Source organism: Zootoca vivipara, chromosome 14 (assembly GCF_963506605.1).
Source record: "Zootoca vivipara chromosome 14, rZooViv1.1, whole genome shotgun sequence".
NCBI lineage: Eukaryota > Metazoa > Chordata > Lepidosauria > Squamata > Lacertidae > Zootoca > Zootoca vivipara.
This window is the reverse complement of record NC_083289.1, coordinates 40,289,513-40,346,851: the sequence shown is the minus strand read 5'-3', so window position 1 is coordinate 40,346,851 and position 57,339 is coordinate 40,289,513. Positions and strand designations below refer to the sequence as shown.

Genomic DNA, 57,339 nt, shown 5'->3' with positions numbered 1-57,339 from the left:
AATCTCAGGGTTGTGGGTTGAAGCCCCACATTAGACAAAAAAAAAATATTCCTGCATTGCAGGGGGTTGAACTAGATGACCTCGTGGTCCCTTCCAACTCTATGATTCTATGATATTCTTGGCACTTTATAATTGAATTTTGCTGTTGGTGCAGAGACGGTTGTTTTGTTTTGCTGGTGTAAGGAAATGGCTTTGCTCCAACATGTCCAACTTGGGTGTATATGAGGATGCAATGCTCATTTAAGGTGGGGTGGGGAGCCTCAGGCCTAGGGGGCAAATGCACTCCCCACCCCAGGCCTCTCTCTCTGGCCTTGGGTCTCACTCTGCTCCCCCAGCCACAGGCCTCAAGGAGCCTTGCTTTACGCCCTTCTTGAGTGATTTGGAATTTGTCCTTCAATTCTGATTCTGCCTCTCAGTTGTGTTAGCTTGGTGAGCTGTGGTCCCTGCATTGCAGGGGGTTGGACTAGATGACCCTTGGGGTCCCTTCCAACCCGACCTTTCCGTGATTCTGTTGATGGAGGTTAGAGAGGTGTGTGCATAGAAACTGGCCTGTTGCTCAAAGGTGGAATTTGTTTTCATTGCCCCACCCACTTTTGCCTCTGGCCCCACCCATCACTTGCATGCGGCCACTGGAAGGCCGCCCAGAAGGATATGCGGCCCCTGGGCTGAAAAAGCTTGGACTAATGTAAAGAAGGGTTTCAGGAGACCAGTGCCCAGGCGGAGGGAGCCTGAATGTGAATACTTGGATTTAATTATCCGAAGGAGATGCTTGTTATGTTGGAGCAGAGTGATCATTTTAAGATGTGCTTGACCACACACCAAAACCTCTCTCTCTGTGTGTGTGTGTGTGTGTGTGTACCTTGCACACATTCATTTTTCCGCTGTTGTTTTTGCATGCCTTACTCTCCAGCCGTTCAGTGTGAGTCATCTCTCCATCTCTGCAGAAATTAATCATTAGGAGTTGTTATGGGTTGGTTGAGAAAGCTGCAGGATGGAGGGCTTGTTTGTCAAATAGTCTCGTAGTCTAATAAGAGACTAAATTGAAGAGCCACGCAAAGAAGCACATCATTTTGGACACTGCTGTGTGACTTCTTTCTTCTCTTTTTACCCCTCCACCCTGCACACCGTATTTTGGAAGCACTAGAATCTAAGCCTAGGCTCTTGTTTCTCAACCATTGAGGGATACAAATGCATTTAACTGTACACTGAACACAGTGGGACATCTGAGTGAAACATGCATAGAATTCCTTTATAAGATAGTCTTGCAAAGCAGTCACTTCCTTAGTCTCCTGTGGTGAGCAGTGATTGCCTCCAGGTGACCACGTATGGAAACATTTGCAAAGGTTAGTTGCCCAGTCCACTTTGTGCCACAGATGATTAACATACCAGTAGGCACTAGTAACTTTTGCATTTGTTGTTTAGTCGTGTCCGACTCTTCGTGACTTCATGGACCAGAGCACGCCAGGCACTCCTGTCTTCCACTGCATACTGATTTCCAAAAGTGATTTCATATTTGCAGTATTATAAGTACATCTTGCAGGCATGGCTGGTGTTGGTTATAATTTTCTCATTCATAGAATCACTCAGTCTGGACTCCAGAAGTGTTCCTATACCTCTAGACTTGTGTAGAAGGAGCAATCTGACTGTAGTGACGTTTCCCAAAATCATAATCTTCGGTAGGCAACTCCAAAAGGTGGGAGACATGGACCTGATACCCTCTCCCCATTCACGTAGTGAAATAGTTGAGAACTTGCTTTAAGCCCCCCGTCCCCCCCCAGAAGAAACCATTCCTCTTCCAGGTTTTGCATCTTGTTGCCAAATAATGCAAACTAAACCTTAACTTTACAACTGACAATTGTGGTACGATAATGGCTATTAGTTATCTATCAGACCAAGTGTGTTTTGATGCTTATTGGAAGATGCAAAAGCACTTTGAGTATTATTTAATTGTTTAAAATTTGGAGGAGCGAGAAGTGGTGTTAAGAAGTTTTTTTTTAATGTCATGATTTTTTAATTGTTTATGAAGTTGCTAATAATAATAATAATAATAATAATAATAATAATAATGTGCTCACTTTTTTCCAATAAAAAGCTGATCGTATTTGAATCTTGCCACTAACAATAAACAGCTGTTTGAAGCCTCCTGGGCTTGCTTCTTTGCGTGCCAAAAGATGACTTGCACACAATGGTGAACGTGCTCCAACAGGAAGTTTTCCCAGAGAGGGCTGTTGAACAGGAGTGGCATGAAAGTCTAATCACTTCAAGAACGCTGAAGAAGAAGAAGAAGAAGAAGAAGAAGAAGAAGAAGAAGAAGAAGAAGAAGAAGAAGAAGAAGAAGAAGAAGAAGAAGAAGAAGAAGAAGAAGAAGAAGAAGAAGCACACAGCAGATTGTGCCTCACTGTTTTTTTCTTATTCTCTGCTCAAAACAGTTTCTCTGGTGGATGTTTCCCACCAACCAATCTGTGGTATCTGTGTATCTGAAGATACATCCAGCCGGGTCTCCCCAGCCACTGGGCAGCTTCCAGCAAAGATTAAAATACAATAAAATACAATAATATGTCACAGATTAAAAACTTCCCTAAACAGGGCTGCCTTCAGATGTTTTCTAAATGTCAGGTAGTTGTTTATCTCCTTGACCTCTGATGGGAGGACATTCCACAGGACGGGCGCCCCTACTGAGAAGGCCCTCTGCCTGGTTCCCTGTAGCTTTGCTTCTCGCAGTGAGGGCACCGCCAGAAGACCCTTGGCGCTGGAACTCTGTGTCCGGGCTGAACAATGGGGGTGGAGACACTCCTTCAGGTATACTGGGCCGAGGAATAAGCCCCTCTTGAGATGTAATGCTCTGAACTCCCTCCATTGAAGACTTTAAGTATAAATATGTGCACATAAACCAAATAAGTGTATCTGAAGAAGTGTGCATGCACACGAAAGCTCATACCAAAATAAAAATTTAGTTGGTCTTTAAGGTGCTACTGAAGGAATTCTTTTTTGCTCCCACCAACCAACTTTGGGTATCAGAGGTAGGTGTGTTGCCAGGCACCTAAGGGAATCTGGACAGAGGGCCATGACACCTTTGCAAAAATACCGGTATATCACGTGCTCCCTAGACTAGTTGCCAAGTAAGAAAGGAGGCAGGTAGTTGGCTGAGAGTAGACTGAGCTTGGTACAGTGCCCAATTTTCCCTAACAGACCAGCCTCCACTGGAATAGGGATCTGCTAGCAACTCTCAGCATCCTTAGCTACAGTTCCCAAGATTCTTTGGGGGAATGCATGTGGCCATAGATAAAGTAGAGCTATTGAGTTAATGGGCCTTGGGTCTGAAGTCAACATAAAAATGCTTTTAATTCCCATAGTTCCAAATATTAAAAGGGTGTGTGGATTCCTTATGCATGTAATAATGGTAATCAAAGCACCTTCATTTTGTTCTCATATATTTATACAAAAACAATCTCCCCCCTTGATGCATCTATTTTATCAGAAGCTTAGAGTGACAGGCGTATTGTTTGTTATGACTAATTGTCTCGACAAGAATAAATTGGACTGGATATTTTTGTTGGAGCCAAAGACATTCCTTCAACAGTTACCAGATGGAAGCACAACACAACATATAAACGGGCTGGTACAAGGATGTCACCAGCTCCAAGCAACACAGCATTTTTGGCAACAAGGGCTTGCCTTTTTTTATTTTTATCAGTGACAATTGGATGACGGGGCAGGAAGGAGGGAAGCAACTTGGGATTTTATATAATTTATTTAACGATGCACTGTAATATAACCACCGCTCTGTCAAGGCAGTTTACAATTTAAAACGTTAGAACGAGCAAATGCTGTAAAATATTGTCAGGCCAACATCAGAAGTTGGCCTGGACTCTCTCCCTTCTGCCTTCCCTCACATCAGGCTGGCCTGAGTAGCCCAAACCAATTCTATGATCCTAAGCCCCAACAAGTATGGCCAATGGCAAGGGATGATAGGAGTTGTAGTCCAGTTCCCCATATCGGAAATAAGCAATATGAACTGAGGGCATTGCTATCAGGGGTGCCAACTTGAATAAAATATTGGTTGAGGGGGCAGGTAAGCCCCACCCTGCATAATCAATCACATGACATGGTACCCACCATCTGAGTGGCAATGCCCATCAACTTTGAGGGGTCTGCCTCACCCCCTCAACTATTTTATTGAGGTGGCGGCGAAGGGACCTCAACCCTTAGGAGTTGGCTTCTAGGATTGACATGCGAGTTTCTATTGGGCTGATAGAAGTTTCTATTCTAGCATATAGGTGTGCTTTGGACGTGTCCATTCTTTATTGTTTTAAAAACTAACTTTAGTTATTGTTTTCGCACTGTTCCCAAAACTATTTTTGGCTGTGGTATGTTTGCCAGTCCCTTTGAGATGTTTGTAAAAGAGGATTCATAAATAAAATACTGTACTACCATTACCGGTACTACTTACTGTCTGCCCCTTGGCTGTTTTGAATAGGCAATCCTCTTTCCACATGGCATTATGTGCCTTCAATGGAATCCTTCTGCTCAGTTGTAGAGGATCTTACTGGCGTGCAACCTAGAAATTCAACTTCCTGAATAAATGAAGCATTAGATCAGCTGTTATAAAGGAAATGAATCATTCCTCTGTTTATCTTGAGATAGTTGTCTAGCCACTGCCTAATGAATCTTGGTTTTGTTTTGTTTTTTGTTTTTTTAAAGTTGATTTCATTCCAATTCTGGAAACACACACACACACTATAATCCATCCAATAATTTGTGTTTAACAACATCTGGAACACCTACTGCGCCCATTACTAGGGTTAACGGGGTTTATAGGATTCAGAGACATTTTGCTAGGCTGGTGCTGAACACATCAAATATCCTGGGGCGTTCCTTGGAGATGACTCTCGCTGCCTGACAGATGGTCTTGTAATTCATGGCTCTTGTCAAGGAGCCAATCTCACACATTAATCACTCAAAGACATTCTTGCATCCATCTGCAAGGAGTAAGGCAGAAAGCCCATGCCAATCTGCAACTTTAAAACACTGACAACAACAACAACAACAGTGCCACAAATAAAACCAATATATTATTTTAATTTGTAGCACAGGGTCGGGGTGCGGAGTGGGGAGTCTAGGTTAGAACGCAGGGGTGATATACACCAGTTTAAAAGAATTGGAAACATTACTTATTTTATTGGCATTTCATTTCTAGAAATGAAGGAAGGAAAAAGAAAGAAAGAAAGAAAGAAAGAAAGAGAAAAAATAACCAAAGTTACAAAAGAATAACTTCCGATTTTCCATCTGCCGGCTACATAAAAACGAAAATATGGTTATTTAAAACCTTCAGTCCGTTATCAGAGTTGAGGGACATATTCCAGCCAGGCAAAAATATGGAAGGAGAGTGAAAAGCGGGGTCGGTGAAAAGCGGGGTGGGTGAAAAGCGGGGTGAAAAGCGGGGTCAGTAAGATGTGTGGCTGGAGAGCGGTTGTGTAGCTGTGTGTCTTGAGGAGAGAAAGGCCTTGAGCGTTGCATTTGTCCCCTGGGCCTTTGAAACCATGACTCGGTTTTACCTCAGAAGCTGCTTCAGTGTCTTACTGTCCTAAGATGATTTGGTTTATTTGTGGAACTTCTGACATGTTTCTGAATCAGTCCAAGGGGAAAGGTTTGGGCACTCACATGAGGCTTACTGTATAAGCAGCCCTGTTTAGGGAAGTTACGGTAGCAGCCTGCTTTTATCTGTGCACAAGATGGGTTACTTTTTGGGATACAGTATTTGCCATGAGGCAGTGATCTGCCTGTGGTTGATGCTCCACATATTTATATTATCAAGCGAGTGCTGGATTTTCAGTGTGAGTCATGAATTGTTTGAACTCGTCTCCACTGAGAGAACAGTTAAGAGCACAGTAAGTGGGGAATGGCAATACGAAAAAGAGACGAATCGCTGCGATTTATGAAAGGGAATGCAGGAAAGTGGCCACCTGTGGTTTGGAAACCGTATTTAAGATACTTTTTACTGTGCTGCTGAAAGAAAAGAGGATTAAACAAAAACACACAAAGGCACCTCCAATTAGGATGTGGCGGATGGCCTGATAACAAGCAAGATCCATCTCGGAAGTTGGACCAACGCTGAGGCAGCTTCTGAGGTAAAACTGGGTCATGGTTTAAAACACATCATTAAGAGGACATAGGAAGGGGACAGAATGCGGCCACTTGTTATTTGCTTTATTAACGTGCAGAATTCAAGAAGCAGAAAAGAAAATCAGTATGGTACTAGAACAAGAGCAAGGAACCTCAAGTCAAGGGCTGGATGCGGCCTTCTAGGCCTTTCTCTCTGGCTCTTGGATCTCTCTCCAGACCAAACCCCTCACTGGCTCCATTGGGCATGCCAAGTGTTTTTGCCTGGCTGGAATATGTCCATGTACTCTGATCATGCTTCTTGCATGTCTCAATGGAGGATAGAGAGTATGCATGCATTAGAAATCATGTGGAGACGGATGGTGTCCATGTAGTCATCCCACTCCCAGAATGGAAACTAACCCAGGAATGCGATCAGTATTGTCTGTGGTTGCTGTTTTCAGCCCACAAACAATACATGTTTGATTATGTTTCCTCCCCCTCCACCCCCATTTTGCTTCCTTTCTATTGGTCAGAATGGGGTAGAATAACATAATGGTAATGTCATAGAATCATAGAATCATAGAATTGGAAGAGACCACAAGGGCCATCCAGTCCAACCCCCTGCCAAGCAGGAAACACCACCAAAGCATTCTTGACATATGCCTGTCAAGCCTCTGCTTAAAGACCTCCAAAGAAGGAGACTCCACCACACCTTGGTAGCAAATTCCACTGCCGAACAGCTCTTACTGTCAGGAAGTTCTTCCTAATGTTTAGGTGGAATCTTCTTTCTTGAAGTTTGAATCCATTGCTCCGTGTCCGCTTCTCTGGAGCAGCAGAAAACAATATTTCTCCCTCCTCCATATGACATCCTTTCATATATTTGAACATGGCTATCATATCACCCCTTAACCCTCTCTTCTCCAGGCTAAACATACCCAGCTCCCTAAGCCGTTCCTCATAAGGCATCGTTTCCAGGCCTTTGACCATTTTGGTTGCCCTCTTCTGGACACGTTCCAGAATCAATATGATTGATTTCATAAAATTATGCCACAAGATAGCTGTAGTAGTAGTAGTAGTAGTAGTTTCTTTTTTGTTGTTGTTGTTGGAAATAGCACTGCATGCAGCAAACATGGGTTGGAAAGAATTACACCTGTAATTCTGCATTAGACCAATGGTCCATCAATGCCGTGTCACAGGCAGGGCATTCTTCATCAGAGGAGGACCTGGAGACCCCAACCTTACACCAAGCCCTGGATCAGGCTTCATATAGGGGGTGAGGAGTCGCGATCCTGCAGCGATGCCAAGGAGGGGTGACCTGTACCCAGAGTGACATTGAGGCCAAACAGGTCCCAAGCCCAATGGTAAATCCAGATGGAAATCCAGAGAAGTACCTGACCACTAGCAAGGACTATTTGGGATTAAAGGGGTCCTGGGAAATGAGACCCTCCTCTCAAGGAGACCTTTGGAGGAAAAGGAGTTGATAGGGGTCAGCTGAGGCTGGAATATGGTTCCAGCAGCTCCAGCTCAAAAAACCCAGTGCTGGGCAGAAAGAGCTGCTGGAACAATGTGGCATAAAGGTTAGAGTGTTAGACTGTGTCCTGGGAGACCAGGGTTAAAATCCCCGCTCAGCCATGAAGCTCACTGGGTGACTGTGGGCCAGTCGCCATCTCTTGGCCTAATCTATCTCACAGGGTTGTTGTGAGGATGAACCATGTACACCACCTTGAGCTCCCTGGAAGAAATACTGGTATATAAGGTACTCGGAGTCGAGAGTGAATTTCATGCTCTTTATTCAGCTTATAGTAGCAAAGGAGAAGAAGAGAAGTATGGCTCTTTTCCCAAAATGTCTGCTTATATAAATTATTTACACAATGGGCCTTGCGTGATTGGCTACTTCAGGGCTGCACCTGTAGGCCAATCAGGTTGTGGATTCACTTCTGCCAGCAGCCTGATTGGCTGCTCCTGCAGGCCAATCAGGTTGTGGATTCACTTCTGCCAGCAGCCTGATTGGCTGCTCCTGCAGGCCAATCAGGTTACTGATTCACTTCCACCTGGAGCTGGATTGCGTGGCTCCTGCGAACCAATCAGACTGCTGTATTTTGGATCCTATTGTTCTAGGATTCAGCTGAGTACATAACAAAATGTAATAATGATGATAATAATATATGAGTGCTTGGGTGGTGTTAAGGCCTGGCCCAACCATGAGGCAAAATGAGGCAGCCACCTGAGGTAGAAAGATCTTGCCAGCAACAGGGCAGGGTGGGGCACCACTCCCCATTTTGCCTCATGGCAAAATGAGACGCATGGGCCCTGCTGGTGTTGGTTTGGCTGCTTAAGTATAAGCACTTTAGTCTGAATGTCAGGAACTGAGGGGATGACAACTGTCAAGGAAGGTGAACCTTCCAGGTGTTGCTGAACTACAAGGCACACCATCCGAAACCACTGGCCATGCTGCCTGGGGTTCATCGGAGGTGTACTGTAGTCCTCTAGAATATGATGTTAGACTCTTTGGATCCCCACTCCATCCTATGCTCAGGCTGTGTAGATAAAACCATCTATCCTAAAGACACCACAGACTATGCTGACCTTCATTCCAAGGAAACCAAACCATGGGCAAAGAGCTTGGAGCCTCTCACTGCTTAGAGATTGCGGTGGCGTGTAATAATATATTAAGGAAATGTATGCATAACACTACGGGACCCAGGTGGCGCTGTGGGTTAAACCACAGAGTCTAGGGCTTGCTGATCAGAAGGTCGGCGGTTTGAATCCCTGCAATGGGGTGAGCTCCCGTTGCTCGGTCCCAGCTCCTGCCCACCTAGCAGTTCGAAAGTACATCAAAGTGCAAGTAGATAAATAGGGACCGCTCTGGCGGGAAGGTAAACGGCATTTCCGTGCGCTGCTCTGGTTTGCCAGAAGCAGCTTTTGTCATGCTGGCCACATGACCCAGAAGCTGTCTGTGGACAAACGCCGGCTCCCTTGGCCTATAGAGCGAGATGAGCGCCACAACCCCAGAGTTGGACATGACTGGACCTGATGGTCAGGGGCCCCTTTACCTTTATGCATAACACTGGTGAAAATCATATACTAAAGTGCCTTCTGTTAGGGGAAATGGCTTGCAAAGATGTGTATTACTAGTCAAAACTGCATGAAAAGTGTGCTTATTGGGAGAAGTCTGCCATAAAACACTGGTGAATTTTCACGAGGATCTAAAGCAAACAAACCCCAAATTGCTGCAGAAATGTGGAGGCTGAACTGAAGGCTAGAAAAAAGAGACACTGAGAGAAACTGAACCTGGCAGGTTCACTCATCCCTTCTGAGGAAGGGTGGCAACAGACCCAGCCGTTGCTTGGAGCACGGCTGCCACAACCACCTATGCCCTCCAGAGCCCACTGAAAGAGGAGGGAGGGGCCCACTAGATGGCACGTTGCCCACAGCTCCCTTAAACCTGGAACCAGACCTGGTGGTTCACTACCTCCATTCAATATAAAGTGGGATTTGGGAAAATTCAGCTCTGTGCAGCTCAGTATTTTTTCCTCTAGATGTCACCCTTCTGCAATCCGGCCTCCAGAGGTGCTGCACTGGCTCCTTTAAAAGCACTCTTCTAGTCCACAAGAAAGAGGGGGAACTAGTGGAAAATCCTACCCTTCTCTAAGCAATAGTGTCAACTAACAGCTTATTTAAAACAAAACAAAACCAGGTGCGCGCATACACACATACAAATAGTTTTGAAAATTCAAAGTTTGTGAATACCCATGAGAAAAAAGTTTCCCTTTCTGCTTGGCAAACAAAGGCAAAGATGAAAGGTGCTGAGGAGAGGTCGAACACAAGGGTGGGGCAGAAGGCCTGAGACCAGCCCACCAGCCCTGCGTCCCTTGTGACTAAGGCCACAGTCACACCAAACATTTACAGTGCTGTGATACCACTTTAAAAGGTCTCTCCCCCCAAAGGATTGTGGGAGTTGACGTTTGTTAAGGGTGCTGAGAGTTCCCAGAATTCTTTGGGGGGAAGTCACGGCTGTTTGTCCCTGTAAGCAACGTAGCTGCTGTGTTCTGCATCAGCTGCTGCCTCCAGACTAGGCATCCCCAAACTTCGGCCCGCCAGATTTTTTGACTACAATTCCCATCATCCCTGACCACTGGTCCTGTTAGCTAGGGATCATGGGAGTTGTAGGCCAAAACATCTGGAGGGCCACAGTTTGGGGCTGCCTGCTCCAGACCAACCCCAAGGGTGTAAGTCATATCCAGAACATGTTCATTAGTGCAATATGAGTAACAACTGCAGTCTTGGTTTGGAAAAGGAAGAGTTTCCAGGTCAGAGGTTACTACAGGTCCCTCCAGACTTGTTTCTTCTTAAAAACAAGCAAACAGTATATTCTGGAACGTGCCACTGATGTAGCAATAATGAATTCGTGGTGGACCATCCACACATTGTTCTGGATAGCCAACACATCACTGTGCTTTATTAGTTGTTCTGCAATGCAATGCATTTTTTCACTATAGTGTGGGACAAAACAAACTGGAATAGTTTATATGCTCTATGTGGGGCTTCTCTTGCACCAGATCTGGAAGCTGGAGTTGGTGCAGAATGTATGTGGGATAGCTCAGTCATAGAGCAAGAGACTCTTAATCTCAGGGTCGTGGGTTCAAGCCCCACGTTGGGGGAAAACGATGCCTGCATTGCAGGGGATTGGACTAGATGATCCTCATGGTCGGTTGTCAGTACATGACATATGTGCTCAGAAATCTGAACTGGCTGCCAATTTTATTCTGGTCCAGGCTCAAGGTGTTATTATTAGTATATAAAGTCCTAACAACTTGGGACCAGTTTACCTGTTAGATCGCCTTACTGTTTACCATATATGTTCAGGCGCCTTCACTACACTCTTTTTGGCTCCTGCTAAAAACATTTTTGTTCGGACAAACTTACCCAGATATCTAGAATGCTGGTGTGCTTTTCATTTATTGCTGGTTTTATTCTTTTGAATGTTTTAAATAGTTGTTTTGGTTTTTTACCAACCGTTTTATTGGTGTGTTCTTTTTGTAAGCCACTTTGAGGCCTTTGACAATCAAGTGGTGTGTGAATTTTATGAAACAAATTTTACAAACAGTTGTGATGTAAAAAGTTATACCAGGAAGTTACAGGGCACACACTGATTGGCAAACAAAGCACCATGCCTACCCTAAAAAAGATGATCGAAAGTGTGGGATTGCATATACAGTACCTGCTTTCACGAACACAAAATGCACAGTAAGAAAGGCATCTGGATGGGCTCAAAGTATCAAGCAGATTTGGCTTCTGCTGCTGTCATATCACAAATCCAGTACTTAAATGAGTTGGGCTGGATCAAACTGTATGTAGATTTCACATTGGTTACCTCTCTGCATAGTTTTAACACCCCAATCGTTCTCAATCTGTTGTATCCATGACAGTTTGCCAGGGAGCCAAGATTTCCTGTTTGGTTGCCGAAACGTCCCTTCAAACTCCCTTTCCCTCTCTGCGTTGACCCTCCCACGTGTTGCTATTTGGCAACTCCTCCATCTGCCAACAGACAGATGGAGTGCTTCTGTTTCCAGGAGATGCTTCCTCCTGATACATCCTTGGGGTTTTAAACCAAGTTTTCCTTTAAAAAAAAGAAAAAAGAAAGATGCACAGAGAGAAAGGAATCCAAGTTTCCAAAAAAAAAAAAGTACTTGAGGTGCCTGTGGGTGTCTGTGGATTCATGCAGTGACTGGGGGCAAGGGGAAACCCACCCCTCCCGGAGGAGAGAGCCTTGCAACCTGGAATAGCAGGCGACGGGGAACAAGAGAGCGGCCCCCAAAGCAAAATCCACTGCAGGTGGCTGCCCATTTCGTGAGAGAGAGAGAGGAGGGATGATTATCCTTATTGAACAAACAAATCATGTCTTTGTTGGCTGTTGAGGGAAGAGAGAGACATCAGGATCTGGATATGCTAGAGGCAAAGATGAAGCCTGAAGAAGATGGCAGATACATGCAGATAGGTCTTGAGCAGGGGTAACCAAACTAAGGCCCGGGGGCCGGATGCGGCCCAATCGCCTTCTAAATCCGGCCCACGGATGGTCCAGGAATCAGCATGTTTTTACATGAGTAGAATGTGTCCTTTTATTTAAAATGCATCTCTGGGTTATTTGTGGGGCCTGCCTGGTGTTTTTACATGAGTAGAATGTGTTCTTTTAATTAAAATGCATCTGGGTTATTTGTGGGGCATAGGAATTCATTCATTTTTTTTTCTTCAAAATATAGTCCGGTCCCCCACAAGGTCTGAGGGACAGTGGACTGGCCCCCTGTTGAAAAAGTTTGCTGACCCCTGGTCTTGAGTAATATTGGGAAGAAAGGGAGGTGTTATGGGCAGGAAGCAGGTGCAGCATGGAGGTTAGCTCGTTGGGAGCAAGTGGATGAGGTGCATGTTCAACTAGGCCCTCCAGGCTGCTCTATATGGCCTTCAGATCTTTTGCGAGGCCACACCCCTCTCTGGCTCTGCTTTGCCTGGCTGGAAGGTGCCCCTGAGTGCTGATCATGCTTCCTTCTTGTCTGGATGGAGGCTAGAGGGAGCTGTGGGAGGGTTTGTTAAAACTCACCTGCTGTACAAACATAAAATATGCATTGCTCAACCCACTTTTGCTCCTCACCGTGTCCACGAATGGCATGTGGCCCTCGGAAGGTTACCCACAAGGGAATGTGGCCCTTGAGCTGGAAAAGGTTCTCCCTGGCCCTGACCTAAGAGAAACTGGTGATTCCATCTCACGCTGGAAGAAAGAAATGAGAAATTAGCAATATGGGCCTCATCCACCTGGGAAGGTAGCTCATCTAGGAGAAGGTACAACAACATACCTTCCAACATTTTTGTCCCTAAAATTGGGAACGTCAGGAGGGGCGTGCCTTCCAGTCTGGCACTCTGGTGATTGTCAGCATGGTCGCACCAGAACACCAGGCTAAAAAACGGGACATTCCGGGATCCAAACAGAAACTGGGATTGGCTTCTGTGATCCAGGATGTCCCGCTTAAAACGGGACACTGGCAGGGTATGCAAACAAGAGGGAAATAAGGAAAGAGGCATCATTCAGAGTCAGACCATTGATCCATCTAGCTCAGTGTTGTCTGACTGGCAATGGCTAACCAGGATGTCACCAGCCCTACCTGGAGATACCAAGGATTTCACCTGGGGCCTTCTGCATGCAAACCAGATATCCTAGCAGTAAGCTACAGCCCTTCCCCTAACTGAAGGGCCGGCCGGCCCAAACAGAAAGGCAGCCTCAAACTTCCATGAGTTTCATTGTCTCTCAGACCTGTGCTCCTTACAGGAAGGCCTCTACTTTCCTCCATCCTGACATTGGGGTGGGGGCTGGAGGAGGCAGCAGCCCTGGCGGGGCTGTTGAGCTGCTGTTGGCACTTGCCTCCTCGTGTATGAGCAAAAAGACAAGGTGCGAGCATGCTCAGTTATACAGTATGCATTTGGCAAAGCCTGAACAGCATGCTTATTTCCTGTCTCCAGATTCTTTTCTGCCTGCGTTTCTGGGACGGATATATCTAAATGTCTTCTGTGTTTGAGAGAGCTGGAATTGTGAGTATTTGCTCTTATCTGGGATTGCATAGAGTTGTTTCCAGAATGCAAAAGGGTATAAGGGGTGTTTTGGCAGGGAGGGAGACAAGCATCGGGAGTCAGGGCAGTAGCTCAGTGGTGGAGCATCTGCTTTGCATGCAGAAGGTCTCAGTTCAATCCTCAGCATTGCCAGGTAGGGCTGGGAGAGAAACCTCTCCCAGAAATCCTGGAGAGCCACTGCCAGTCAGTGCAGACACTACTGAGCTAAATTGGACCAGTATAAGGCAGCTTCAAAATGCTGTCATTCCGTTGTCTGTCTTTGTATTGTCACTCTTGATAGTTAGTCATAATCCCCAAGCCGTTGGGCTCTTTTCTTCCTAAAAATATCTGCCTGGCAGAGGCAATATTTGTGTGGCTGAAGCTTGTGGTCTCCTGACTCAGATTAAACCCTTTTCCTGGGTTTGTGTTGCTAGAGGCAATCTCTGAAAACTACTGGCATTGATATCACACTGGCTTTGAATTCATAAGGTCCCACATTCAACACCTGGCACATCCAGGTAGATCTGAGAAGGACTCTAGTCTAAAATGCTGGACAGCTGCTGCCAATCATTAGAGGCAATGCCAACCTAGATGGACCAGCACTCTGACTTGGCACCATGCCATCTCCAAAGGTTTCCCACAGTCAGATTCTCAACAGCCTGTTTCCCTGAAGGAAGCCATACCAAAATGCTTAGGACTTACTACTGAGTTAGATCTGCATAGGATCGCGACTGAGGCTGTGCTTCTCTGGCCTAGCAAGGTCTCGGTGTCATACTAATCGGATCCTTTTAATAAATGTACTGAGTTGTCGTTTGATGGCGTTGTTGCTGCTGTCTGTTGACATCCTATGCAAACAGCTTTGGAGAGCTGCTCAGATGGGGGGGGGGAGAGACCATGTAGAAATGTTTTAAGTAATTAAATACAGTGGTACCTTGGTTTACAACCATAATCCGTTCCAGAGGTCTGTTTGTAAACTAAAACAGGTTGTAACCCAAGACACGCTTTTGCCAATGCCCCCCCCCCCAAAATTGTTCATAATAATAAAAAAGGGTTGTAATCCAAAAGAAAGGTTGCAAACTGGGACACGCACTTCCGCGTTTGACGTGTTTGTAATCCAAAACATATGCAAACCAAGACGTATGCAAACCAAGGTACCACTATAAATTACAGAAGCAATGAATATTGTTTTAATTAGTCTGCACACACTTTTTCCTGCTTTAAGGAACCTGGCTGCGGAAGTGGGCCAAGTACCATGGTAGGGGAGGGGAGCCTGCGGCCCACGGGATATTGCTGGACTCCAACACCCTGACCATTTGCTGTGCTGCCTATGATGGAAGTTGGGAGTCCAGCAATATATGAAGGGCATTTACCAACTACAGGGCCATCCTGTCTACTCAGAAATAAGTCCCACTGAGTTCAATGGGGCTTACTACTGGGTAAGTGGGTGTAGGATTGTTCTGCCTATCATTCTTTCAGTTTATAGTTTTGGTTTTTTATTTAGTTTTTTATTGAGGATTTTCTTGTGTTACAAAACAAACAAACAAAAGTACATATAGCTTCCCCATATTCAATTCATTGAGTCTTTTTCATGGTTCATTTACATTTGCTATCATAGAATTGTTGAGTTGGAAGGGACCACAGGGGCCATCTAGTCCAACCCCCTGCAATGCAGGAATATTTTGCTTAAGGTGGGGCTTGAACCCACGACCCTGAGATTAAAAGTCTCATGCTCTACCAACTGAGCTATCCCATATAGTTATGACACTGTTGTCATAGACAAGTTGAGAAAGTTAAAGGGTGGTAAAAGAGGGATAAGGGAGGCCTAGAGCAGGGTCCCCCCACCCATGGAGCTAATAGCACCTCTCTGTGTCCCATCTGCTTCGCTCCAGAGCAGTGGTTCTCAAAGTGGGTAGGACTGCCCCCTGGGGGTGATGGGATTATCTGGGGGTGCCAAAAGGCAAGGGAGATTATCTGGGGGTGCCAAAAGGCAAGTATGTCTCTCATACTTTGAAAAGCTGGTATCTCTGTCAAGTTCATCAGTTCTCTTGAATTAAACTTAATAGTTTTAACTGGTTGTTGAACGAATGTGTAATTACCACATTTTTCCGTCTATAAGACGCCCCCATGTATAAGATGGGGGACTCGATTTAAGAAAATGGGGGGGAGATGGTCCAGAGTATAAGACACCTCCTAATTTTTGACATTATTTTTTAGTGAAAAATCCTAGTCTTATACATGGAAAAATACGGTAATTGTTGCAGTTTTGAATTTTTGTGTGTGATTACCTTTCTTAGTGGGCCATTCAAACCATTATTCTGAATATTTTTTTTTAATAAGTTAGGGGACACTGGGGGTGCACCAAGGGGGTAGTGGTTGAAAAAGCTTGGGAACCTCTGCTCTAAAGCACCGGTGGGGAGCCTCAGACCTGGGGCATGAGTCCACAGGGAATGGTAGTTGCCTCCGCCAGCCCCGATAAATCGTGTCCTCCCTAAAAGAGGGCATGTGTTGTGGTGAGACCTGGAGACTGACCTCCTGGTTGTAGGTGGGTCTATTGGATAGCCACAATGCCTGATTGGTGGGTTCCTCTTTGCTGGGTGTAATCTGGCCAATGGGGTGCAGTCTGAACAGTTCGAGGGACCTATTTAATCCCTTGCACGTGACCCAGAGGTTCTCTTTTGGCTCGGGCAAACGGAGCACCTGCCTACCTCTCCCTATATTTAGGGTATTTTGCAATTGACCTTGCTATGCCTTTGTGTGTCATCTGTCATTGGGACAGGGACACAGCAGGAATTTTCCCCACTTGGCTGATTGGCTGTTGCCATTTGGGTTTCGCCTGCCGCGTAGCAAATCGTCACAACTTGTAAGGTTGCGGATAGGTACTGGTTCATGTGATATGGATGGGAGAAAGGTCTTGCCAACCCTATGTGAAGGGTATTCCGTTAAAGGAATCCAGGGACTCAACTTGGTTTGGTCAACCCCTGAAAGGGGGTTGTGCCCATGCCTGAGTCCAGGGGAGCATCTGGGGGAGTGAACAGAGTCTGTTCCCAGGCTTTTCACCTGCCTCAGGTGTTCACCCTTGGCTGACCTATGATAGAGCTCTGGGTCAGTGCTACCTGCAGCTAGTCGAACCAGAGCCTATGCAACCACTCACTTTTCTGTAATCAATAAAGTTGTGGCCTAAATTCTGCCCAAAACCAAAACTAAAATTAGGAGGTGATTGGGCTGGATCTGGCCCCCGGGCCTAAGTTTGCCTACCCATGGACTAGCTCCTGTGCAAAATGGAAATTTGCATGTGCCCCTGGCCCCGCCCATGATGGGCATGTAACTCCACAGGAGAGAATAAATAAAATCCACGTTTAAAGCCCCAGTCACCTTGGGCCAGCCAAAATCTCTCAGCCTAACCTATCTCACAGGGTTGTTGTAAAGAGGTAGGAAAGTTTCAGTGCTTTTTAAGGAAATGCAGGGGGATAAATATTGATATATTAAAGACATTTGTATGGACCTGACAGTCTTCCAGTAATCTGAAGGGCTGTCCCCCAGACGAGGGCAAAAACTTCCAGGTGACCTGTTTACGGAGCATTATGTCGCTGACTGGTTTTAGATGTTGTCTCAAAGCAACTTTCTGGTACATTCCCCCATACCCCCCATCAACTTCCTTATCATAAAAAATCCAGTCGATTGGGGGAAGAGGTTGCTTAGGCAAAAACGCCAAATCAACTTTAATTGTGCAACACGTGATCTTATTTATTTATCACAATTTTATTTACTGTTTGATTGTACCGACACCTGTAAGAAAAAACACACCCAGGCATTTAAATATTTGAAAGATGATTAAAATAAACAGTAGTTAAATAGAGATAGAACACATGCAATATCTATACATCTACATAGGTTTGCTTAAACAAAAAAATGTTTTAAACAGGTGCTGAAAAACATATTGGTAGCCGTTTCTAAACAAGAATGTTTTTAGCAAGCACAGTAAAGAGTACTGTGGTGACAATGTCAATAGGCAGGGAGTTCCAAAGTTTAGGAGCTGCCACACTGAAGAAAACGATTTCTGACAACCGTGGAATGAGTATGTTCCACAGATCGAAATGATCAAGCGGTCATATATGGGGTAAGGTGCTCACACAAGTCCTACTGATCCCCAGCTTTATATACTAATAGTAACACATATTGAATATCACTCCAAAATAGCAATGCTGTGGATACACTTTTCTTCACTGCTGTCCTCTACCCCACCTTCAGCAACAGCTGGGTGCAGAAGGAGATTTAATGAGCTTAAGTTACAGTATAGGAGAAATCTCTTGTGCACTAGCACCTTTCAATAATGAAATCCATTTCTTGGTGGGCTCAATGATGCTTCAGATTAAATTCTGGGATTTAAAACTTTATTATATACCAGCCTATCCTATAGCAACCTGTTGAGATGTCTTGGTCTGGAGAAGGCTGCCTTATAGAAACAACTGGGGCACACCCGCTGTTTCAGTTCAGCGCCTGCTGCTCCAGCCGCGCGTGCGATTCTCTCGCTCCCCCTAGCGGTGAGTGCAATATATATATTATACAGTATTAAAATTAACCATCCTTGCAGAGAATTCCTCTTTCGGCTGCTCTCCTCCGCTGTTTAACGCTGCACGTGTTGCACGCTGCAGGCAAGGGAGAGGGAAGCCGCCCACTCTCTTCGCTTGCCCTTCCCCGGTTGTCGCCTGTAAAGGTCATTCCCCTCCCCCTTGGCTGGAGAGGTCGGGGGATCAATAGTCCCCCCCCCCCGGGAGGGGTGTGGCAGAAGGCTGGGATGCAGATTGCTGACCATGCCTAGAAGGTGGCTTGTTAAAGGAGATAGATATAAAATAAATCTGAATTGAAGCATCCAGCGAAGGAGGTAGAGAGTGACCCCCCGTTCTTCCAGCCAGCCCCTCTGGGAACGCAGCTCATGCAACCCTCAGCTAAGGCAATGCAAAAGGAGCAAAAGCAACGAGTTGGTGCTGGGAGCCGGCATGGTCAATCAAACAGTCCTCATTGAGCAAGCAAGGCACGTCTGTGTTCTATTGTTGAGGGCAGACGCCATGCACAGCCTGTGCGGGGACTAATGTGAGAGACCCGAGGAAGATGGCGTATATACAGGTAGGTCTGAGCAGCACCAGTGGGGAAAGAGAGAGATTATTGGGGATGGCGGTGTGGCTGCAGACCCCGAGGTTGCGGTGGGGAGAGGCAGAGGGAGGGCAGCCTCTGCTTGCAAGGAACAGAACTAAAACAATGGCAATAATCTTAATTTGAAAAAAAGCTGTCGAGGTTTTCTCCTTAGTTGCTACCTGGCAAAAGGGAGGATCCCTCTTTACTCTGAAACTTGAGCGACTCGAGTTGTGAGTTTTCGAGTTGCTGACTTTGCTCCCCGTTGGAAGAAATTGCAACCTGTAGCATACATTTTTTAAAAAGTAGCTGGCTGTAATTTTATTCTGCCTTGCCCTCCCTTCCTCCTTTCAATTTTATCGACTAGCAATCGTCAGAGTAGGAAAATAAAAGCCGTTGTTTTTTTGCTGGCGGTTGGGAGAAGCACTTGGAGGTTAATGGAAAAGCTCCATGGGGGGAAAACATGGGTGGCTTTTTATTTTATGAGGGAGGTGGGGAAATGAGTCCCTGAGATGCTGCTCAAAGTTGATGGAATGGTTGCCTGCAAAAATGGGGTTTGGTGAGAAATGGGTCTCTCAAATCATGCTGAAAATGTGTGTGAGAGAGACAGATATATATATATATATATATGTATATGTATATGTATATGTATATGTATTGTGCATGACTTTAAAATGTATATGGCTGCTACGCCTGTGGGTCTTGAAATATGTGTGCATGTAATTAATGACATGTGGATAGGTGGTTTTAAAAAAAATACTTGCTACGCGTGTATTAGTGATTCTGGGTGCTCCATAAGGCTTCCCTCCTCTCCTCCCAGAGATGTGGTTATGTGAAGGCTTGCGTGGCTTGCATGTATGCTGTGGAAACCTGCAGTTGAAGGAGAGGGTGTGTGAGAGAAATGTAAATACAGTAGAGCAGAATTTGCACTTGGGGCTCTGGAGTAAAGCAGGTGAATCCTATTTGTGTGTGAAAACTCCTTTTGGATTTCACTTTGCTGTGACAGTCCAGAATTTTTGGCTGCAGGCCATAGGCGCCAACTCCCTGGGGCCCTGGGTGCCCCAGCACCCACAAAATTCTCCATGAAGGAGCCAGGCAGCCACATATTTTGGTGCCAGGGCTATGCACGCTGCATGGCACCCATGACCCCAGGCACCCACGGCTATGGGGCCAAACTGGTGCTCTTGCTGCAGGCTGTGTGATTGGCAACACTGTGAGGAACATTTCCCCTCCTTTTAAGGGACGCTTAAGGTTACCGTTAAACCAGACAGTATTAAAAAGGTGGTCTTTCCTTCCTTGGAAGCTTTTAAGCAGAGGTTGGATGTCTGTCTGTCAAACTCACTGCTGGGGTGCATGGATGAGGTTTCTGGATTCTGCAGTGGAAAGGTGGTGAAAACACTCTCAAGCAGGAGCTGTCTGCAAGGAGGGCAAAGGGTCCTCAGACGTTTAAAGAAAGAAATCCTCAATTCTTCTGATTGACTTTATTGTAAGCATTCAATTCACTAAGGACAGCATTTATTAATTAGCTAGCCTTTCTTCCAAAGCAGACTTCGGTCTTTCAAATTTCAGCGGTGTCCAGTGTGAGGCCAAAATTCGGTGGTGCCCTGCCTCTCACCTTCCGTCCTGCTCAATTCACTGTGTCATAGTTGTGATGCTCTGCGGCGCCCCCTAGGCTTGGTTCCCCTTGTGTTGGAACCGTTCATGTGGACCAAATCAATCTCTGAACCTGCTTTATACCAATGTGATATGTCAGGTCTGGGGAACATTTAGCCCCCATTCCAGCTGTTGCTGAACCTGCACCATTGGTCATGCTTGCTGGGGCTGATGAGAGCAGTAGTTCAGCAACATCTGGAGGGTTAAAAGTTCCTCGCTCCAGATCTCAGTATCAGCTACACCAGGCACCCCCAAACTTCGACCCTCCAGATGTTTTGGACTACAATTCCCATCATCCCTGACCACTGGTCCTCTTAAGCTAGGGATCATGGGAGTTGTAGGCCATAACATCTGGAGGGCCGCAGTTTGGGGGTGCCTGAGCTACACTAACTGGCAGAGGCTCTCCAGGGTTTCAGACAAGGGTAATGCCCCATCTTACCTGACTATGCCGGGGAATGAACCTGTGATGTTATGCATGCAACGCAGATGCCCTCCCACTGAGCTGTTATTATTATTTATTAAATTTGTATGCTGCCCTTCACCTGATGATCCCAGGGCAGTTCACAACATAAAAATACAAAATGAGAACATGAAAAACAAACAAACCCAAAACTCCTCTCCCTCCAACACATTTAAAAGGCCATAGAATGTTTAACCTGTCAATGGCCTGGTTATAGAGAAATGTTTTCGCCTGACACCTAAAGATAGGCAATGAAGGGACCAGAGAGAAATTCATTTCAATTGACATATAAAGGTCAGTCTATCAAAGTGACACTTTCCAAAACTCTATGCAAACCGAAGCACAGGTATCCTTCAGAATTTGCACTAATCCACATTTTGCAATGCACTTTCCTCACCAAGCAGTGTTTCCAGAAATGGATTTATTTGGGGAATGTGAAGATAAAAATGAATACATATATTGGTAAAAATAACATAAACAAATGCTAGTTACAGGTAGGTAGCTGTGTTGGTCTGAGTCGAAGCAAAATAAAAAAATTCCTTCAGTAGCACCTTAAAGACCAACTAGGTTTTTATTTTGGTATGAGCTTTCGTGTGCATGCACACTTCTTCAGATACCAAGAATAAAAGAATACCAAAATATAAAAGAATGCATTATATTGGGAAAGTGCTTGCAAAAATGTATGCACGAGTCAAAACTGCACATAAAGATGTGTTTGTTGGGAGAAATTTGCACCTAAACTGCTAGTGGATTTTCAGGAGGGCTTCTTTTCCCAAGTGTAAATTTTTGCAAAATGTGAAGAGCTGAATTTAAGATTGGGGGGGGGGGCGAGAAATTGGGAGAGCCAAAATTGGCAGGTCTTTAAATCCCTTTGGTTCCTGCTGTGCACACTGGTGATTTAGGTCACCTTGAGTTGGTACAAGGGACTCACTGGTGGGGAGAGGGGTGTTGAGTTCAGGTCCTGCTTATGGGATTCCCAGAAGCATCTGGTTGGCCACTGTGAGGACAGAATGATGGACTAGGTGGGCCTCTGGCTTGATCCAGAAGGGCTCTTCTGTTCTTCCTCTCATGGTTTGTTTGCCTTCTCTATAGTCCGTGGTAGCTAAGCTTGGTAGCAGACTGCTGTTCTCTGAAAACGCCAGGCCTGACTTGCTCAGACCTCAGATCAACCTTTTCAGACATGCTGAACACCAGGCCACATTGTGGCTTTTCACTGAGCCAGCATTCAATCCCTACAACAGGGACAGGGAACCTGTGGCCCTCCAGATGTTGCTGGACTCCAACTCCCACAATCCCTGACCACTGCCTGGGGCTGATGGAAATTGGAGTCCTATAGGATACTACCTTATGCTGAGGCAGACTGTTCCAGCTCAGTAATGCCTACACAGACTAGCAGCAGCTCTCCAGTATTTCAGGCTGGGTCATCTGTCAGCTCATCCTCTGGGACTGAACCTGGGACCTTCTGCATACAAAGCAGATGTTCTGTCGCTGAACTATGACCCTTTGTCAGCAACATCTGAAGGACCACAGGGCCCCCTTCCCTAGAAGATTTCTTTAGATGACGCTATCAGTATGCAAGGTGCTTTATGGAGTACCAGAGGCGCAGTTCTCTGTACCAAGGAGATTGCAACCTGAAATTCCACAGAGGAAACAGCAACAGGTGAAGGGGAGGTAGTGGCAAAGCAGAAGGCAATATGCAGGCGTATCGTTTTGCACGTGTTTTATTTATTTTTTAAAAATTCCTATACTGCTTAACACCTCAGTCTCTTTAAGTGATGTAAAGTGAGGTGGAAAACGGTACAATGAATATAAAATCAATTAAAATTAATTATAAAACCAGAAGAATTTCTTTAAATGCCTAGTGGGATAGCTCATTTAGTAGAGCAGGAGACTCTTAATCTCAGGGTCGTGGGTTCGAGCCCCATGTTGGGCGAAAGATTTCTCACCTATCTCAGTGTTTCCTGCACGGACTGGCAGCAACTCCACAAGGTTTTAGACAGCTCTTCCTGGAGATGACTGGAATGGAACCTGGTTCCAAAGCAGATACTCTTAATACCGAACTACGGACTTTCCCCAAGGCTCCTCTCCCCGCCCCTCCCCACATTAACTGTTGCACATCTGAGGCTATATATTTATTCTGTGACATTTACAGCCTGCTCTGCATGCCCTAAACCCACACTAGTTTCACTAGATGAATCACTGATGCAACCCCAAGGGGATACTGAATCTGTCCTTTAGATGCAGAGGCAGCGTGGTACTTAATGCCATCAGATGGATAGCAACAAGCGGGAGAGGGCTGCTGCCTTCTCACCTCCTCCTTGGGCACCTGCGAAGCACTGAAACATAGGGAGCTGCCTTACACTAGGCCAGGCTATTTGTCTATCTAGCTCAATATTGTCTACGCTGACTGGCAGCAACTCTCCAGGTCTCACACTGGAGTCTCTGCTACCGCTATCTGGAAACGCCAGGGATTGAGCGTGTGGATCATCTGCATGGAAAACAGGTGCTGGGGGACTTCCAGTGAGCTGCGGACGCGGAGGGAGCGCGAAGCAACCGCTCTGGGGGCGCTTCGAGCGCGACAGGCGAAAAGTGGGCTCTGTAAGGGCTAAGCGGTCCTGCAACGCAGGGAGTTACACTGATATCGGGGGTGCCCAGCGGCATCCGATACCGCTCTCCCCTCTTTCAGGTTCCGATACCGCTCTCCCCTCTTTCGGGTTCCAACCTCAGGCCAAGGCAATGAGTGTGGCCCCCCAGACCTCCTTGTCTGGCCTCAGAGCTCTCCACTGGCCACATCCTTCCCTGCTTTGCACCCATTGTGTTTTTGCTTGGCTGGGATGTGCCATTGAATTCTGATGGATGGACGATGGGGAGGTGTGCCTGTAAACTGACCTACTGTACAAAGGTATAATTTACACTGGTTATTCCTCCCTACTGTAACTGAAGATAAGCCTAGGATTTAACTGTGGGGACATTTTGGGCGCATATATGTACCACAAAATTTATTATTTATTAATTGTCCACATATTTATTTGTTGCATTTTTATCCAAGGATCTTAGAGGGGAGCGGCATGTGTGGGATCTTCCTGTGTATTCTCACAGCAACCCCATGAGGTGGGTGAGGCCTGGGCAATGCAACCAGCCCAGCAGTGGGTTTGATAGCTGAGCAGAGATTTGAAGCCAGTACTTCCTGCTTCTATCCCAGTGCTCTAACCTCTATGCTAGAATGGCCCAACGTTGTTATTGGGGCTACTGTGTGTCACCTGCAGAGCTTCCAAAGTGCTTCATGGTGGATTTGGCTTTCCTGACATGCTCAAGAACGTGTTAAGTGCTCAAAGAAGTAAGAAGTCTTTGGAGATGTAGCCTGGTTTTGTTTTATGGGACTTGATGGAGCCCACAGCATTTGAACTTCCATTATATAGGGTACTTAATGATCTAGAATGGAACATTGTTTTGCGGGACTTGATGGAGCTGTGTGCCATGTTCTGGTTTTCTTGCCAGAAGCCATGAGATAAGCGGCAGGCAGGACTGGTCAAAGGTAGCTGGACCATGGACAGCTCCAGTTGAGCAACATGTTCAACAAAGGCTGGGAGCAGACGAAGGGCTTTTGTCTTTCTGTCTCCAGACTAGGTTCTCCAGGCAACACCCATCTGAGAGAACTTCAGAGCCTCTGAATGCCAGTTACTGGGAGTACTGTAATAACTAAGGCAAGGGCTGTTGTGCTCAGTTTCTGCTTGTAGGCTTCCCGTAGGGGCAGTGTTAGAAACTCAGATATACCGTATTTTTTGGAGCATAACACACATTTTCCCCCTCCTAAAACGGAAGGGAAAAAGTCGCTGCTGTTATGGAGCGAATGCCAGAGCCAGAGCCCGTGCAAGAGCCAGAGCCAGAACCCCGCAAGAGCCAGAGCCCTGCACCAGAGCCAAAGCCTGTGCGAAGAGCCAGAACCAGTGCCCCACAAGAGCCAGAGCCCGTGCAAGAGCCAGGCTCTTGTTTTCCTCCTCAAAAAAGTAGGTGCATGTTATGGTCCAGTGCGTGTTATGGTCCGAAAAATATGGTATAAGCTGGGTGCCAAATGTTGCAGAGGAGCCCACCTGAGAGGCACCAGAACTGAGTTCTGGTGAGCTCTGGCTGAAAAAAATCCCTGGTTTCCCCCACCAGATATAAGAAAATATGCAGGGCCTCTGTTCTGCACACCCAGCACAATGAGGTTGGTGAAGCTGGTGGCAAGACCAGCAGGAGCTCAAAGTTACACACCTAGTGAAAGATGGTTATGAAGCCTTGAGGTGGTAGATTGGTTTGTATGCAGATGACACCCAGCTCTATCTCTCTTTTAAATCAGAACCAGTGAAGGCGGTGAAGGTCCTGTGTGAGTGCCTGGAGGCGGTTGGAGGATGGATGGCGGCTAACAGATTGAGGTTGAATCCTGACAAGACAGAAGTACTGTTTTGGGGGGACAGGGGGCGGGCGGGTGTGGGGGACTCCCTGGCCCTGAATTGGGTAACTGTGCCCCTGAAGGACCAGGTGTGTAGCCTGGGAGTCATTTTGGACTCACAGCTGTCCATGGAGGCACAGGTTAATTCTGTGTCCAGGGCAGCTGTCTACCAGCTTCGTCTGGTACGCAGGCTGAGACCCTACCTGCCTGCAGACTGTCTCACCAGAGTGGTGCATGCTCTGGTTATCTCCCGCTTGGACTACTGCAATGCGCTCTACGTGGGGCTACCTTTGAAGGTGACCCGGAAACTGCAATTAATCCAAAATGTGGCAGCTAGACTGGTGACTGGGAGTGGCTGGCGGGACCACATAACACCGGTCCTGAGAGATCTACACTGGCTCCCAGTACGTTTCCGAGCACAATTCAAAGTGTTGGCACTGGCCTTTAAAGCCCTAAACGGCCTTGGTCCAGTATACCTGAAGGAGCGTTTCCACCCCCATCGTTCAGCCCGGACACTGAGATCCAGCGCCGAGGGCCTTCTGGCAGTTCCCTTACTGTGAGGTTACAGGGAACCAGGCAGAGGGCCTTCTCGGTAGTGGCGCCCGCCCTGTAGAACGCCCTCCCAGCAGATGTCAAGGCAATAAACAACTATTTTACTTTTAAAAGACAACTGAAAGTGGCCCTGTTTAGGGAGGTTTTTAATGTTTGATGCTGTATTGTTTTAAATATTTGGTTGGAAGCCGCCCAGAGTGGCTGGGGAAACCCAGCCAGATGGGCAGGGTATAAATATTATTATTATTATTATTATTATTATTATTATTATTATTATTATTATTACTGTTTCAGGTTTCCACAGGTTTCAGAGGAGGGAGGCTGTAGCTCAGTGGTAGATCAGCAGGTCTGCAGGCCAATCCCTGGCAACTCCAGGAAGTCCTGGGAAAGATCCCTGGCTGAAATTTTGGAGAGCTGCTGCCAACCAGTATAGACAGTGCTAATCTAGAGAGGCCAGTGGTCTCATTTTGGTATAAGGCAGCTTCCTGGAAATGCCGTGGATAGAGAATAGAGAAAGGAAGGGGGAATTGGATAAAATAAGAAATACATTTCAGAAATAAAAGAAACACACAAGGCAGTTCTAGATGCAATATCAATGATTGAGATGCATAGAAGAGAAAGAATATTAAGATTCAAATCAATATCGCAGGAGCTGGACAAACAGATAGAACAGAAAATAATTCCAGAACTAGCAAAGTGGCTTGAGTTGGAAGAGCATGAGATGGTACATAAAGTAGAGGGAATTTTTAGAATCAGATCCAGACTTGCTAGAACAAATAACTGGCCAGGAGATTGCCTTGTAACTTTTGTAAACATGGAACAGAGATAAAAGGGGTGGAAGGAAGAAGGAGTCCAGACAATAACAGATTGGCAGAATAAAATGCATGAATTTGCTGAAATGGCACAATTGACAAACAGCTTGAGAGGTAATTGAAAGCAAAAATTCATGGGAAAGTGGAATAGGTATAAGATATATGTTCAAAAGTATAGTAAAGGTGCATTGTCTACGCTAGCATTCGAATGACCTTGGAAAGAGAATGAGCTGAGTAATTAACTTAAGGATACACATTCATGTAGGAATATATTAGATAATTAGGTAAAGAATTATATAATAGAGTACATTCATGTGTAAAACAAGAATATACATTAGGGATTAACAGGAAGTCCAAATTGTGGTTTATTATTATTATTATTATTAATTATTATTATTATTATTCTCTTTTCTCTTTTATGTGTTTGATTTTGTGTTATGCTGAGGGGTGTAACAATACTTAATTCTGTAATATAAGATATAAAATGTTTATATCTTGTTATATAGAGACCATCGTATTGATTACTATTACTATGTACTGATAGACAATCAATCTCGAATGTATGTCCCTTTGGTCATTAGTTTATTTTGTAGTATAATAAAATCTTCAATAAAAATTAAAAAAAAGAAAGAAAAGGAAATGCTGAGGATTGATCCTCGAACCTTCTGCATGGAAACCATGAGCTTCACCACTGTTCTGAGTAAGTTAAGGCAGAGCAATGTTGGATAATATCCAGGGACTCCTGGGGGAAGCAAGCAAGAAAAAGAAATACTGTTCAGCACAAACAATGGTTTCTAGCTACGTTTTGCGATAAAACCATGGTTTGGTTGGTATGGTGAGATGCCTGAATGAAGACACTGTTATACCGCTGTACATTTCTTTCAATGTTTGCTCCATAGTAGACCTGCTGCTGCTCTTCCGGGATCGATAGTTTTCAGTGCATGGCTGAGATTGCCTTTCCATCAAGAATTAAATTTTCAATAAGCAGTCTCTGTGCAGGTTGAGCAAAGTCTTGGAAGTAATTCAGCAAAGCCATCCATGGATCAAATTTTATCGCATCATGAGTCATGCATCAAATTACTTGCAATACTTTTTAAAAAAAACACAACCCACAATGCCAGCATTCAACCGGAATTAAGAAGACATGCTTGGGTGTATGATATTGCCAGCTGTGCTCATCAGGATCAGATCAGGTAATGGGTTTGGACACACCCACAGTTAAGCCACAAGAACGTGTGTGCGTGCAAAATGTTTCTGTGCATCGGCCATAAATTTGTGTGACGTACGTGGATTAGATGCACGGACGATGCAATTAGAGGCATTTTATGTGCTGAGGTGCGTCATTTCTGCTTCTCACTCAACCCCTTTGCTCTTATTGAGGCAGAGGTCACTGAACTGAACAAAGTATCCTGTCTAAACATCAGGAAATAAAATCATTGCAAATGAAAATCAACCAAACAGCGCACCTTCTGCATTTTCAAATAACGTGACTGGTGTTCTGGCATTAAATAACAAATAGGCATTCAATAATTAGGCATTTGAATAGCACGACTGGCTTGAGAGCAGTACATGTGAAAAGGATCTAGGAGTCTTGGTAGACCACAAACTTGACATGAGTCAGCAGTGTGATGCAGCAGCTAAAAAAGCCAATGCAATTCTGGGCTGCATCAATAGGAGTATAGCATCTAGATCAAGGGAAGTAATAGTACCACTGTATTCTGCTCTGGTCAGACCTCACCTGGAGTACTGTGTCCAGTTCTGGGCACCACAGTTCAAGAAGGATATTGACAAGCTGGAACGTGTCCAGAAGAGGGCAACCAAAATGGTCAAAGGCCTGGAAACGATGCCTTATGAGGAACGGCTTAGGGAGCTGGGTATGTTTAGCCTGGAGAAGAGAAGCTTAAGGGGTGATATGATAGCCATGTCATATAGAAAAGGGTGAAAGGTTGTTTTCTGCTGCTCCGGAGAAACGGACACAGAGCAATGGATTCAAACTACAAGAAAGAAGATTCTACCTAAACATTAGGAAGAACTTCCTGACAGTAAGAGCTGTTCGGCAGTGGAATTTGCTACCAAGGAGTGTGGTGGAGTCTCCTTCTTTGGAGGTCTTTAAGCAGAGGCTTGACAGGCATCTGTCAGGAATGCTTTGATGGTGTTTCCTGCTCGGCAGGGGGTTGGACTGGATGGCCTTTGTGGTCTCTTCCAGCTCTATGATTCTATGACTGGCAACCTGATTCCACCCGTGAGAACCAGTATGTGCTGGAGTGCCTAAAGATCAGAGATGGGGAGCCTGATGGCCTAATGTATCTGGAACTCCAACACCCATCAGTCCCACTCAGCACGGTCCATAGTTGGGTATGAAGGGAGTTGCATACCCGAGGGCACCAGTTTGGAGAAAGCCTGCATTGAACAAGTACAAAGCAAGCAAGGATTGTAGCCTTAGAACCCAGGAGAACAAAGCCTTAAGCACATTCACTTTGTGGGGGCGCCTGGTCAAAGCCAGGGCTGACTACCCAGGGGGAACATTTGGGATCAGGTGAGCTCTTTCAGAAGGAAACAGAAATAGCAGCTTGGTAGGGAAAGTGCACAGAATAAATTGATTTCCCCCTGGAGATCCTTTTCAACTTCAGTAAAATATGTAGGACAATAAGAGCTGAAAATAGTATCATTTTTCTAGAAATCAAAGCCATGGCACCAAGCAGGGAGGGCAGGTATTTGGGGATCATTAGAGCTTTGCTAAACTGGTCTTGTCTGTTTCATTTTCTTCCCCCTTGCTTCATCATGGATATCTAAAAGGACAGTTGGAACCAATAAATGAGGTGAGTTAATCTGGTGACTCATTCTGCCATCTCTTGCCTCTCCCCAGGCAGAGGGAGATGGTTGTGCTTTTTCATCTGCTCGTTTGCTTTGTCTGTCTTTGGTTTCTGGCTTGCACAATCTCTTCCTTGGCAAAGTGCATCTTGATTTCTGTAGGGTACATTCTTTTTCCTTAGTTTCTTTTTCTAGTGCAAAACGTGAATTGCCTTTGCTGATCATGTGGCAGGCAGGCTGATTTCGGTCATTTTGGGTGCAGATGTTCTATGCAGTATCTGGTAAAGGTAAAGGGACCCCTCACCATTAGATCCAGTCGTGACCGACTCTGGGGTTGCGGTGTTCATCTCACTTTATTGGCCGAGGGAGCCGGCGTACAGCTTCTGGGTCATGTGGCCAGCATGACTAAGCCACTTCTGGCGAACCAGAGCAGCACACGGAAACGCTGTTTACCTTCCCGCTGGAGCAGTACCCATTTATCTACTTGCACTTTGACGTGCTTTCGAACTGCTAGGTGGGCAGGAGCAGGGACCGAACAACGGGAGCTCACCCCGTTGCAGGGATTTGAACCGCCGACCTTCTGATTGGCAAGCCCTAGGCTCTGTGGATTCCAAATCTGGATTGCATGGGAATCTTCACTTTAAAAAGCAGTTATAGCCCTCATACTTTTAAAGTTAATTGTCACATGCTCCAGTGTGCTTGTGATGTTCCGGTGCACATAAACACCTCTGTGCACTCCATAAATTGTTGACTAGAAACCTTTCCATAAATAGAGTATAAATATTTACTGTATTTTATTTAGAACATTTGAACCCAACTCTTCAGCCAAAAAGTCTTCCAGAGTGGCTTATATACAATCAATTAAGACAGCCCATGTCCTAATTGGATGTTCTATATTATTTGAATTGCTCTACTCAGACTTAAGGATGTTCCTAACGGGAGAGATTAACAGTACCCTTTTCTTTTAATTAAGGATAAAACCTGCCCACCTAAGCAGTGGAGTCATAAATAGAAATATATAAATATAGAGTAAGATACTCAATTCAGTTAGAGCTTAACTGAAGTACAGAATTTAGAACTGACATGAAGCCATTTAAACCTGTGGTGCAAATACGCAAAAAGAAATGTTCATTTTGGTTACTGATGTGTGAATACGTGACAAGAATTTGACGTCCTCAAATTCACTTATGGATTTGATAGCATATGTTGCATGGCTTTGCTTTTTCCTTTTATAGTATTTGTGGATTGTATTGAACAACGGCACTCAAAAAATGTATGTGCATGGACCCTAATTCCTCTCAACCAAATAGAAATGGCTACAAATAGAAGACTGCCTTTTGACAGCCCTTAAAAATAGAGGAATATCATCTGCAAAGTAGGACACATTGTCACACTATTCTTGTTTATATCTTAAGTTGGGACTGTGGGCTGTATCTAGTGTTACCCTAATCAGAGTATTTAAATTGAAATTAATGGACAGGAAATTATCTTAAAGCTATTGATTTCAGCGTTTGGTTTGAAAAGCCAAAGTTGGTTGGGAAAAGAACCCCTTAGATAATTAACTTGCACTTCTTTCACATCAATGGAGTAAACATAGGAAGCTGCCTTATACAGACCGTTGTCCACCTAGTTCAGTATTGTCTACACTGGCTAGCAGCAGCTCTCCAGGATTACTGGCAGGGGTCTCTGCCAGCCCTACCTGTAGTTGCCAGGGATAGGACCTGGGACCTTCTGCAAGCAAAGCAAATGCTCTGCCACTGAGCTGCCCTCATCCCCCAAATTAAAGAAGGACTTCAAAAGGGAGTTTACTTTATATATGGAAAAGGCTCCTCCCTACAGACATTTACATAGGAAGGCATTAATTCCAGGTCCATTGCAGGCAAGAAAAGCAGCCGAAAAAGCACACAGGCACACCCAGATGAAATCCAAGCCCTGCACCTCAATTACAACTGAGTGTTTATGCTTGCCAGCCACCAACTGGTTGTAATTTTTGCTATCTGGTTTCCAACGGCCTCAGGGCCTGTTGTCTAGAATCTCGGATCTCTTGCTGTGCAGATGGACTTGCCGGAACTGTTGCCAGAAGTGTTATGACTGCAGCTGTTGCCAGTCAAGCGATGACGAAGTGGAAATCCTCGGGCCTTTTCCACCACAGACGCCTTCCTGGTTGTAAGTCTGGATTCTGCTTTTAGGATCCCGTTTGTTCCCCTTTCACTTCGGTTTCTACAAAGATTCCTGGGAGCGTTTGGAAGTCTTGCTTACCTGCCCATCTGGATTGGTTGCTTGTTTCTAACAGGCATCCACGATTTGCATTTTTTCAAAAAAGGAAAACAACAATATGCATGTTAAATGCAAAGCTGTAGTTTGGCCCTGTGTTAAGGTGGTGAGAGAAATTCGATTCAATCCACGTTTAAAGGTGAGCTACCTGATTCGGATTTCCCATGCCAATACGCAGACCAGAACACAGCCATCCTTTGAAATTCTCTCTGAATTTTGCAATGCGGTTCTCCAGCCAAGTAATCTGTATGAAAATGCATCTGCTGAGGGCAAGTGTGCATAGAAATGTGTGTATTAATGCATTTTTCTATGTTATTTTCATTATCATTAGGGAAGGCAGCTTTGCAATAATGTGTATACAGTGGTACCTCGGTTTGCGAACGCAATCCGTTCCGCGGAGGCTTTCGCTCGCCGAGGCATTCGCTCGCCGAAGGCACGCTTCTGCATGTGCACGAAGTGCCGATAGAGCGCTTCTGCACACACGCACTGCACAGATCGCTTCTGCGCATGTGCGAGCTGCACAGATCGCGCCTGCGCATCCGACGCCGCGGAACCCGGATGTAAACACTTCTGGGTCCACGGCGTTCATAAATGGAGGTTTTCATAAACGGAGGTAGTCATAAACCAAGGTTCCACTGTATTAAAGTAAATTGCAAACGGATGTGGAAAACTGAATTTAAGATTGGAAAAATGAAGAACTGAGAGAAACCGAAATTTACAGATTAGCCCATCCTTGCTGTCACAGTGGCCGGAGTGGACTACTTCAGAGTAACGACGCTACGCAGCTCTGCATTTTATTCTTTTATTGGTGCTGCGTATTTACAGTGCTCAAGTCATTGCTATTTACACGGAGCGATGTTGTCAGTCGGTTTCAGAACCTCCTAATGGCTTTTGGCGCGTCTTTCTCCAACACAAAAGCTTTGGCAGACCCATCCTCTTGCCCCTCCTCTTCCTGCGTAATTCTGGAGTTGGGGGGATGGGTCTTCCCCCCTTACTTGCCCCTTCCTGTCCCACCTGGGACCCTGGCTCCTCTACCTTGCCTGAGCCTCGGACACGACTTCCTGCTTCCCCACTGGAATCGGAACTCTCCCTGCTTTCCCCTTTGCTCGGGGACGGGCTTGAACTCAGGAGGGGAGGGACTTCGCGATATCCCCTGTCCCTCACATCCACCCCCCTCCCAAGCTCTCCTTCACCCCTCCCCAGGCCCCCCCCATGTGTCGGTGACGACTGGAAGCCTAAAAACTCGGTGCTCTCCGAGCCCGTTGGTGTGAACACCTCCCCCCAGTCCTGCGAGCCCCCCCCTTCCGCCTGGGAGGACGGGAATCCCAAAAAGTCCGTGGCGTCAGAGCTGGTGGGGGTAAAAATGTTTTGCCAATCTGCTCCTTCCTCTGACTGGGTGGATCTTGGCGACACCCATACCTCATCCTCTGGTTCCTCAAACTCCGCTTCCCAGCGCCATGGTGAGCTGTTCTCCCGTGCCTCCTCCTCCTCCCCCTCCCTTTCCATGTGCCAGGGCTTGGGTCTGTGGGGAAAGAGGGCGTGAAATTCTTCCACCAAGAATTCCTCCTGTATCTGAGTGGCGGGAACCCATTCATTCTGGGACGGTGGAGCATCCTCCCATGCCATGAGGTACTCCAGGCCCCCCACCCCCCACCTTGAATCCAGGATGGCCGTGGCCTCATTGAGTTGCTCCCTGCTTTCCCTCTCCCCCCCTCCCTCGGGGGTTTGTTCGCTGTCTCTGAGCCTGCTGCTTTCCCTGTACGGCGACAGCAGCGATCTATGAAACACTGGATGCACCCTCATGTCCTCTGGCAGTGCCAGCCTGTATGCCACCGGGTTGACCTGTTGCGTGACCGTGAAGGGGCCCAGCCATTTGGGTGCCAGCTTTTTGCACCTCCCTCTGGTGGGAAGGCCCTCCGAGGACAACCACACCTTGTCCCCCACCCTGATGACCTCCCCTTGTCGCCTGTGGCGATCTGCCCCCTTTTTGTACGCTTCCTTGGCCCTCTCCAAGTGTTCTCTGAGCTGCTGGTGCACCGTCTCCAGTTCCTCTGCCCAATCCTCAGCCTGTGGGCCCTCCTCCTCCTCCTCCCTCTCCCTCTCTGGGAAAGATCTGAGGTCGCGCCCGTAATTGGCCTTAAAGGGCGACACCCCTGTGGAGACGTGCACTGCATTGTTGTAGGCAAATTCTGCTAGTGGCAAGCGATCCACCCAGTCCGTTTGCCGCTGGCTGACGTAGCATCTCAGGTACTGCTGCAGAATGGCGTTGACCCTCTCCGCTTGTCCGTTGGTCTGCGGGTGTCTAGCCGTCGACAAGCTGACCTCCACCTGCAGGAGGTTCATGAGCCGCCGCCAGAACCTGGAAACAAATTGGCGGCCACGATCCGAAATAACCCTTAAAGGTAATCCATGCAGTCTGAAAATGTGATCAACAAACAGTTTGGCTGTCTCTTCTGCCGAGACTGCCCTGGCACACGGTATAAAGTGACACATTTTGGACATGAGGTCCACCACCACCAACACTGCAGTCTTACCCCTGGACGAAGGCAGATCTGTGATGAAGTCCATGGACACCACTTCCCACGGCCTGTGTGGTGTGGCTAAGGGCTCCAGCAACCCTGGTGGCGCTGCTCTGACCACCTTCGCCCGCTGGCAGGTGGTACAGCCCCTTACATAGTCTCGAACATCTTCCCTCACCCCTGGCCACCAGAAGTGTCTCATGACTAGGTGAGTGGTCTTGTCCCTTCCAAAATGCCCCGCTGTAGGGTTGTCGTGCATCTGCTTGAGGACCGTACGTCGAAGCTGGGTGGTGGGTAGGTACAGCGCACCCTTGTAGAAAAGCAGCCCTCTGCGTTCTGCAAAGTCTTTTGCCTGCTCCCTCCCCCCTCTCAGTTCTCTGAAGATGCGGTTGGCAAATTCATCCGCTGCCGTCAGTGCTGTGAGTTCTGCCTCGCTCACCACTGCTGCTCCGCAGGACCATGCCGACGGGGGGAAAATGTGCCTTGGGGCTGGTGGCGCCTCCTCCTCCATGTACTCTGGCTTGCGGGAGAGGGCATCCGCCCTGACATTCTGCTCTCCTGGGATGTAGTGTATGGAGAAGTTGAAGTTCGAGAAGAACTCCGCCCACCGTATCTGCCGCTGGTTGAGCACCCTGGCAGTTCTCCAGAACTCCAGGTTCTTGTGGTCTGTGCACACCTGGATGGGGTGCTTGGCGCCCACCAGGAAGTGTCTCCAGTGCTGGAACGCCGCGTGGATCGCAAGAAGTTCCCGATCAAAAACTGTGTAGTTTCGCTCGGGCTGGGTCAACTTCCTGGAGAAGAAGGCACAGGGTCTCCACTCTCTGTTGGCGTCCAGTTGCAACAAAATGGCGCCCACAGCCTTATCAGAAGCATCTGTTTCAATGCGTAGGGGCGCGTCCTGAACCACGTGGAACAGGTTCTGGTCTGAGGCGAACACCCTCTTGAGGCTTTCGAACGCTGCTTGCGCCTCTGGTGTCCACCTGAACTTCTGCTTGCCTCTCAGGCAGTCAGTGATGGGAGCCGTAACTCGAGAGAAGTTCTTGATGAACTTCCTGTAGAAGTTGGCAAAGCCTAGTAGGCGTTGGGCATCTTTGCGCGTCCTGGGGCTGTGCCAGTCCAGGATGGTCTGCACCTTGTCCTTGTCCATTGCCAGCCCCTTGTCTGACAGCTTGTAGCCCAGGAAGTCCACCTCCTTGGTGTGAAACTTGCACTTCTCCAGCTTCACATACAGGTGGTTCTCCTTCAGGCGCTGTAACACCTCCCTGACGTCCTTCACGTGCTGCACTGGGTCGTTGGAGTAAATAAGGATGTCATCCAGAAAGACCAAGCATTTCCTGAAGAGTAGGGACCCCAGGACGTGGTGCATGAAGGCCTGGAAGCATGCTGAGCCCCCTTGCAACCCGAAGGGCATCACCAGATATTCAAAAGAGCCCAGAGGCGTGAACATCGTGGTTTTCCACTCATCGCCTTCCCGGATCCTGATCAAGTTGTACGCCCCCCTCAGGTCTAGCTTGGTGAAAATCTTGCCTCTGCGTGCCGCTGTCAGGAGATCATCCACTCTGGGCATGGGGAAAGCCACTGGCTCTGTCACCGAATTCAGCCGTCTAAAATCCACCACAAGACGGCGCTGTTGCGTGTCTTTCTTGTCCACCCAGAAGACCGGGCTGCCCCCTGCTGCCTTGCTTTCTCTGATGAACCCCCGCTTGAGGTTCTTGTCGATAAAAGCGCGCAGATCCTCCAGTTCCTGGTCTGACATGGCGTACAGCTTGGCTGGGGGTATAGTTGCCCCAGGCACCAGGTTGATCTGGCAGTCAAAAGGCCTGTGTGGGGGCAGGTGGTCGGACTCCGCTTCACTGAAGACCTCCTGCAGGTCCCAGTATGGTTTGGGTATCGCCTCACCCCCTTTGACGTGCATGGTGGCCACCGTGGCTATCGGAGGCCCCTCCCCTGGTTGGTGCTGCATGCAATGTTCCAGGCAAAAGTCCGATCCAAAAGTGATGCATCTCTGATGCCAACTTATGGAGGGGTCGTGGCGCGCCAGCCAGCTCATGCCCAAAACGATTGGGGGGTCTGAGATGGTGGTGACGTTGAATGCCAGTGTCTCTGAGTGCCTTCCAACCGTCATTCTCATGGGGGGGGTTTGATGAGTGATGGCCCCTCCCAGCAGCTCTCTGCCGTCAATGGTTGCCACGTGCAGAGGAAAATCCAGCTGCAGAAGCTGGATCTGGTGCTCTTCTGCAAAGTTTCTCGAGAAGAAGTTGGCTGAGGCACCACTGTCAATTAGGGCGAGGACCGTCAATGGATAGCCATTTGGGAGCGTGAGCGTCACTTCTAGAACCACTCCTGCTCTGGGAGGGGTGGGCTGGCTCTGCTCCTCTCTGTGCGGGTGGGTGGGCTGGGGCTGTTGTCTGCTGACTGTGCCTGGCTGCCGCCCCTTGTCTCCTGCAGCCAGGCTTTCCCGTTTCCCTGCTGTGGTGCTGCGTCAGTGGGGGAGGGCACAACCGTTCCCGCCTTTCCTTGCCACTCCCTGCGATGTGGGCAGTCTCTGACGAGATGCTGGGGGGAGTTGCAGAGAAAGCAATTCCCACCCCTTCCCTCCTTGCGTCTTGGCGCCGCTGGGGTTTGAAAAGCCCGCGCGCGCGCGCTATCAATCTGCATGGGTTCCTGGTCCTGACTGGCCCCAGGCGTGGCTTGAAAGGGTTGTTGAGGGAGTGGCTTCTCCTGCGACCGTGGGAACCAAGCCCGCTTTGCGCGCGTTGCTTGCTTGTCGCTCCATCTGGATTCCTGCCTCACCCCCACCGCCAGAGCCGCTTTGCTCAGTTGATCCATATTACTGGGCTTTGGACCTCTCGAGAGCTCATCCTTCACCTCCTCATGCAACCCCAAGTAAAACGCCGCTTGCATTGGGGCAGACTCCAGATCCCACCCCAATCTGTGCACCAGCATGGTGAATTTCGCCCAATACGCGCGAACTGTCATATTTCCTTGGCGTAAATTATGAAGTTCCTCCTTAGTCTGGTCCATATGACTATCGGACGAATACATCGTTTTCAAACCTTCTAGAAATAGTTTGACATTCTTCATGCAAGGATTCCTTGTTGCAATTAACGGTCTTAGCCACTCCCTGGCCGCCCCTGTAAGGTGCTCCACAATAAACGCTACTCTGTGCTCATCATCAGGGAACTCATCGTGGTGCAGCTCAAGAGCATACACAATCTCAGTCTCAAAGCCCTGAAACTCCTTCGGGTCTCCATTGAACTTGCTTACTAGGGTCCCGGCTCTCCTTCCTGGCAGCACTTGGACTTGGGGTGCCCCTCCCGCCTTGTTTTTCTCTGCATCCAGCTTGTTTTGGAGGTCTACCGCCACCGCCCTTAAATGCTGCTCTTTTTCCTGGAGCTCTCTCACCTGTTCCGCAAGTTGTAGCCGGTCGTCCTGGACCTTCTTAGTCTCCTCTTTAGCTGCCTTCAATTCTCCCTGCGCCTGCAGCGACAGCTGTTGCAGTTCTAGCTGGGCTTGCTCAGCGATCTGCCGCCACTTCTCCGCCTCTGACACGCTCATCCCGGCAACTCCAAAGTAGCCCAAAAATGATTAGGAGGTTGCTGTCACAGTGGCCGGAGTGGACTACTTCAGAGTAACGACGCTACGCAGCTCTGCATTTTATTCTTTTATTGGTGCTGCGTATTTACAGTGCTCAAGTCATTGCTATTTACACGGAGCGATGTTGTCAGTCGGTTTCAGAACCTCCTAATGGCTTTTGGCGCGTCTTTCTCCAACACAAAAGCTTTGGCAGACCCATCCTCTTGCCCCTCCTCTTCCTGCGTAATTCTGGAGTTGGGGGGATGGGTCTTCCCCCCTTACTTGCCCCTTCCTGTCCCACCTGGGACCCTGGCTCCTCTACCTTGCCTGAGCCTCGGACACGACTTCCTGCTTCCCCACTGGAATCGGAACTCTCCCTGCTTTCCCCTTTGCTCGGGGACGGGCTTGAACTCAGGAGGGGAGGGACTTCGCGATATCCCCTGTCCCTCACACTTGCCTTGTCTTTGGGAAGATGCCTCTTTTGAGTCAAGCAGAGGTCATCTCCATTAACGTCCATTCTGTGTGAAGTGTTGGATATCCCATGGTGTTTTGGTTATTCCTACCCACCCCTGTCCTTCGGATGAATTTTATATTTGTATTCTCTTACTAAATTTCTTACATATACCACAGTAACAGTCTCATACCTAGTGTTGCTCAGGAATTATAAGAACCCCCTTCCAAATCAGTGCAATTTTGAAAAGTTCAGTCACCCATCTTGATTCAAAATGGCTTCCAGTTGTGTCCAAACATAGATCCAAACCTGCTCCTTGATCCTCAGGAACCATTACGCAAAATTTGGTTAAAATCAGCGCACCTACACCTTTCCCACTGCTGGTGTCATTGGAAACAGGAGTGGAGTGGAAACAGGAGATACAGAGTATAAAAACCCTGACATTTGCATGACTGGACTGTAACCTGCTAAACAAAGACAAGAGTCAACACTGTCTCCATTTCTTTTACTGGCACTACTTCCCTCTGGTTTGCACCCCTTCAGGTGAAAAAGGTTCACCTGAAAAATGTTCCTGGCCCCCATGTAGTAACAACCCGACCTTCTTTGTTTGTCTACAAAAGCTCTTTATTTTCCAAAACCTTGTGCTCTCAACCAGCAAGGCTTCATTGTTTTACCAGTCTATTAATGCATGGGGACTCGGAGTTGGAACAGAACTCTAGAAATAATTTCATCTCCAACATCCAAGACAGAAAATAATGATGTTCTTACTGTACCATACAGAGCTGGCAACTTGGCTGTCTTGCGACAACTAATCTAATTATGTTGACTTAGCACACATAGCAGCAACACCTTCCTGTCATTTCCTCTCTAATATTTGCTTTCCTGCTTTGTTGAGAAAAGATAAATTGTAGCAAAGAGCAGTAGGTGCTCTTCAGCTTTGCAAATTGTGTTCAAAATATTTTTTTAAAAAAATACTTGGTGAGATTAAACAGAAATTGCAGCTTGGTTCCTCTTTTTTGGTGGCCCACATAAAAAACAAACAAACTGGGAGCTCTTCTGAATGGAGCCAGGATTTAGAAGTGGACATGTCAATAATCTGGTGCCATGATGCCATCAGGTAACGGATGGGTGGGAGGCCCCACCCACATGTCCAGGTTGACTGGCAGAGGGAGCTAAGGGTCTGATTCACCAGCACATTTTCCGCAGGATCCTGCTGGCTGCAGGGGTCTGTTTCACTAGCGCTTCCCTGTGGTGAGCATGTTGGCGAAGCAGCACTCTTCAGTGTAGCTTCCTGCCCATCAATTAATGTCAAGCTGATGTCAGCTGATGCACAGGTGGGCATGGTTTGGGGGAAAATAGCATCGTGGGCCAACTTGGACCTCTGGTGGGCCAGGATTAGCCTGGGGGCTGTAGGTTCCCGTACCCCTGTAGTAGAGAAATAGAATGGGGGGGGGGAGGAGAGTACAGTCTTACCTCAGTTTAAGTACGCTTCGGTTTGAGTACTCTTCAGTTTAAGTACTCTGCGGACCCGTCTGGAACGGATTAATCCACTTTCCATTACTTTCAATGGGAAAGTTCGCTTCAGGTTAAGTACGCTTAGGTTAAGTATGGACTTCCAGAACCAATTACCGGTACACTCATACTTCGGGTAAAGTACTCTTCAGTTTAAGTACTCCGCGGACCCGTCTGGAACCGATTAATCCACTTTCCATTACTTTCAATGGGAAAGCTCACTTCAGGTTAAGTATGCTTCAGGTTAAGTACAGACTTCCGGAACAATTTGTGTACTTAAACCGAGGTATCACTGTAATGAAAATATATTATTGTCTAATTTCAGAGGCATTGAGTGTGATTGTGTTGCCATTTTTACACTCTTCCAACAATTTCTCAGAAATTGGACAATTGCAAAACAGAAAAATCCTTCCATGAATTATAAATTCATTTGAATTAGGAAGCTGTGCTTCAGAACAAGCCAGGCTATAAATATATATTAGTAGCTTAGAATCTTTAAGAAGTTAAAAATAAGAAAGAGGTAGCTCTTGGGCCACATCTTTTGTGCCTTATAAGTACCATTTTGTTTGTAAAAGTAGGGGAATTTTTTTATGCCCTTTCCTTTTAAAAAAATATGCCCATAAACAGGACAAAATGGATCTGATTTTTTTTGTGGGGTGGGGGCAAGGCAGAGACATGATATGTTATTGATGATGATGAATGTGCACAATTAAATGATTTGCAGTAATAAACTAAGAAACAGGGCTCTCCATACAGGCTTGTGGTGCAAATAATAAGAGAGTATAGCAATGGAGTTCTGAAACACCACGTTCATAGGTTAATTCAATTGAGGGAGGAAATGCAATGCTCATCCTGGAAGAGAGTTCAAGATAGTTCATTTCGACAGGGTGAGCAATCGAAGCGACGACAGGGATGGCGACTCTGACAACGCTGCAACGAGTGAGCCCCCTCCAACCCCTCAGGACGTTTCGCTGGACAGAAGGCGGTCGTCTTCGGATACATCCCGATCCACTTACAGCCTCACAAGACGAATTTCAAGTATGTTTGCCACAACCAACCTTTTTGGCATTTTGGTGACTTTGTGTGTGTGTGTGTGTGTGTGTGACATCTCCTCAGCCTGTGGGGCATGGGGCTGCCCCCCCCCCCAGGGCTGCCATCCACTCTGACTGTTCATTGAGTGCCTTATAAAGGGGTCCCTGTGTGCGATGTAGGTGCATAACAGGCTTCTAGGTTAGGAGGGGATGCAGATAGGTCCCCTTTATGTGGAGAAGCACTACACAAGTATACCAGCATTTATTTAGGGCTTGTTCTCAAAGAGGCTGTACATGTGGCCTGTGGGGGAGCGGGGAGTGTCTGAAAGGCACATTGGGGCTGGGGGCGGGTGCAACACAATCAGCACAACCCATCATGATGTTGTTGTGGTCTGAGGCCAGATCCCATGGGCCAAGGCAGGTCAGGAGTTGACTTCATGTAAATCCAGGGCTGTGATGAGGCTCTACAATTACTGCAATAGGGGCTGTGCGATGACATACTTACATTTTTATTATATAGTGAGGGTCTTATGTGCACTATCCATTTAAAGCAGCACCATGCCACTTTAAACAGCCATGGCTTCCCCCAAAGAATTCTGGAAAGTGTCATTTGTTAAGGGTGCTGAGAGTAGTTAGGAGACCCCTATTCCTTTTGTGGAGTTGCAGTTTAAGAGAGTGGTTTAACAATCAATCCCTCTTCCCAGGGTATTCTGGAAATTGTAGCTCTATGTGGTGTAGTGGTTAATGTTGGACCTGGGAGGCCAAGGTTCAAATCTCCACTCTGCCATGAAACTCATTGGATGATCTTGTGCCAGTCACTGCCTCTCGGCCTAACCTACCTCATAGGGTAGTTGGAGTTAAATGAGGAGGGGGAGGAGAACTGGGTACGCCACATTGAGAAAAATGTGGAATATAAATGCAACAAACAAATAATAATAGGCGTATCCTAACACTTATCGGCACCCATAACAAACTACACTGCCCACGATTCTTGTGGGGAAGCCATGACTGTTTAATGTAGTATGATTGCTTTAAATGTATAGTGAAGTTGGGGCCTATATCTCTGCAGTCAGTGTGATTTAGTGCCTTGTCCCACCATTTGCTCTTTGTTACGCAGGTCTGGAGTTGAGGCGCCCAAGTTCTCCGCTTATTGACATAAAACCTATCGAGTTTGGGATTTTAGGATCCAAAAAGGAAATAGTTCAACCGTCCATCCTGAGGAAAACCTATACTCCAGATGACTATTTTAGGAAGTTTGAGCCGCGACTCTATTCCCTTGACTCTAACAGCGAAGACGTGGACTCCTTGACGGACGAGGAAGTCTTGGCCAAGTACCAGCTAGGCATGCTTCATTTTAGCACACAATACGACCTCTTGCACAATTATCTCATTGTCAGGGTGATTGAGGCAAGGGATCTACCTCCCCCAATTTCCTACGATGGCACTAGGCAGGATATGGCCCACTCGAATCCTTACGTGAAGATTTGCCTTTTGCCGGACCAGAAAAACTCCAAGCAGACTGGAGTGAAGCGCAAAACCCAAAGCCCGGTCTTTGAGGAGAGGTACACATTTGACATCCCGTTTTTAGAAGCCGAAAGGCGGACCCTGCTGTTAACCACAGTGGATTTTGACAAATTTTCACGCCACTGTGTCATTGGTAAAGTGTCGATGCCTTTGAGTGATGTGGACCTTGTGAAGGGAGGACATTGGTGGAAAGCTCTGGTCCCCAGCTCTCAAGTAAGTTTCAGAACAAAACACAAGAAGTTGACTGTTATTACTGTTCTTGGTGGCCTTGGCTGGGTATATTTCTTCTGATTGTGATTTAACACTGGCGGTGGTTTAATGCTACAAGGAACAGAGATGTATTTTTGTTGCGGCCTTGAAGTCCTTGAATATTCTCCCCAGGGAAGCCTGACAGGCTCCATCACTATATTATTATAGTGCAGAGCAAGACAGGTAAGACATTTGGCTCAGGGAGGAGCTATGGCTTGGCTTGGCTTGACTCCCAAGGGCCAGACAGAGAGGTTTAAAAGGCCACATTGTACCCCAAGACCAGAAGTTCCCCAACCATGGCTCTTTAGGGAGGTCTTTGGGAGGGGAGGGCAGCCCCAAACTCTCACCTTACAATGAGAGCTGGTGTCATGAAAACGGCTAAGAGAGTGAGCTACAATTCAGGCAGAGCCTGATTCAAATTTTGCCTCTGTCATAAACTCCTTAGGTAGCTTTTAGGCCAGCTACCCTTTCTCAACCTTAGTCCCACCACCCCACCTGCAACTTCTGAGATAATAATATCGGCTTACTTTACAAGGTTGCAACTTGATAATGCAAGGGAAGTGTTCTGAACACTTGAAAATGCTGTAGAAATGTTAAGTTGCTGGTAATAATAAGATCTGTTCTAAGTGCTTGTTTGATTATTGTAGTGCTTTATTATGGTTATTTGTGCAAAACGCTCTTCCTCCATGATTTTCCTGTCATCAAAGGTTTCTACTTCTGAATTCTCATTGTCTGACATGTGGGGCCAGAGGGATATAGATGTGCTTCTTACTGACAGTTTTATACAGTGGTGGTCGTGCGCCATGCTTAGGTCCTGGCTGGGTGATTCCATCTCATATGCTCTGTGGTGCTCAGAGTCAATCACGGTGTGTGGAAGACAGGGGGGCTGTTTGGCCTGGATCTCAAGCACAAAGCGGGGGGGGGGCGCTCCTCAGATTTAGACACTTGCTAATTTTTTAGCCTTTGATAAGTTTCATAACATGTTTTTATGAGCATTGGACCATAACACAACACTCTCAGCTTAGAGTTGCAAATCTAAGCAAGTAAGATTTGTGATTTGGAAAATACACCGTTTTCTTCTGTTAACTGACATAGTTTTGTCGTGTCAAAGAGTTTAAACATTCACAAATATTAATAAAAATATCTGTTCTGGTAGCACAAGATTAGACCTAGACAATATCCTCTCAGATCAGCCGATTATGTAAATAAACCACTCATGTTTGGGTTTTGGGGGGAGGAAGGTTAATTTGTTTCTCGTGTGCTGTCATTTTTAATTTTGATCATGGCTAGGGGCCTCAAATGCTGGAAGTGGCCCAGGCTAGGGCTGGGCGATATCTGATTTTCAACATTGCGATATATCACCAGCTAAATATCACAATATCTCAATATATCACAATATATATGTCTGTGGCGGTGGAGGGCCTTACTGGGCTTCCCCATGGCAGCAGAGGGTCCAGCCATACCTCCCTTAAGTGGTAGAGGGTGCTCCACGCTTCCTTGCATCAGCAGAGGGCTTTGCCGTGCCTCCCCATGGCAGCGGAGGGTGTACTGCGCTTCCCCGCACCAGCGGAGGGCCTTTTCCAGATAGAGAGGCTTGGAGGGCCAGTGTTTGACCCTTGATCCAGAGGTTTCCCACACCTGCTGCAAGGGCATTTGTGATCCTTGGACATGGCTTGTAATGCCCTTTGTTTCAAACGCCCCACCTCTTCTCCTGTTTGATTCCTTCTTTGGCACATCTGTTGCAGAATGAAGTTGAACTGGGAGAACTCCTGCTGTCGTTAAACTACCTTCCCAGTGCAGGAAGACTGAATGTAGACATCATTAGAGCAAAACAGCTGCTTCAAACAGATATGAGCCAAGGTTCAGGTACGGACTGGTGCTTTCCCAATAATAATGACTGCTGCACTTACTCTGGTACTGCAGAGATGTATAAGATTCCTGAAAGATGTGGATGTTTTCAACAGGGAACAGGATATTGTCGTTCCCTAAAGCAGCTCTGAAAAATCCCAGCCCTAATGAACCCAGCCTCCGCCCCTCGGAAATGTTCAGTGCCAGGATATGCAAATCGACAAAGGAGTAGTGTGTCTCTGAGCATGTGCGGAGAATGTCTGTTCCTCGCTGCCACCCAGCCTCCACTTGTACTGAGAGGGGCGGGAGATGGAGCATTCAGAATTAGAGGAGGCTTCTAAGAAGGTTTTGACTTCCACAGTCTTTGAAGAACTTTACCTTTATGACCTTTTCAGACCAGACATTTACGATTTGAGAAATGCCACCGGCACATCCAAATGTCAAATGTTTCTACAGAATGATGGTGGGAAATGTATTTATTTATTTAAAAGACAGCACCTACATCAGGGATCCTCAAACCAAGGTCTAGGGGCTGGATGCGGCCCAATCACCTTCTCAATCCGGCCCGCAGATGGTCCGGGAACCAGCATGTTTTTACATGAGTAGAATGTGTCCTTTTATTTAAAATACATCCCTGATTTTATTTGTGGGGCCTGCCTGGTGTTTTTACATGAGTGCAATGTGTCCTTTTATTTAAGATGCATCTGTGGGTTATTTGTGGGGCATAGGAATTCATTCATTTCCCCCCCACAAAAAAAAATATATAGTCTGGCCCACCACAAGGTCTGAGGACAGTGGACCGGCCCCCTGCTGAAAAAGTTTGCTGACCTCTGACCTACATTTTTACCTAAGGGGTGCCTAAAAATAACCATGAACCGGAAAACAATAAAAACAGTTCAAAACTATGCCCAGTTGAAAACAGAGAGGTCCAAACAGCTGAGGCCTTTTGCCTCAGGAAGGCACATTTCAGCTTTGTGGTGGGTGAGGTTGTGCCTGCCACAAAGGCACGAATCCAGCTGGCTTTGTTGGGGGATAGTGCAAGAGGGCACTTTCAAGGGGTCCTCAGCACAGAGCTACTGGCCAGCCTCCACCTCTTCAACATGCACAGCTCACACCACAACCCCACCCCACCCCCAGTATGGCCTTCAGCCCTTGTATCACCATGGCAACAACCTAGCTGCTGGAAGGGGCAGGAGAAATCTGGAAGGGGCAGGAGAGAGAATTGGCAGTGGACCGCCGTGTGAAAGGATTGTGAGCTCAATTCTCACAACTCATATTCCCGGACTGAGCATATGCTCAGAGCTCCCTGATTCTTAATTCTTTTTTTTCTTTTTTTTTGCACCTGGCTCCAGTTGTGGATCTCGGAGTTCCACTAGAAAGCAAAATAGATCTCCAAAGCCTGAAGTCCTCCCAGCAAATGCACATGGATCTATATTTAAGCTGCCCCCCCCTTCCATCAATCCTCTTCCAGACTGCATACTGTATAAGTGGGAGATCTGAGGAGATTTTGTCTGCATGTTTTACTTTCAGTATGGAGAAAATCAGCAGGCAAGTGGCGTTTAGAAGCTGCCCTTTCCCAACCATTCTTGGAATCACCAGGGGAGTCATTTTTGTTACTCAGAAGCAGAAGTCAAAATGTACCCTGTTTACTTTCAATTGCGAACAACTGAAGGCTGGCCTTGGCGAAGGGAGGTCGGCCACGTTGTTCTTTTTGAGAGAGAGCAGGTTCTTCTTGGCAGATGTAATCTTCATAGGAGCGAGCAGGGAAAGAAGGTTACAGCCGAAAGAGGGAGGGCTGAAGACTCACTCTGCTTCTGAGCATTGTTATTAATTATAATTATTAGTCGCTCTTTCAGAAAGCAAACAGTAAAAAAATGTAAAGACCAGCATTTAAAAATCCTAAAATGCTCACCAGTAATAAGTATAAAATACATGAAAATTGTCTATAAAATACAAGAATCCTCTTAAAGGCCCGTCTGTTTCAGCATCCTCTTTTCACACTGGCAGATTACCTACAGATTCCCAGCTTAGCAGGTGCAGGGCAAGCACTGCATGGTCTACAGAGCACCAACACCTTAATAATAATAATAATAAATAATAATAATAATATTTATACCTCACCCATCTGGCTGGGTTTCTGCAGCCACTCTGGGCGGCTTCCAACACATATAAAAACGTAATACAGTGGTACCTCACAAGACGAATGCCCTGCAAGGTGAATTTTCCGCAAGACGAATGCGTCTTGCAATCTGATGGTGACTCGCAAGACGAATTCGTCTTGCGAAAAATTCGTCTTGCGAATCGCAGTTTCCCATAGGAATGCATTGAAATTTAATTAATGCGTTCCTATGGGCAAAAAAAGAAATTTCCATGCATTCCTATGGGAAACCGCAATTCGCAAGACGAATTTTTCGCAAAGCGAATTGATTCGCGGAACGAATTAAATTCGTCTTGCGAGGCATCACTGTAAAACATCAGACACTAGAAACTTCCAAATACAGGGCTTTGCTACCACTCCCTGCCCTCCAGACTCTGCCACCTGAGGCAAACTACGTCACTCTGTCCAATAATAGGGCTGGGCTTTCCAATTAAGAGGTACCTTGCTCATCGGCTTGAGTCCAGGCTCAGAGCTGGTCAAGATGTCAGGGCCTGGATCTGTATCTGGCACCTTTTTCTCTCTGAATCCAATTTAATGGGCTGTCCCTCCCTTGTCTGGGTTAGAGTCCAGGCTGCATTGGGGCAAGGAGTTCACTTGGGCCAACTTAATACATGAACTGGGCAATGACAGGAAATAATGATTTCCGATGAACAAAATCCTCTCTGGAAGATCAAGCTGTGCTTGTTTTCTGTTCAGATCCCTTTGTGAAGATCCAGCTTGTTCATGGTTTAAAACTGGCAAAAACAAAGAAGACTTCTTGCCAGAGGGCTACCATTGATCCCTTCTACAACGAGTCCTTCAGTTTCAAAGTGCCCCAAGAAGAACTTGAAAGTGCCAGTTTAGTCTTCACAGGTATGTTCACCTATCTCTTTCAAATGTGGTTTGTAGGCCTGCCACACAGTTGAAGAATCTTGGCTGATTAATTCATGTGACTTTTCATCAATTAATCAACTAACAACTAGGGTTGTATGAAGATAGAGATTTCTGTTGTGACCAACCTGTGTTGGTCACAATCAACGCTGTCTCCATTCTGCTGCAGCTTTGTTTCCATCAACTACTATGTCTTTCATCTCACTGTCCACTATTTAAGTTGCATTACTATTTAAATCAGGTGTGTAACTATTTACGTAACTTAAAACATCAAAGAAATGGGGGAGAAACTAATTACATATTGTTTGCAGTCTTCCTCTTTCTCCTCTGTTGTTGGTGGAATTCTCCAGTATCCCTATTAACAGTGCAATCCTTACTATATCTACTCAGAAGTAAATCTTACTGACTCCAGTAGGACTTACCCCAGGTGAGTAAGGTTGGGTTGGCAGCCTAAATCTGCATTTATGTGGAAGTGAGGAACAAAATGGTTTTAAAGAATAAACACACCTTTTGTGGTTTGAATGATACCCACAGTTGGGTCAGGGTGTGACGCAAGCCTCTTCAGCTTCCGAAATACCCTCCTCCCAGTCTGCTGAGAGTTGTAGTCCTCCTCAACATCTGGCAATCAGCATATCAGCCATCCTTGATCTTGCCCCACAATGCCCAGAACTTCAGAAAACGAAAGCAAGGTTCTGCCTCAGGTCTCAAATGAAATGCGTCTCTTCTGAAGCGGACCACAAAAAAACCCCTCACACAAAAAGCAGCCCAATCGAGATCCGAAGGAATTTTATTTTCTGCACAAACCCACCCTAGTAGAAACAGATGTTGCTGTTGAGACGAGACGCTGAAATGAGAACCCATTAGCTTGTTTCCAAACATTTCCGAATGAAAGCGATGCTCATCAGCAATTTAAATTGCAACCGTGATGTACAGAAATTTTCCTCTGCGGAAAAGGCAGCATGCATAGTTTTGAATGCTCTGGATCAGGTATGGGAGGAAAGAATTGTTCCTGTAATCCATTGAGGGCCTTATTTTGAAATAGAAAAAGACAGTCACCTAAGCCACATTCTCCTCCTCTTGCTCTCTCACCCACAATATATAAACATTACCAGCTGTCTGGAGTCAGTTGCCTTTACTAAGAGGAATTATTTCCCTTTGATTATGATAAGTGTTTCTGCACAGCTTTGGGTTGTGGGGAGGGAGTGTGGAGCGTTTCATTTCCCACCCAGAAAGCTTTCAAGCCCTGGGCAGGTTCTTAGGCTGTCTTTTGGTAAATCCATCCACGGCCTTCCACAGACTTGACAAGCTGGAACAACTGAAGGGGAGGGCAAGTAAGATGACAGAGGGTCTGGAAACCAAGCCTTATGAAGAACGATTGTTGGGTATGTAGAACCTAGACGAGAAGACTGACAGAAGATTTGATAGCCAACTTTAAATATCTGTCACATGGAAGATGGAGCAAGCTTGTTTCTGCTGCTCTGGAGTGTGGGAACCAAACCAGTGGATTCAATTGACAAGAAAGGAGATTCCAACAAAACATTAGGAGGAACTTTCGATAGTGAAAGCTGTTCAGCAGTGCAATGGACTACCCTGAAAGGGTGTTGGACCTCCTTGCAGGTTTTTAAAAAGCTTGGGTAGGCATCTGCCAGGGATTCTTTAGCTGTGATTCCTATAGCACAGGAGGTTGGACTAGATGACCATTGAGGTCCCTTATCTACAATTCTGTGACTTAACTGTTCATGGTTGTCCTCTTCCCTTTCCCCAGATCCTTGTCATGCCTGTCCTCCTGTGGGTGTGTCACTTACCAGGCTTGAATTGAGTGTTTTATTCCTCTAGACTGGGACAGGTTACAGGTGGAAGGACTACCTGGCCTGAGCCTTGTTGCTCTACAGCAGGCACCCCCAAACTGCGGCCCTCCAGTTGTTTTGGCCTACAACTCCCATGATCCCTAGCTAACAGGACCAGTGGTCGGGGAAGATGGGTATTGTAGTTCAAAACATCTGGAGGGCCGAAGTTTGGGGATGCCTGCTCTACAGCATCCCTGCCAGGAGGACTTCAAACTGAAGTTAACGGTAGTTAGGCCAGCAGGAATCAGATGACTTGGGGAGCCAGTAGAAGCTTTGCCGGCCTTAAATAAGAACTTCCTTGGGCTTGGCTCTTCAGTCTGGGCAGGTTTTCTGTGAAAGGATGTGTTAAACTAGGGATTGGGAACCTCCAGTCTGTAGGTTCCTGTTTGGCATGCAAGGCAATTTCCCCTCAGCCCACACCCACCTGCCCCCCAGCACCTGACATCAGTTAAGGTTAGCTTCTGATTCTCCCTTTGCAAGCGGGACTCGCTGGCAGTGCCAGTCAGATAATTGGCATGTTCAGTGAGCCCCGCTTTCTCCACACCTTTGAGGTGATATTTCTCCTCTACAGACGTGTGGAGCAGGACCGGCCCTATGCCCAGGCTGGGTGGCGCAGGGCACCATGGCGCCGGCCCGCCAGGAGGGCGCCGCGAGCTGCACCCGCCTGCTGGCCGGCCGGTCCGCCGGTCCGCCGCGCAGCTGTGCCCATGGCAGCCGCACTGTGTGCTGCGCCTGCCCACTGCGCTGGGAAACGGTGCGGGGGGGGGGGCGCCGGAGGGGAAACGGGGTGGGGGGGGCGCCGGAGGGATCCGTCGCTCCACGGCGCCAGGGGCGCTTAAGACGGCCCTGATGTGGAGGGATGCTGCCCCTAGATGTGCTCAGTGTTGGCTTAAGTAAGGAATTCCATTCACAATCTAAATGTGAGTGGTGATCTGAAATAATTTAGTATCTCAGGGCCAGGCTTGAATAGGACTGGGGGGGAAACACAACACTTAGATGGACCCAATGGTTTGGTGCTGTATAAGACAACTTCCTAGGCTGCTATTACTACGACGACAATGACGACTACTATTACTGCTATTGATATTACTATTACTATTGCCTCTGGAAGTGGAAAGACCAAAGACTGACCCTGTGTTTCTAGCGGTTGCCTGAGTGAATAGGCTTCTGAGGGTATGGAATAAGTACACATTGTAGATTGTGCTTTTGTTTGTTCCCCAGTTATGTGCTCAGGCCTCGCGGCTATGCTTTTATTCGCTCTACAGAGGCCACAAGACCAGCAATGGTTTGCTCTCTTTATTCACAGGCTGCTTTATTCGCAGAGCAGTTGCAAGCGAACAGTTTAATTATTGAAAGGCTTTTGAAATATGTAACAGGAAAACAATCTACATGAAATGGAAAGCTTTGGGGGAACATGTGTTAGGATGTTTGTGTGCAAATAAGTTTGTGTAGAATTAGACTGGAGCAGGGGGAGCACTTAGAATCATAGAATTGTAGCGTTAGAAGGGAACCCCAGGGGTCTTCTCACCCTTCCCCCTGCAGCGCAAGAATCATAGCCAAATAATCCATGACAGATGACCATCCAAACTCTGCTTAAAAACCCCTGTTTAAGAACCTACCATCCACTACACTGTCAAACAGCTCTTGACATCAGAAAGTTCTTCCTAATGTCTAGTTGGAATCTCTTTTCTTGTAATTTGAATCCATTGGTCCAGTCCTCTGGAGCAGCAGAAAGCAAGCTTGCTCATCATCTGAGGCCCTTCTTCGTGTGCCTTCCCTACAAGAGGTCCAGAGAGTGGCAACACGAGAACAGGCCTTTTCTGCAGTGGCTCCTTGTTTGTGGAATGCTCTCCCCAGGGAAGTTCTCAGCTGGCACCTTCATTATGCACCTTTAGGCTCCGGGCGAAAATGTTCCTCTTCAACCAGGCCTTTGGCTGCTTAACATCTGGTGCCCTTTAAAATGTGTTTGTGGGAAGGGGAGAAAAGGGTCATTGGTTTGTGTGGGGTTTTTTTTGTTTGTTCTTGTTTTTATTATGTGGTTTGTGCTTTTATCTTGTACAAACCTGTTGTGAACCTGTTGTATTGTTTATGATGAAGCACCCTGAGATCTCTGGATGAAGGGTGGTATACAATTTTAATCACCACCACCACCACCATCTTCCATGTCACAGCCCTTCAGATATATCAGGATGGCTATCATATCACCTACAGGCTAAAGCATGCCCAACTCCCTCAACCAATTGCCATAAGGCTTTGTTTCCAGGCCCTTTATCATCTTGGTTGCCTTCCTCCTGGCTGCTGGAGCTGCGGAGCCTCCTCCTTCCTTACCAAGGGGAGGGGAAGTGAACCAGCAGGTGGCAGCAGTGTTCCTGGTTGCTTAGCATCTGTAGCCCAGAAAGAGAGTGGGGAAGGAGAGCAATAGAATGGCCACTTATTCATCCCCAAAACAATAATATACTGTATAGGATATGCATCACCCAGAAAGAAGAAGAGAGGGCACAGATTCTCATGAAATCTGGCCCATATTTATACGTGTAGATGCAAACTTGGAAATAGTGGGTGGAATCCAATGCTAGACCTACTCAGAGTAGGCTCATTGAAATAAATGAACACAATTAAGTTAAGTAATGGGACGTGGGTGGCGCTGTGGTCTACACCACTGAGCCTAGGGCTTGCTGAAAGTTGGTGGTTCGAGTCCCCGCGACAGGGTGAGCTCCTATTGTTTGGTCTCAGCTCCTGCCCACCTAGCAGTTCAAAAGCACGTCAAAGTGCAAGTAGATAAGGTAAACAGCATTTCTGTGTGCTGCTCTGGTTCGCCAGAAGCGGCTTAGTCATGCTGGCCATATGATCCGGAAGCTGTCTACAGACAAACGCCAGCTCCCTCTGCCTATAGAGCGAGATGAGCACCGCGACCTCAGAGTCGTCCGCGACTGGACCTAACGGTCAGGGGTACCTTTACTTTTACCTTTAAGTTGTCTATTTTGCATTTCACCCAGTGACTAATCTAACTGGAAAAACAGAATTGTCTCCAACTTCATTTTGCTCAGACTGGTCTCATATGCTTATAGGTAAGAAAATGTTGTTCAGTCTACCATCAAAAAGATAGAGAAGCAAGCTGATAGGCTAAAGATACAGGGATAGTCTGGGAATCTGAAGGTCCCTAACGATGTCTGTTTTAACCCATGCAAAACACATCATTTGCAAGCGGAGTTGCACCCAAACTTCCAACGCTCTCTGTGTTGCAGTCTCAGTTCTCTCTTCAGTCAAAGCTCTTTGAGCGGATCAGCAGTTCAAATAATAAAACAACAAAGTCACAACTGAAAAACCCAAAACGAACAAACCTGTAAAAGGGCAAGAGATGTTGTGAAACTGAAACCAGCACACAACAGAATTAAAACCTCACTATAAAACCACACCCCCATGCTTTCTAGTTGATAATTTATTTTTAAAAGCATTTTCATTACCAAAACAATACACACAAGGATTGCATTCGTGCAAAGATTCTAAAGAAGAACATAATAACCCTAAGGTGAGGAATGGAGTTGGAACTAAATGCAGCTCAGTGAAGACGGTGGTCAGTGGGTATGGCATGTTGGTTGATTGTTGGGGAAGGGAAATGGGGGCAGGGTGGTGAATGGAGTAGAATGGGAAAGGGCATGGCTGACTGGCTGGCATTTTGGTCAGAAACACTCCACTCTGCATCATTTTGTTGCAGGTACCACTTCTGTAGGTAGATAATTGTTCAACAGTGTTACCTTTCTCTTTCATTGCTGCTAGACTTATCCTGGTACGAATCTAATGACAGGAAAGAAGGAGGACAATTTCTGGCATGATTTCTGCAGCTCTGCCAGTTCCGTCCACTGCAACCAGAAGTCACCGCTTTCTCTGGGTGCTTTTGGGTGGGATTCAGTCACATACTGTCAAATTCAAGGTTGCACAGTTATGCTTGGTTGAGAGCTCTCTCGATCATTGTTCCAGTCAAGGGGAGATCTGAGAGTTAGGGTTGGTGTTGCGGCTGCTTTTTCAGTCTTTACTCCTGCACCCCATCTTTTCTTTCTCCCTGCCCCTCTCTTTGTTATCTTCAGTCTTTGGCCACAACATGAAGAGCAGCAACGACTTCATTGGGCGGATTGTGATTGGCCAGTACTCCACAGGCTCTTCGGAATCCAAGCACTGGCGGCGGATGCTGAACTGCCACCGCACGGCTGTGGAGCAGTGGCACACTCTCCGGTCTCGAGCTGAATGCGACCGCGTCTCCCCGGCTTCACTGGAGGTGACATGAGGACACCAATGCTGCTAGCAAGCCACTGAGCAGATCTATACAAAACGAGTCACACACACACACACACACACACACACACACACACACACTCACAATGGAATCCACAGCAACTCTTAATGGCCACTGGCAACGGAAAAATGGTTGCATTAGCCTCCGTGCCACCTATTATTTCATCCACCCCATTGATTGTTTTACTCAGGATCACATATCAACCACTACACCCGCATCAGAAGGTGATGCTGTTGTGTAGGACAGTGGAAGCTGCTCAAAGGGTTGTCTGCTAATACGTTTTCAGAAATCCTTTGTTGCCTGCTGTGTCATAGTGCGGTGCAGATAGCAGACTGGTTAGCTGCGGAAAAGCTTCATGGTTTCCTCTCCACTACGCCATACTCTACATCTCGTGTGAGCAATTGTATCGGAAGGTATCAGATCCTGTGTGTTATCCGTGGTGAATGCGTGGTAGATTACTAGGATGTTGTTTTAGCGGTAGAGTGTATGGTGTAAACACGTCTAAACCCAGTCCTTTCTTTGTCACTGTACTAGCTTAACCAAATCAGATATAACGTTTGCTTCTGTGTCTGGAGTTGTGCGCTTGGGCAGAATGGGATGGAGGAAGTCGTCTCTTTCCTGCTCAATCGCACATGCTAGCGTTTTGTAAAATGTTGCATCATTCAAGAACCCGCTGGTGTACTGCTATGAAAGCTGCAATCCACAGCTGGATCAACCTAAAGCATTGCTCTTCAACCGATTGGTTGGGACCCACCACCTGGTTGCAGCCTGATCTAAGGCATAGCTGCCAAGTCTTCCCTTTTTTAAAGGGAAATTCCCTTATGCTGAATAGGCTTCCTCGCGAGAAAAGGGAAAACTTGGCAGCTATGATCTAAGGTGGGTTGCAATGGCAGCGCTACTACCAGAATTGGGGTGTGTGCATGTTTGACTTAAGAGTGGGTCCTGGGTCTGAAAAGGCTGAAGACTCCTGCGTTAAAGTCAACAAAGCTCATTTTGGAGGAGGGAAATTGTGTGTTGCAGCCTAGTTCCAGTGCTCCAGAAGTGTGCAACGGTCTGGGATGTGTGAGCTGCCCAATTTGTTTCCACGGTGCAGGTTCCATGAGTGTAAAGTGTGTGTGGAGTTGTCCTTTCCCTTGGAAGCGGTGGAGGCATGGAGGGGCCAACCACTCAGCAGAGTGAGGTTGCACCCTGCATCCTTGCACCCTGCAGTCTACCTGCTATCCTCAAGGACAGTGGAGGGTGTTGAAATCAGATTCAGCCACTGGCCCAATCAGCTTCTGGAAGGAGGCAGGTTCCACTTTGTTTTTTTGCTCACTCAAAACAGCCGTAGTAGGGACTTGTATGCACATCCACCATCATTAGAATGGGGCACAGGTCCCTCTAGGCTATGGCTGAACTTGAGTGGAGGCATCTGAAGGTTTCAGAGAACTGTTTGTGTCAAATCCCCACCACCCGCATTTTAGGTACCTTTTGTGGCAACGTTCACAAAAGCCCTAACGCCACGTGAGTTGTATTTATATGTTATAGTCAAGTTGATCTTTCCACACACACCCCTTTTGTATTTCAGTGTGTTGAACTGGTCTTGAGTGTTAAGTCAGCAAATGTCTGTATATTTACCTGCCACATACAGAAAAGGTGTAGGAAAGTAGGTTGAACCTTCTGTAGTACTGTAGAGATCAGGGATGGGGAACCTCAGGCTGCCAGAGAGGCCCCTCTAGGCGTCTCCACAGGGCACACACCCTCCTGAGTCACAGTGCTCACCTGCCCTGCTTTGCAGCCTCCTATACTGTTTTTGTCTGGCTGGGATGTGTCCTCGAACTCTGATAATGCAATGTGCCTAGGTGGAGATGAGAGAAAGGGTATGTGTGAGTGTGAAGAAACTAGCCCACTGTTCTGTTCGCTTTTGCCCTCTCTCTGCTACTGGTCATGTGGCCCCTGGAAGGTCACTCAGAAGGAAACGTGGCCCCTGGCCTGAAAAAGTTGCCCCGCTCCTGGAATAGATGAGCTGAGCAAATTGTATGTAGGTGAGATTGAACACTTGAACAGCTCGTTTGCTGGGATCCGCTGTGGGAGAGGGGATTCCTGCCCTGCCTGTGGGATTTCCGAGAGGCATCTGATTGGTTGCTGTGGGAAATGGGAATTTGGGCTAGATACACTGGGCTCTTAACGCTCTTGTGCAATTACAAAGAGAACCTGTATTGGAACCCCAAAAAGAATATAAATTTGGTTCTTATAAGGTGTAATATTCCTGTATGAAAATTAACTTAGTATATCGCTGTTAACTTTTATAAGTAGTAAAACCTCTTTCTTTCTTTTTTAAAAAAGAATTGCACAGAACCATGGCACATGGAGACAACAATCTGAGCATTTGCTGCAGTATTCATGCAACAGATGTCTGGTATGCCAGCATCCATCATAAAAGCCGGAACGGGCTGACTTTACTTTGACAGAAATGTTTGTTGGCTCTTGAGCCCAATGGAGGGGTTTTGGTTCCTCCTTATTTTAAAACCATAGTTTCCCAAAGCGGTGAATGGACGTGACAAGTCAGCAAATTCTGTCAATTTTGTTAGATGCTTCTGTACATTCCCCCCAAACCCCAAACATACTGTCTAAGGAGGTGTATTTATGGAAAAAAATAAAGATCTGTTTATTTGTGCCAAAAAAGAATGAAGTGGTGCTCTTTTTAAGCAATTCATCTCAAGAATGGCGATGTGTGTTCTGGATGCCCACACAACATCCCTTTGAGGTAGATTCAGCAGTGAGTTTCTTGGAGCATTGTGGTTATCTCTGCTACAGAATTATAGAATCACTAGTGGATTTTAGCCCGTTTAAAAACGGGCGCTAGAGGAAGCGGCCTGCCGGGACTGGCTTGGCGGTGGCGGGTCTTCCCGCCACCACCAAGCCAGTTCGCAGCGGGGGCTTTTCGCCGTTTGCCTTCCCCTGAGGGGGAGGCAAACGGCGAAAAACCCCGCCGCGCCGCAATTCGGCTCCGGGACTGGCTTGGCGGTGGCGGGTCTTCCCGCCACCGCCAAGCCAGTCCGCAGCGGGGGCTTTTCGCCGTTTGCCTTCCCCTGGGGGAGGCAAACGGCGAAAAACCCCGCCGCGCCGCAATTCGGCTCCGGGACTGGCTTGGCGGTGGCGGGTCTTCCCGCCACCGCCAAGCCAGTCCGCAGCGGGGGCTTTTCGCCGTTTGCCTTCCCTCGAGGGGGAGGCAAACGGCGAAAAACCCCGCCGCGCCGCAATTCGGCTCCGGGACTGGCTTGGCGGTGGCGGGTCTTCCCGCCACCGCCAAGCCAGTCCGCAGTGGGGTTTTTTCGCCGTTTGCCTTCCCCTGGGGGAGGCAAACGGCGAAAAACCCCGCCGCGCCGCAATTCGGCTCCGGGACTGGCTTGGCGGCGGCGGGAAAAAGGGGAGGAATTCCTCCCCTTCTTCCCGCCGCTGCCAAGCCAAAGCGGGCCTCCCTCCGCGCCCGCTGCCGCTTCGGCTTCCTCGGGTTCCCCGAGGAAGCGCCGTCCCATGCCGGAGGTGTGCGGCAAGGCTGCCGGGGGGGGGGGAGCGCTTCTCTCCCCCGCCGCCTCACCGCGCACCTCCAGCATGAGACTGGGCTTCGGAGCGGCGGTTGGCGGAGCGGCAGTTGGCTG

At 47.1% G+C, this 57,339-nt stretch overlaps 2 protein-coding genes and 1 non-coding gene across 3 annotated transcripts in view; 2 read left to right on the top strand and 1 right to left on the bottom strand.

Moving 5' to 3' along the window:
* The window catches only part of ITPRIPL2 (ITPRIP like 2), an 11,049-nt gene extending 6,447 nt beyond the window's left edge, over positions 1-4,602 (top strand). Inside the window, exon 1 of the mRNA XM_035131999.2 lies at positions 1-4,602. This exon is cut by the window's left edge and continues 6,447 nt beyond it. The gene's annotated coding sequence lies outside the window, so the exon portion shown is untranslated.
* A 10,776-nt stretch (positions 4,603-15,378) lies between these two features.
* Positions 15,379-15,447, bottom strand: TRNAK-UUU (transfer RNA lysine (anticodon UUU)). Its single transcript has one exon. It is a non-coding gene; the product is annotated as a tRNA-Lys (tRNA).
* Positions 15,448-18,528: 3,081 nt separating this feature from the next.
* Positions 18,529-56,337, top strand: SYT17 (synaptotagmin 17). Its single transcript, XM_035132281.2, has 8 exons — positions 18,529-18,822; positions 29,539-29,556; positions 31,566-31,714; positions 40,767-40,918; positions 42,029-42,648; positions 44,430-44,550; positions 47,387-47,542; positions 53,493-56,337. The coding sequence occupies exons 1-8, from the start codon at positions 18,808-18,810 to the stop codon at positions 53,687-53,689; spliced, it is 1,428 nt and encodes a 475-aa protein (XP_034988172.1). The 5' UTR covers positions 18,529-18,807; the 3' UTR covers positions 53,690-56,337.
* The last annotated feature ends 1,002 nt before the right edge of the window (positions 56,338-57,339 follow it).

What these genes read in the sequence shown, in the direction of transcription:
- SYT17 (XM_035132281.2), top strand. An exon ending in CTCTGGTCCCCAGCTCTCAA is followed by an intron (nt 42,649 to 44,429) that starts GTAAGTTTCAGA and finishes CATCTGTTGCAG; the next exon opens with AATGAAGTTGAACTGGGAGA. An exon ending in TGCCAGTTTAGTCTTCACAG is followed by an intron (nt 47,543 to 53,492) that starts GTATGTTCACCT and finishes TGTTATCTTCAG; the next exon opens with TCTTTGGCCACAACATGAAG.